This window comes from Grampus griseus, assembly GCF_964374135.1.
Source record: "Grampus griseus genome assembly, chromosome: 16".
Lineage (NCBI taxonomy): Eukaryota > Metazoa > Chordata > Mammalia > Artiodactyla > Delphinidae > Grampus > Grampus griseus.
The window spans coordinates 17,872,724-17,942,305 of record NC_139010.1 but is presented as its reverse complement, the minus strand read 5'-3'; the positions used below and the strand labels follow the sequence as shown (position 1 = coordinate 17,942,305).

General features: G+C 40.0%; 1 protein-coding gene across 2 annotated transcripts; it reads right to left on the bottom strand.

The window, feature by feature from the left end:
* Positions 1 to 9,518: 9,518 nt before the first annotated feature.
* On the bottom strand, positions 9,519 to 42,158 carry NRBF2 (nuclear receptor binding factor 2). 2 transcript variants are annotated; one of them, XM_082674037.1, is made up of 4 exons: positions 41,963 to 42,141; positions 17,308 to 17,392; positions 12,833 to 12,873; positions 9,519 to 11,502 (listed from the first exon to the last, which is right to left on the bottom strand). In XM_082674037.1, the coding sequence occupies exons 1-4, from the start codon at positions 41,990 to 41,992 to the stop codon at positions 10,792 to 10,794; spliced, it is 867 nt and encodes a 288-aa protein (XP_082530163.1). In that variant the 5' UTR covers positions 41,993 to 42,141; the 3' UTR covers positions 9,519 to 10,791. The 2 variants fall into 2 exon arrangements, with proteins under 2 accessions (XP_082530163.1, XP_082530164.1); XM_082674038.1 differs by lacking the exon at positions 17,308 to 17,392 and having other exon boundaries at positions 41,963 to 42,158.
* Between the last annotated feature and the right edge of the window lie 27,424 nt (positions 42,159 to 69,582).

Here is a 69,582-nt window from a genome sequence, read left to right as displayed (position 1 = left end):
AACCTTACCTTTGAATTTTACTGGAAATATGTAGCCCTCCACTGACACCTGCAGGATGTTGAAGGGATGGCCTTTGCTTATCTATCTATCTGAAAGCACATAGCTTAAAAGAAAAAACTGGTAGCCTAAGTTGTGACCTTGTAAGCTGCTTGGTTTTTATCCTGTTGCTTGTGTCCACCATTTTTTAGTTCCACGTAGGCTGTTATGCCACCCTCTACTCCAGGCAAGGTGCAGCCAGGAATGTGAGCAATTAATTACATTTCACATTAATACTCTACCTGGCACAAGGGTTAATGGGATGGATAATAACTACTTGGCCAGTGGTTTTAAAGGGGGGGCGGGGCTGGTGAGTACGTGCATCTTTTGTAAGATTTTGACTTTTTAATACCATTTTTCCACAAGTGCCTCAACTCATTAAATGGTATGTTTTGCTTAAACGTTTTTGTATATTCCATCGGATTTAATTTTGATGTGAAATTAATTTCAAGCCCATGATACTAATTCTGGAGTAGACCATCTCCTTCTGGTCCCCTAAAGTCTGCCAGGGGCCCGAAGTCTTTGGTGGTTTTCTTCCAAAATGTTTTTGCTTCTCTTGCTGTTGTTTGAGCCACTTTTAAACCATCCTGCAACCCCTATAGAATAGCTGAAGCTAAGGCAGATCAAGCCTGGCAGTGTGGCTTTCAGAGAAAACTCATCTGATGAGAGTATGCTATCTATTGTCTGAATCCCATGCTAGTGAAGGGGTTGGGGGCGGGGGAGTGGAAGAGAGGACCATAATGCTTGCATCAATCATTAAAGACATCCTTTGACTTTTTATAAGGCTGGGGAGCTGTTATTGGTCCAATTTCTGATGGACAAATTCCTCTGACCATTAACTTTGTCCCCTCCATCCGGTTGGCTCAGACGCTCCTCACATATGAAAGCATCTGAATACGTCCATTTCTTCCAGACAGTGAAGTAGTATTAAACGTGTAGAATAATTTGAAAAACTTCAAGATCAAGGAGACTTTATAAAGGAAAACTTGTGCTGAATATTTGGGTCCCTCCTATTAAATTTATTCTAATATCATTTGAACCTGAATATGAATTCCTTTTCCTGATTAATAAATTACTACATGCATGGCAGAATTTCTCTTCCGCCATGCATTTTGGGATTGTAGCACCCATAGAAATCATCGTCTAGTTCTCTGTTACTTCGCTTTGGTAGATAGGGTATGGGTTTAACGTTATCTAGGTAAGAATAGTGAGCTTCAGAAGAAAAGTGTACTCATGTACACATACTATAGATACAGCATGTTCTATTTCTAGATGCCAATCTGTCAAAGCCCAGACCAGATCAGGATTTTCAGCCATAGAAGAGGGGAAAGAAAATGACAATTAAAATCCTACAGCTATTCAGTATACAAAACACAATGAATTGGGGTGTGTAACAAGTAGCCAAGATACAAAGGTATATGCCACCAACCCTGTCACCAACATTCAGACTCAAACCTTTCCAAAGTCCAAAATTTAAGACATTCCTGGCTATCCAATAATTAGGTTAACCTTGATGGTTATGTCTTGAAACCACATAGAAGGTACAGGAACTGAGTACTGTACTGAGTAAAGTACTTTGGTTATCACAGTAATCAGTCTGGCTCTTTGAATGAAAGCAAAGTGACTTTCAAACAAAAATGAAATGTTAGTAAGCTCTGGGTCACTGGCTGCATACAAAGTGGCTTCCCTTTCTTGATTGGGGAAATTTCTACAGCTGACTTAAGCTGTTCAGTCAGTTCTCTGTATATGAGCCAAGCAGCTGCAGCTAAGACTGGAGAATTGTCTGTGTTTTCTGTGCTTTATCTATAAAAAGGATCTCAGCCCTGGGGTCAGTGGTGGGTATTGCAAGGATCTGTGTTGTACGTGTAGGTCAGAGCTGGACTCCATTTTGCAAGGTGGTATATTCTGAGGGACACATTAGGAGTTCAACACTGTTTTCCTGCCCCCTAGATCTTGAATCTAGATTTGACAAGTGAAAGATATGGATAGCTGGGTCAGTGAACAAATGGAAACGAGTAAGTGCAAAATGAGATGGGAACCGACTGCTTTCCCAGGAGAGCTCCTGCGTTCTCTGCCAGCACAGTGAGGATAGTAACGGATTCACAGGTCCTATCAAACTATTGTAGAACACAGTACAAAAAGCAAAGAATCAAAGGTAAGTCATACAGGTTTAGTAAGTGGAAGAAGTTCATGATAAAGGGCATGCAGGGATCACTGCCCCCCGGCCACACGTGCCTCACAGAGCATGAGAGGTATAATACGTGTGGACATTTTAGGATATAATTTATTATGTGTTTGGCACTGGTAATTTGATAAATTATTCCATTAGGAACCTCAGGATTGTGCCATCAATGCTAAAAACTATGTAACAAGTACAGTGGATCACTGCACAACACAGGCTTAGGGGCTCTGACGCCCGCACAGTCGAAAAACCACATATAACATTCTAGTCAGCCCTCTGTATCCAGTTTTGTGTCCAAGGACTCAAGCAATGTGGATCATGTATGTTGTACTATAGAATTTACTGGAAAAAGTCCACGTAAGTAGTCACACAGTTCAAACCCCTGTTCAAGGGTCAACTAAGGTGTAAAACACATGGAAAAGGTGTAATATATATTGCCTGGGGTTAAGGAAGGCTTCAGAGAGGTGGCAGTATTTGTACAATCCTTAAAGGAACAGAAAAAATGGGACAGAACGAACGTTGGGGACATATTAATTTGCCTTCAGCCCTTTTCCATAGACACATTAGCTGTTTGAGACTTCGAACATACTTCCAACAGTGACTTGACAAAATCATTTACTCTTAAACTCTTGTTCTAAAAGAGGAGAGGGGTAGGAGCTGCTTCTGGGACTGCCGTTATAAAAGGTGAAGGATTCGGTTCAACAGAGACCTTCCAGGATATGTTATAGGCAAGGAAGTGTAGTCTCATCTCCCCCGTATTCTGCAGTGAAGAGTAGATTATTTTCATATCAAACACCTGGAGACAGTATGATCACTTGAGGTACTTTTCTTAACTGAAATTTTAGCCAACCTAACATTTATTATGTCCAGTCGTTCCTTTGGAAACTGGTAACCATATGTGGCATATAGGGGAAGTTTTCACCAAAATTTTCTAATAACTATAACTTATTCTTTTTGCAGAAACAAATGTTGAACAACACTTCGTTAGCAAACTTTTTCCAGATAGGGGAAAAGCCAGCCTACAACCTTTTCCAGCCTATAACCTTTTAGGAAAGGAGACAGAATCCCATTATACTTAATTCCTAAAAATCACAGCACTGTGCAAAGTCCAGTAAAACCCACGGGACTTAAAGCTGGGGGGGAAATGGGATTTGCGCATAACATTGAAAACCTTTATCAGAAACATTTTTTAAAAGGCGGTAGTGGTTTGACATAGGTTAAATATTTAAGAAACAGATTACAAGTGTGGCACTTTACCTTGACGAAGACTGGAGGTTTGCTTTGGAAGTGGGCGTCCGAAGGGTTGCAGCTTGTGACTGAGATATTGTGAAGTGGTGGAAGGAGGGTTATCTGAAATTAGAGGGAAAGCTGTAACACCAGATCTGGATGGGTATGGCTTAATACCACCGGGATAGTTCAGCTGCCATACTTAAGTTTTCTCTGCAGTCAAAATTGCCTCTTAGGCAAACATAAAGTTCACATTACACTCAAATTGTTCCCTATATATTAATCATGCTGGGGTATATCTGCATTTTCGAAACAGCTGAACTGACTGTACAACAAAAGACTATTCAGATCAAAGCTTTCTAAAGCCAATGAACCCACAGGATTTCAGAAAGTTCTAGGACTAGTATTAAAAAGTTGGAACATCCGTTTAATTGGTTATCAATGACTTAGTTATCCTGTCACACACCCTCCCAGAGGAGAAATGAAAGTAGAAATTAAGCCCATTTAAATTGAGCCTGGTGACAAATGATTATGTATTCTAAAAGAAATGTACAAGCTCCAGAAATTGTACAGTCATGGGAAATTGCTGTTCATCCTGGTTACTGGGTCTTTGAGGCACTACATAGGACATACCGATGTACTGTACTCTGCTTTCACGTATGCTACCTGAGTTAGGGAGTCCACATTTTGGTCTCAGCATTCCATTCACATCTTTCCAACCATTAGCAGTTCCACTACTGTCAACTAAACACTGGGGAGAAGGGTTTATTAAAAGTTAGGGATGACCACTGAGTCACCCTGAAACTGATTTTTAAAACCTCAGGAATTTAAAAAATTGCTTCATCTATTTTTTCCTGATTTATCAAGATAGGTGAGTACCAACAGTATAAAGAACTGAGGGTAAAAGCGGGTGACCACTCTATTGGTTTACCTCCCACAAATCTTTATGCGTTTTTCCACTTTACGGAGCATAGATCACGTGTTATATAAAAACTGGTATTATGTTAGTTGGGAAAAAAATTTCATTGTAACATTTAAACTAAATATTTCTAATAGCTTTATAATCCCACAAACAGATTTATTATCGCATAACCATGGAATGGCAATGCTGTTTTTCAGCTGGGCGGAAAAATTGAGCCATTGAGCCAAAGTCCAAATCGCTGTCTTGAGTTGTGATCCCATTCATTCTCTTGCCAGTTTTGCAGTAAATGAGTTATGTTTAAAAATTTAAACAAATTCCTCGAGTACTATATTCAACCTTAAAGACCAAAGAAAGCAAAGGTCCTTCTAGAATTTACCACAATACTCAAAAGTGTTGGGTATTTAAATAAATGAAAATTGGTTTGTGACCTTACTGCTGCCTCTACAGAACTTTTAGTTTTTAACTCTTGAAACTAAGGAATTTTGTGGTAGTGGTTAGCATCTGTTTCAAATACCTGGGCCCCTCCCTGGACAGCCATTTCCTCATAAGAACAGGGAAATAATCTGATCTAAAGCCAATAAAACAACCTACTGGTGGCAACAGAGGCCCTGGGACTTCATTATACTCTCAGTACTGAGACTTCTTTAGAGAATTAACTTCCAGGGAAGATAGGCCTGAAAGTCATCTGGTTCCTCAAATCAAGAATCCCCTTTCTCAGACCACAACCTCCCTTTCTTCTTTCTAGAAGCTATCTTTTACCTCTGGGAACCCCCAATGAGGCAGGCATTAGTCCCTCAATCCTACCCTACTCACTAATCACCTAAACTTATTGTATCCTTTGTCTTCCTGGACTCTGTTAACCTTCAAGATATTTGTATCTTGACTCCTTCACCTCTTTTCCTTTTGACATACCCAGAAAACACTACCCTTTTTTCCCCAATTTAATGTCTACCATAGAGAAACAAACGAAGGACCACAAAAACTGGCCCCAGCCTGACCAAGACTTTTTTGGCTACTGAGCCAAATATTTTCCATTCCTCAAGACTGGGGCCTGACCCTGGCCCCCTCACTTTCAGGAAATGGGGGGAAGGACAATCCATATGCACCTCCCCCAAATCTCCTCATGTGTGTCTTGCCATGATCTGATTCTGACCAAGCTTACTCAGTTCTTCCTCCCCATTTCTGACTCCATGCCTTTGTTCTTTACCTAGGAAGCCATTTCCCCATCCTCTGACCACATCACTACTTTCATGAAGGCTACGCTACTTATTTTATAGTTTTAGTGGCAGAAGGAAAGATGGATATTTATTATCTGGTGCCTGTATTTCAGATGACACTGATTTAAATATTTTTGCCTATACATAGCTATAAAACCACTCTTGACTATGAGAGTATTTACTGAGAATATTTACTAGAGACCAACTAAGGATTTTTAAACTGCAGCCCACCACAAACTCCTTCAAGTGAACAAGAACCAGAAAGTTTCTCACCGTCCACTAGATGGCACTGTTGGTCTGCGGTGACTCTTAGAAGGACAGGCTTCCAACTGGAACAAAATAGACAAATTCTTAAAACAGTCATGCCACTTACTCTGGCAGAGGTCTCCAATTAGGCTACACTGGGATTATGACAAAATATGATAAAGATCACTGTCTAGAATGATTCGATAAATAACAGCTATTATTACTAGACTCTTCAAATAGGTTATAAACACCCTATAGCAGACTGCCTTACACTTTTTTTTTTTTTTTAGTATTCTTTTAAAACAACAAAACTTTAATCACAACTCCACAGATGAAAAGGGATAACACAGAAAATGGACATTAGGGTTTTCTGCAAGTGCTTGTAAGGACAAGCTCAACTTTCATCAGGTGGTCTCCAACTTCTCCTTGGGAAGAAGAGTAGCTGGGGTGCAGTGGTATAGTATGCACCTGAAGAGAAATCTGAAGGACTAGGCCCCTTGGCCACAGTAGGAAAACTAGACAACTCAACTGGGCCAGTGTGGCCCAATAGAAACAGCACAGGACTGCTAGTCAGACCTCTCTTCTCTTGGCTCTGCTCCCAATCTGGTATAAAACTTCATGTAACTTCTAACCTTCTGGGCCTCAATTTCTTTTTTTTTTTTTTTTAATAAAATAATAGGTTTAAATTAAAGGTCCTAAGAATTATAGCATCCAAAACATATCAAAACAAAAAGTTACCAGCCAAAGCAATCTTGAGAAAAAAGAACAAAGCTGGAGGTATCATGCACCCTGACTTCTGGACTACACTACAAAAAACTACAGTAATTGAAACAGTATGGTACTGGCACAAAAACAGACGCAGAGATCAATGCAACAAACTAGCTCAGAAATCAACCCATACACATATGGTACTGGCACAAAAACAGACAGAGATCAATGCAACAAAATAGCTCAGAAATCAACCCATACACATATGGCCAATTAATCTACAACAAAGGAGCAAGAATATACAGTGGAGAAAAGACAGTCTCTTCATTAAGTGGTGCTGGGAAAACTGGACAGCTACATGCAAAAGAATGAAATTAGAACATTTTCTCACACCATGTAAAAAAACTCAAAAGACCTAAATGTAAGACCAGAAGTCATAAAATTTCTAGAAGAAAACAGGCAGAAAACACTCTTCGACATAAATCATAGCAACCGTTTTTTTTTTTTTTGGATGTCTCCTCAGGCAAAGGAAACAAAAAGCAAAAGGAAACAAATGAGACCTAATTGAATTTAAAAGCTTTTGCACAGCAAAGGAAACCACTGACACAACAAAAAGACAACCTACTGAATGGGAGAAAATACTTGCAAATGTTATGACCAATTAGGATTATTAATATCTGAAATATATAAACAGCTCAATATTTTTTTTTGTTTGTTTGTTTTTTTCTTTCTGTGGTACGCGGGCCTCTCACTGCTGTAGCCTCTCCCGTTGCGGCCATGGCTCATGGGCCCAGCCGCTCCGCGGCATGTGGGATCCTCCCGGACCGGGGCACGAACCCATGTCCCCTGCATCGGCAGGTGGACTCTCAACCACTGTGCCACCAGGGAAGCCCAACAGCTCAATATTTTAAAAAAAAAAAGGGATTGAAGACCTGAATGGACATTTTTCTAAAGAAGACAGATGAACTTCCCTGGTGGCGCAGTGGTTAAGAATCCACCTGCCAATGCAGGGAACACGGGTTCGATCCCTGGTCTGGGAAGATCCCACATGCCGTGGAGCAACTAAGCCCATGCACCACAACTACTGAGCCTGAGCCCGAGTGCTGCAACTACTGAAGCCCATGCACCTAGAGCCTGTGCTCCAGAATAAGAGAAGCCACTGCAATGAGAAGCCTGCGCACAACAAAGACCCAATGCAGACAAAAAATAAATTAAAAAAAATAAAAATAAGACATATGGCTGACACATGAAAAGATGTTCAACACTGCTATTCAGAGAAATGCAAATCAAAACCAAATGTCACCTCATGCCTATCAGAATGGCTATAAAATGGAATATTACTCAGCCATAAAAAAGTAAATTTTCTGCCATTTGCACTAATATGGATGGACCAGTAGGGTACTATGCTTGGTGAAATACATCAGAGAAAGACAAATACTGTATGTTACCGCTTAAAAAAAAAAAAATGAATATAACAAAACTGAAACAGACTCACAGATACAGAGAACAGACTACTGGTTACCACTGGGGAGAGGGAAGTGGGGAGGGGCAAGATAGGGACAGGGGATTAAGAGGTACAAACTACTATGAATAAAATAAGCTACAATGATATATTGTACAGCACAGGGAATACAGCCATTATTTTATAATAACTTTAAATGGAGTATAATCTATAAAAATGTCAATTACTATATTTATTGTACACACGAAACTAATACTGTACATCAACTACACTTCAATTAAAAGAACAAAAAAGTGCTTAGAAAGTGTTAAAAGCTGAAAGATAATGTATTTAACATTTTGAATTGACTTACCTAGAGACAAAATATTTGCATTGTTTCAATAACCCTGTGTTAAAACACTAGGGATAGACAAGGGCTTGAAGAACTATTTTGAAAATATCTTCTTATTCCCCCTTAAGCATGGTTTCCAAAGTATGGATTTACATGTGGTTACCATGGCAGTATAGCTAAAACTGTTACTACATACTAATTTTCTGAAAGAAATGTTTGTTTTGTCAACATTCTGTGAAAAGGTAAAAGAACTCAGGACTATGCTTTCTAATGCCCAAATAGTTTATCTGGGTTCAAAAGCAAGAGGCCATCACGGAGTAAGGAAGGACAAGAGTCTACTCCCCTTCCAGTACATGCATCATTCACTTTGCTTTAGCGGAAGCAAGCTTTCCTTTAAACCCCTTTCAGGGCCTTAAGCTAGACAGAGAAGAGAGGAGAACATCTTAAAAACAAACCTCAGCTAGGAGATGAGGCATGTGCCCTGTGGAACAATTAAACACGTGTTTTTGTTTTAAGGACCTACTCCATGGAGACACTGCTAGGCTGCTGCAAATGTACCAAGTCATCTGGCCAAAAGGCACATACATTCTATTGACAGACTCAAATCCAAAACCTAAAAACAAGATCAAACAAGAGGACTAAAGAGTGTGAATAAAAGCTTCAAAGACAATTGAAAAGTAAAATTAGTCCATTTAACATGAATTTAGCTAGTGGAAATGCATAGAACAGGGTCCTGCAAAATACATGTCAAACTGCTAAAACTAACGAGAGGGAAGGGGGAGGGGAGACAGCAGAGGAAGAACGGGAGGGTGCCTTACAAAGTGTTCATGGCAAAACATAACAAAGCTCATTTTTAAAAGTGAAATGGCTATGCTAATAATAGTTTATTATTGGCACAATCTTTCAAATCTCAAGTTTCATAAGGAAGGTTAGGCAAGCAAAGTATTCTCAGAGTCTAGGGTACTACAACACTGAGATGAACAATTAACAGAGATTAGAACTCTTATGATATTTTAAGAAACTAGTTTAATTTGGGTTTCATCTGCACCAAGATGAGATACAGGAAAAAAGTGACTTCTGCATGGTCATCCATCTCATCGTACTTCTGCTAGTTTCATCACTAGATGTGTGAGCCCAACCCTACCCCCTCAACCCAATTGTCCCCGATTCCCTCAGGACAGGCGGTATGCTGTTCGTCCATATTTTTGCCTCCCCCACAATAAACTAAGTCTACGCTTTAAACACACCGAGTGGCTTATACCAAAAGTTTCACTTAGGTCTTCGCCTTCCCCTTCCCCTCCTGGAACATCACTGGACTCTGCATAGAGGAGAGTGTTCATGTAGTGCTTTGCAGCCTCTGCTCTGAAAAGCGGGCACGTGCCCCAGAATGGCCGCTGCCGGCCAGCCCGAGCCTTTCCGTGTGTGTCAGCCCAAGGAGGCTGGGAACACATTTAAACCTCACGAGCTCCCTTGTTCTCTTCCACCTTGGTTGCAGGGGTAACTGACTACAAAACGCTGAAAAAAACCTTTAACATACCAAAGTAATCTGACAGAATGTCTTCAAATTCATATTCAAAACTTCCAACACAGAAGCCGTACAAAACTTGCTCTTTATCTACCAACCACATTCAACGAAGGTATAAAATACAATTACTTTATTGATTTCTTACAATCAATACTGCCAACCAGCATTACTTCCACTCATGCATCATTAAAAACAAAAGGATATTTCCTTGGTATTTTCAAATGATGCATTATACAATAAACAAAAAAAGTTAGAACTTAAAATGCACCCTGATTAATTATGTAAACTGGTAATTTTTTAAAAAAGCATAACTAATAATTTGGTTCCTTTCTTCATAAAATGGAAATTTAAGTATTTCTCCTGATAGTCTTGAGGTTATCATTAACGTTACGAGTAGTGCAAAGTGTGGCACACAGTTTCTTCTAGAAAGGTGTGTCTTACACACCTTATTAAACAAAGGAAATGTGCATAACAAGATGCATACAGTCAATGCATGAATAGAAAGCATGTTTCAAATACAAGGTAGCCCCTCAGGCAACCATTATTATTTAGGTTTTGCATTATCATTTATGGCATTATAGATTAATTACACATAACATACTTTTATACATTTTAACCCTGAAGAAAAATAATTGTTGCTTGAAAAAAATTATTCCAGGTAGCCATTTGGTTTGTATCAGGAGAAAGTGAACCTCCAAGAGTTTAGTATCTGCCAAGTCTGGAATCATTAGCTCGAGTCAGTAAATCCGATGCGCGATATACTTCACAGTGACTGTTTCCGAGTCTTGTCAATGCCTCTTCTCCGCAGGACGCTGGATTCAGCATCTCCGGGACACCCTTGCATGTGGTTTTCCCTTTTTTTTTTTTTTTTTTTGCTGGATTAACTGTATTACCGTATTATTTCCTCTTTTTCACCTCTTCTATGGCCTTCCATTTTAATTATTCATAAGTCCTTTCAGAATATCTTCAGAGAGTTCCATGAGGGGAAGTTCTGGAGATGGAAAATCCAAGGGAGGAAGATTGGGTATTGGAATATCCTTGGCTTTCCCAGTATTTGATGCAAACCTCTGCCAGGTTGAAGAGGCTGTAGCAGTTTCTGCATGTGGTGGCAAGCTCCATAACTCTGACTTTTCTACAAAATCAGCATCTACATCAAGCTCCTTTTCTATCGGGCCTTTTAGAAGTCTGGCCTTTTCAGCCTTTAGCTGTTTATTTTCTCTCCTTAATCTTTCATTCTCAGCCACAAGGAATTCCACATGCCTCTTCAAATCTGCAATTTTGGTTGCCTGCTCCTCTATAATTGTTTTATCATCTTTTGGGGCTTTGCTTCCAATGCACAGCTCTGTTGGCTCGCTCTTCTGCTGAAGTAAAAATAGTAGTGTGTCTGGATCCCTGTCAAAGACCCCCTGAATTTCAGGCAAGTGTTTCTCTGTGGAAGGGCTATAATTCTGAGAGAGTAGGGGGCTCTGGCTGTCTGCGTCCTCAGCAGAGGGTCTGTGAGATGCCTGTAGCTGGGCAGCGGCATCCTTGTCTGTGCTCTGCTGGGCTTTCAATCTTTCCTCCCGCTTTGCCCTCTTCCATCTCTCCTGGATGAGGAGAAGCTGTTTCATGTGACTATCCCTTTGCAGTTCCAGTGATAAATGAGCCTATTACACAGAAGGAAAGGTACAATTTTAACATTTTAAGTCGCTTCAGTAATGTCTGGTAAATACTATTTCAGTATCTTCTTTTCTGAATAACCCAATAGCACTTAAAATTTTTTATTTATACTGTTTGCAATTCAACAGAACCTCAAACACTTTTCAAAGTAACTAAATCTTTCTAGGTAAGTTAACATTTTCATTCATAAACAAAATACCATTCAAGAAGTCAGAAGAAGTCCTATTCCAGTTCCAATCGACATGATGAATCAGACCATTTTTGAATGTGCCTTTCCCACCTGCAATGCTATTTGTACTCAGCTTAAAATCAGAAAACTTTCCTATTTAGACTTTAATTCTACAACTAGCTAAAGTCTCGACGCAGGTCTACATTACATGGCTAACACAAGCAGTTCTGGACAGTCAAAGGGAAGTGCACAGAATGGAACACAACTTTTAAGCTCTCTTCGTTCAGTCTGAGGAACTGGTATGTTTTCCCTGCCACTGATATCCCCTCAGATCTCCTTAATTCAATTAAACAAACATTTACCAAGTAACTCCTGTGGACCTGCCACTTTTATAATCAGGAAATCACCTTTGGATAAAGATGTAGCTTTGTGTAAAGGTATTTTAAAAACCTAGGCAGGCCCTCCCCAGACACAGAAGACAATTTAAAGCCATTGGTGAAACAAATTTAAAAGTACCAGAACTGCTTAGGAATTCAGGAAAAGACAGGTCTGGATTTAAATTATTTTTGACAAGCAAAGGCAAGGCCAACTGGTTTCCCCTGGGCCAGGCCTGCTTACTTACTGTGAGCTCATGGTCAAATGAGCTAATGATCAGGAAAGGTACTAACAGGTCTCTAAAGGACACGCCTGGCAATCTAAGGTCTGTGAGAAACCCCTAGAAAAAAGGACAGCAGTTTCTGCATGCCATCAACAGCAGTTCACTTAGTTTTATTTTTTATTTTATACTTGAGTATAGTTGATTGACAAAGTTGAGTTAGTCTCAGGTGGATAGCAAAGTGATTCAGTTATACATGAATCTATCCTTTTTCAGATTCTTTTCCCATTTAGATTATTACAGAGTACTGAGTTCCCTGTGCTATACAGTAGGTTTTTGTTGATTATCTATTTTATATATGTATAATATGTATATGTTAATCCCAACAGTTCATTTAGTTTTAATTTCCTTTCTGAAGTACTCATCTCTTCCCTATTTTATGTATTTCTGACTGCAGTGTTTTGGGAGGAGCACAGTGCTTTATTTTATACACAATTCAAGTCTCCACAAGAAAATCCTTCTAACCCTTGTTGAAAATATTGAAGTGTCTTACCTGCTCAGACTGTGTCAGCTTCATAGCTTCAGAAAGATACGCTGGTTAAAAAAAAAGAGAGAGACACATTATGTGTCGTCATTTTGTTATTAAAACGTCAAACAAAGAGTTTTAATACTCCTCATATGACAAAGAGAACTGGTCTTAGAAGCAATTCTGCTACATAGTTATCCTATTCCCGAAAAGGATTTTTAAAAAAAAGGATTCTTAACTTCTCCATAAAAAATATCAGTGGTAATCAAATGTACATATTCCATACACCTTGGAGGGGCTGGTTCTTTTACATCAATGTAGATTTCACAGTTAAGGAATAAAGATGGCATAATCAGAAAAATAGAATTAGGTAGGATTAAAATTAAACAAGAACCTATCAAAATCCTATTACTCAAATTATGCTCACAAAAATATCAAGATATTGACTATCAATGACTTTTTACCCACATGAATACCTAAACTATCATTTTGATCTCCTATAGAACTACTTTTATTGAATTGTTTCTGAGCTATACTATCAGCCTACTGTGAATCTGGTGTAGTTAAAAGCCCAAAGAACTCATTGACATATTTATAATAAGTAGCTGCAGGCAGTATTAGGACATTTATGAAAATGTCACTGTAAAAATCCATAACTTTCCTCTCTAAGCTGACTGCTAGAACGCTGAAGGCCATGTTCCCCTTCAAGAACCCATGATGCATTTTGTGAACTACCAGTCCTCCCCCATTTTATCTTTCTATGGATTTTATATTTTGTTGTATTCCTCTGTAAGCCCTTTTATATCTTGCTGGAACAAGATAGGGTATAAATAACAAGTATTATTAATAATAGGTCATGTCCAATTAATCCCCATTTTTTTATCTCTTGCTCACTATAAACTTTTTGGCATCTCTCATACATTAACTTCCTTCTTGCTTTTTCTCCAATACTACAGGCACTGCTTTCTGTCTAATCTTAATCCAAATATTTTAATGATTTCCTGAGTTCATCACTTAGAACTGTTGTCTGCCAGGTTCTATCACAGTCTTCAAGACAGACTAATTGGATGCTCCCTCCACATCAGAAAACAGAGTTGGTTATATGGCCTATGCTCCAGCCATACCTACATTTTCCCCTCAACTTTTTGTCTTATTAAGTCTGTATAACTGCATACAGACGACTTCTTTTCCTTTTGTTCATGTGTAAGTCTGTTGAGACATTCTATCTCTTACTGTGATTGTGTGGATTTCCCCAGACATCCCTCCCATTATTCTGTGTACATTTGCCTCCCTGTCTGAAATACAGTTTGCTTTAAATCCAGTTTCTTAACACACAGAACAGTTTCACAAAACCAAGCTTAACCCAAATGCAGTGCCTCCCTTTGTAGAACCTTGAAACTATAACATGACAGAAGAAGATACCCAAGGACACTGAGTTCCCAAAGCTCAGAGAATTCAAAAAGAGTCACACTGTCATTTAAATTATTTCCCAATCTTAAAATCTGGGTCTTAAAAGAAAAGTTATTTTAAAAGAAAAAAAAATTTTTAATCTGACTGCATGGTAATGAGTTTACCCCAGAGCCACAACAGGAACAAATGCCCAAGACAGAAATGTAGGCAGGGAATACTTATCTCAGAAATATTTAGCAATGTGGTTAAACTGTTTTCTTCAATTATGATACAAGGCTAATATCTGAAGTAAATACTAAGTAAATGATGAAGAAAAGGAATTAAGAAAATCTGAAGAATCTATCACTTCTTAAAATAATAACATTTACTATCAAATACATATAAACAATGTACTCTGAGGTCTGCTCATCTTCTGAAAAGTTCATTTTGAGTTCTAAGCATTGTTAATGCCTATGATTAACTTCCCATTTAAGCTTTTGCTCTTTTTCCTGTCTGTGAAAGAAACGAAATCCACTTAGAAACTGGATTGCATTAAGACTGGTAAGGGAGGACTTCCCTGGTGGTGCAGTGGTTAAGAATCCGCCTGCCAATGCAGGGGACACGGGTTCAAGTCTTGGTCCAGGAGGATCCCACATGCCACAGAGCAGCTAAGCCCGTGCGCCACAGCTACTGAGCCCGAGCGCCACAACTACTGAAGCCCACGTGCCTAGAGCCCATGCTCCGCAACAAGAGAAGCCACCGCGATGAGAAGCCCACGCACTGCAACAAAGAGTAGCCCCCATTCGCTGCAATTAGAGAAAGCCCGTGTGCAGCAACAAAGACCCAACGTAGCCAAAAATAAAATAAATTTATTTAAAAAAAAAAAGACTGATAAGGGAGAGTTACAGAAAACCAGTTACAGCTGCTAATCAAGGGTTTAAAGCAATAGGGTTTAAAGCAATAATGCTGAATTCTTGGTAGTTTATGGCTTAACTTTTTTTCAATATAGAGCGGTAAAAATGCGTACACCTCCTTCCCACCTCCTGCCAGATGCAGACAGCTTTCTCCTTCTGGGTTGGGTGTCTCAGTTTATCAAGTAACCTCTTTATTTCTACATATTTACAAAACACTATCAGAACACTACAAAGTGTAGAGGATATGAGTCCTTAGCTGTGTAGTCTCGGGTAAACTGTCTCAGAATCTCCTCTGATCTTGAACAGAGGCCCCTTATTTTGCCCTTAAATTCTCTCATTTCAGGCTTTCATCCCACCAGTCTTTCTCAGATGATGACTTTTCCCTGTTTTGTCTCTAAAATGATTTCCAAATACTAAGTTCCTTCCTCTCAGGATACATTTACATCCATACCTCCCAAAACACCTCTGTTCGAGCCCTAGATGTAAGTCAATTTAGAAAACACTGAGCTCATTCTAACCACATTAATTTTCTAACTAGCACTACATTCACAACTCTACTCTGAAACACAACACAAGGTTATTTTTAACCAAGTCTAAACTCCAAATCAACTCCGCTGGGTGGGATTAACTAATCACACTTAAAGTTGTATCTCCATAATTAGAGCTAATGGGATCCAACAGACTGCCTTTATCTTTTCTTTAGATACAGAGAAAGGGAGAGAAGAATTTAAAAGCCCAACATTAATTTTAAGTCTTCAAATAAAGACAGGGATGCAGGCTAGGAATGAAAGAAACTTCTCTCTCTTTTATGTATTCAGAATATCCTACCAATCCAGAGACACTGCTTTGGGAAAGCAAATGTTCTCCTTACTTGCTGCAAGTAATAAATCCTTCCTTCTCGGCGAGGGGCGGGGGCAGAGTATCCTACCAATCAACACACAACCTAATGCTGATCAGTCTGTTATTTATGTGTAACCATGACCACTCTGGATTATTTAACTAAATGTAGCATTTCACTGCAGCATTCATGTTTTTTTTAAAAATAGTATAGTACACTTTTTTTTTATAGTGACTACAAATTTAACAATTTGATTCATAACAAAATGTGGCTTATGAAAGATTTAAAGAGCACTAGCTGCCAAGTTTAATGCTGTCTAAAGCTCCCATAAAATTCACCATAAAATCCACAGAGATTTATGGGATATATACAATGCATTCAGCCCTACAGCTGAAGGGGTACACTTCAGTAGCAAAACTAACTCTTCAAAAATAAGACATGAAATTTTCTCTGAAAATTACTGACTTGTAGGCAAAAATCACTGACACAGAAGGACTTATCAGGAGGGGCAGCCTCTGCCAGGAAAAAGCAGGACTTGGATCATGGTACTGGCCTAGAGGGGAGGAAAGCGCCTTCCTCCAGCGGAAAGAGTACGGGGCTCGCTCTAAGACAGGCAGCCACTCCACTGTAGGATGAAGCACCCCCGCCCCGAAGCTTTTAGGCTACTCAGCTAACAGAAACCAGTCTGTACAAACAGACCCTGAAGATCTATTTCTGAGTTCAACATATGCTAGCTTGTATGACTGGGATAAAATTAGGTGTTTGGTAAGAATCCAGTAATTCTAAACTTCATACCTAAAAGAAGGTCATCAGCAGCATGGTACTATAGGCATGAATGTATAGACGAAACATTCAGAAGGGAAGCTAAAGAAAGGCCACAGGAAAGAGTTTCAATGGATTTTGTATTATCAGCATCTTAGAAAACAGAAACTCAGTGAAAATTAATGGCTGGAATTAAATTAGTTATTACTTTCAAAACCCAGAAAAGCTAAATATTTGAAATCCAGACTCCTTCTCTATAACAACTAAGATGAACTGACAGACACTTCTTGGAATCACTTCTGTCTTTGGGGATCTTCAGGCTCAGGAAGCTGTGTCCAGGAATCATTTATGAATACGGCATATGCAATCTTCTTGATTTAGAAAGACTGGGTTAGGAGGAGCTGGAAAATCTAACACACTCACTTGAAAAATAATCCAAGCTGTGTTCCAGTGGGTCAGTAGTATCAACCTGGTACATGCAGGGCAGCAACACATCATTACTCTTGTGACTTTCATTCTAAATAACGTGTTGAGAGATACTGGAAAAAAGAAACTGCCCTGCAGTTTTAGACTCAGTATTTCTTAAAAAGAATACTCACCTGCAGCCTTTTTGTGACAAGAAATAGCCTCTTCGTATTTCCCTGCAGCTACTAAACGATCTGCTCGTCTGCTCTGTTGATGAGCCTAGAAGACAAACATTCCTGAGTTCCTCTTACTTAAAAAAAAAAAAACTTTTAAGAAGATATAATGCTGTTTGTTGCCACACATCAAACCATTATGGCTGTATCTAAAACTGGGGAAACCTAATGGGTAGTATCTGAAAGGACTGGCAACTTCTCTCAACTCCACTAATAAACAATCGAGGTTAACACTAGGCACCAACTCCTTCAGGGAACATTCTTCAGAGATAAGCCAAGGGCCATCATCAAATTGTTACTCAAAATGTATATTTTCTTGGTTTTTAACTCATTCTTCCTTTTCAACATTAAAGTTGCTATTTATGTTTTCAAGATAAAAAGTTTGTACATTATACAGTTGAGGAATTAATGATACCAATATTTAATGTTATGGTGGAGATCTTTTCAGATACAACTCACCAAAACAACAAACTCAAAGTACTGAAAGCAAATGGATTAAATAAATAGTCATTGGTCTCCTTACATCTGTGTTACATTTCAGAACTATTACAATTTTGTGAATGTGTTTCATCTCTTACATAAGGAGGTCCATAGACTCACAGTGGTCACATATCTTACATAAGGTTTACAGTTAGCAGACAAGGAGAAAGCAATGGTCAGCTGAAGTCTTCTAACTAGTGTGATGTTTTCCTCACTAACAAACTCACAGATAATTTAGCAAAGCTGCTTAAAGTGAAAAAGCACTATACACCTATGTTCACAGCAGCATTATTCAGAATAATCAAAAGGTGGAAGCAACCTAAGCATCCATCAATAGATGAATGAACAAAATGTGGTACATACACACAATGTAAAATTACTCAGCCTGAAGAGGGAGGAAACTGACACATGCTACAGCGTGAACTTTGAGAACTTTAAACTAATAATGAAATATATAATGAGCCACTTGCAAAAAGACAAATACTGTATGATCCCACTTAATGAGGTATCTAAAGTAGTCAAACTCACAGAAACTGAAAGTAGAAAGGATAGTTGCCAGAGACTCGGGGGAGAGAAAAGTGGGGAGTTGCTGTTCAATGGGTGTAGAGTTTCAGATTTACAAGATGAAAAAGTTCTGGAGATCTGCTGCATAACAATGTGAATATTCTTAACACTACTGAACTGTACACTTAAAAATTATAGATGGCAAATTTGGGAGTTCCCTGATGGTCTAGTGGTTGGGATTCGGCACTTTCACTGCCATGGCCCAGGTTCAATCCCTGGTCGGGGAACTGAACTTCCTGCAAGCCACATGATGCGACCCAAAATTATTTTTAATTAAAAATTTAAAGACAGAAAATTTTATGTGTACTTTACCTCAGTTTCTTTTTAAAAAGCAAAAATCAAATCTGTGTGTCAGGTGTGAAATGATTTGTGTTGAATGCTTTTCAAAAAATGTGCCACTGATGCCTCATAAAAATATTTCAGAAAATCACTTTTGTAACTGAGATTAGAAATATTTGCAAGTTTACAAATCATGCTCAGTGTAAAACATAGGTGAAGACAAAAGTAGGGAACAGTACACTTCTAGCAATGCATGCTGTTTACATTTTCCCCGTTTCTATTTTTGTAAGGAAGAGGCAAGCAACATTCTTAAAAGAAAGATTATTCCTTTCAATTGTTTCAGAGGCTTTTTATTCTTCAAATAGTAATTAAACAAACTTTTTCTCTAAGTCTCAATTTATTCCTAAAAATAATAATGGATAACCAGAAATGACTAAGGGCTTAAAATATAATTTTAACCAGGGAGTCCTGGATTTGAATAAAAAACATGTTCTTAACACAGGAGTATTATATAGTATCCAGAAACGATACAGATCTTTTGGGGAGAGAATGTACATAATCAAGAAAGGTAAGTTATGATCAACATGATTCCTCTAAGGAATGTATTCTGAGCATATAGCTAAAGCAAGTGACAATCAACAAGGTTCTAGGCACAGGGAAAAAAAAATAATGAAAGAATCTGCATATGCCTTTACCTTTCTAAGCTTTGAAAGAAGCCCTATTTAAGAGACAACCTTCTCTGAAATCCCAAAGTACTTCCTAACTAGGATGGCACAGTGCAGACATAGCCCTACCAAGAACCTGGGGCACTGGGCTCAAGTTCTGTAATCCCACTAAACCAGCCAAGTTATCTCATCCTTCAGGGCCTGTTCCCTCACCTGTAAAATGATGGAGTTAGATGTGTGCTTCTCAAGTTTTAATGGAATCCAAATCACTGGGTAATCTGGTTAAAATGCACACTGATTCAGAAGGGCTTGAGATTCTACCCAGGTGAAGCTGAAGCTACTGGCTCTTGGACACACTTTGAGAAGCCAGGATGAGATGCTCTCTGAGGTCACCTTATTCTAACACTGCCTCTAGTCTCTCTGTCCAATGACATTAATTATTTTCTACCTTGTACTATATTTACGAAGCTCCCTAGTTAAACTTCAAGTTCCACAATAGTAGAATAAATTTTTTTCTTTTTCATATTCTTTTCCATTAGTTTATTACAGGATATTGAATATACAGTAGGTCCTTGTTGGTTACCTATTTTATGTATACTAGTGTGTGTCTGCTAATCCCAACCTTCCCCACCCTCTTTCCCCTTTGGTAACCATAAATTTGTTTTCTATGTCCGTGAGTCTGTTTCTGTTTTGTTAATAGGTTCATCATTTGTATCATATTTTAGATTCCACATATAAGTGATACCATATGGTATTTGTCTTCCTCTGACTTACTTCACTTAAGTATGATAATCTTGAGGTACATCCACGTTGCTGCAAATGGCATTATTTCACTTTTTTATGGCTGAGTAATATTCCATGTGTATATATAATACCACATCCTTATCCATTCATCTGTCGATGGACATGTAAGTTGTTTCCATGTCTCGGCTACTGTGAATAGTGCTGCTATGAACATAGGGGTGCATATATCTTTTTGAATTGGAGTTTTGCCCAGTATGCCCAGAAGTGGGATTGCTGGATCATATGTTAACTCTATTTTTAGTTCAAGAAACCTCCATACTGTTTTCCATAGTAGCTGCACCAACTTACATTCCTACCAACAGTGCAGAAGGATTCCCTTTTCTCTACATCCTCTCCAGCATTTGTTATTTGTATACTTTTTAATGATGGCCATTCTGACTGGTGTTAGGTGGTACCTCATTATGGTTTTGATTTGCATTTTTCTAATAATTAGTGATGTTGAGCATCTTTACATGTGCCTATTGGCCGTCTATATGTCTTCTTTGGAGAACTGTCTATTTGGGTCTTCTGCCCATTTTTTGATTGGGTTGTTTAGTTTTTTGTTATTGAGTTGCATCAGCTGTTTAATTATTTTGGAAATTAAGCCCTTCTAAGTCGCATAGTTTGTAAGTATTTTCTCTCATTCTGTAGGCTGTCTTTTCATCTTGTTTATGATGTCCTTAGCTACGCAAAAGCTTCTGTGTGATTAAGTCCCATTTGTTTATTTTTGCTTTTATTTCTATTGCCTTGGGAGACTGCCCTAGGAAAACACTGCCACTTCAGCGAATGTTTTGCCTATGTTCTCTTCTAGGAGTTTTGTGGTGTCACGTCTTATGTTTAAGTCTTAAAGCTATTTTGAGTTTATTTTTGTCTATGGTGTGAGAATAAACTTTTTCTTGAACACCAAAGAAACAAAAAGTTCTCAAGTGGTAGGAACAGGACCTCATGGCTCTTCCAACTCCCCAAAAACTTCCCCATGTAAAATCCAATCTCTGATCACGCTGCCAACTCAGGAGTTACATTTCATTTTAAAACACACACCTACTTTAGGTTATCTGGCACCACAGCAATCAAATTCCCTATTAAAAAATACAGGTCCTACACCAAGTTCTTGTTAGACACCCAGCACATGCCAACTGCCTAGGTTCAAATCTCAGCTTGAACACTTATTAGACACCTGAACTTGGCTTTCTTAACTTCCTGCCCAAGTTTTCTCATCTTTAAAATGAGAATGTTGTGAAAATTAAATGAGTTAAAAGACAGTAAAAGCAGCAGAGGTTATCTACCACCATAAAGCTTACAATGTGATTGGGGAGATTAGACTAAACTGCATTCTTTTCCAACTAAAGATACTGTATGAAGCTTATTTTTGTAGTAATTCTTATTTTTAAAACAATCTTTAAAGGTCTCTAATATTAAAATTGATCTCTTTAAATACTGTTCTTGGCAGAATCACAGCATTAAAAGTATTAAATCCATATGCTTCTTTGGTGATTCAAAATAAAACAGGAACAAGAAGCAACTGAAATGGGAACGTTCGTTAGGGATTCTAAAAGTTTGGGCACTGATATTTTATAATTCTGAAAACATGTTTCTCTTCTGCCAATTACTTCAAGATGCACTAAAATTTTATGGGGAAGGTTTTATCTCAATACTTCGTTCAAAAATGATAAAAGACAACAAATGCTGGAGAGGGTGTGGAGAAAAGGGAACCCTTTTGCACTGCTGGTGGGAATGTAAATTGATACAGCCACTATGGAGAACAGTACAGACGTTCCTTAAAAAACTAAGAATAGATTTACCGTATGACCCAGCAATCCCACCACTGGGCATATACCCAGAGAAAACAGTAATTCGAAAAGACACATGCACCCCAATGTTCACTGCAGCACTATTTACTATTTACCCAGGTCATGGAAGCAACCTAAATACCCATCGACAGACGAATGGATAAAGAAGATGTGGGATAAAGAAGATGTGATACATACATACAATGGAATATTAGCCATAAAAAGGAACGAAATTGGGTCATTTGTAGAGACGTGGATGGACCTAGAGACTGCCATACAGAGTGAAGTCAGAAAGAGAAAAACAAATATCGTATATTAACGCATATATGTGGAATCCAGAAAAACGGTACAGATGAACTGGTTTGCAAGGCATAAATAGAGACAGACGTAGCGAACAAACGTATGGATGCCAAGGGGGCAAAGTGGGGGTGGGGGATGAATTGGGAGATTGGGAGTGACATATATACACTAATATGTATAAAATATATAACTAATAAGAACCTGCTGTATAGCACAGGGATCTCCACTTCGCTGTACAGTAGAAACTAACACAACACTGTAAAACAACTACACCTCAACAACAACAACAAAAAGATAAAAGACAATATAGGTCTTTATGAGTGATATCACAATTCAAATAATGTTTAAGCGAAGAATATATCTATTTTGGGTACTAACCCAAACAAATAAAGTAAATTTTATTTATTTTCTTCTTAAAGTTTATCAGGAAACTTAGGACAGAAAAGGTTAACTTAACACTCTTCATGAATTTTAACTCCAGGAGCACCTAAATATATAAGGCAAATATTAAGAGACCTAAAAGAAGAAACAGACAGCAATGTAATTACAGGAGCCTTTAAAACCCCATTTACATCAATAGATAGATCATCCAGACCAAAACAACAGTAGGGAAACACAGGCCCTAAATGACATATTAGACAAGATGGAACAAATATATACAGAACATTCCATCCAAAAGCAACAAAATACACATTCTTCAAGTGTTCATGGAACATTCTCCAGGACAGATCGTATGTCAGACCACAAAACAAGTCTTAACAACGTGGCCCAGGTTCAATCCCTGGTTGAGGAACTAACCAACTGCAAAAACAAAAAACACACAGAAACCAAAAATGAAAAGATGTTCCAACTGGTAACACAGAAATACAAAGGATAATAAGAAACTATTATGAACAATTATATGCCAACAAATTGGGCAACCTAGAAGAAATAGATAAATTCCTAGAAACACAAAACTGTCTAAGACCAAATTACGAAAAAACAGAAAATCTGAACAAACCAATCACAGACATATCTCGGAGATATTGCAAGCTCAGTTCCAGACCACCGCAATAAAGTGAATACTGGAATAAAATGAGTCACACAAATTTTTTGGTTTCCCAATACATGTGAAAGTTATGTTGGGACTTCCCTGGTAGTCCAATGGTTAAGACCCCGAGCTCCCAACGCAGGGGGCCCATGTTCGATCCCTGGTCAGGGAACTAGATCCCACATGCTGCAACTAAGAGCCCGCATACTGCAGCTAAAAAAGGTCCCACAAGCTGCAACTAAAAGATCCCACACGCGGAAACAAAGATCCCACGTGCCACAACTAAGACCCAGCGCAGCCAAATAAATAAATATTTTTAAGATAAATAAATAAAAGTTACGTTTACACTACACTGTTGTCTATTAAGTGTGCAATAACATTATGTCTAAAAAAAACAATGTAGGGCTTCCCTGGTGGCGCAGTGGTTGAGAGTCCACCTGCCAACGCAGGGGACACGGGTTCGTGCCCCGGTCCGGGAAGATCCCACATGCCGCGGAGCGGGTGGGCCCGTGAGCCATGGCTGCTGAACCTGGACGTCCGGAGCCTGTGCTCTGCAACGGAAGAGGCCACAGCAGTGAGAGGCCCGCATACCGCAAAAAAAAAAAAAAAAAAAAAATCAATGTACATTCCTTAATTTGAAAATAATGCAGTTGGAACAATGGTGCCAATAGACACAGGGTAGTCATAAACCTTCAATTTGTTAAAAAAAAAAAAAGCAACATCTGCAAAGTGTAATAAAGCAAAGCACAATAAAATGAGGTACACCTGTACTGGTATGGAGACTGAATTAGTAATCACAAACTTCACAACAAACAAAAATCCAGGACCAGACGGCTTCACTGGTGAATCCTACCAAAAATTCAAAGACTACCAATCCTCCTCAAAGTCTTCCAAAAAACATAAGAATAGGGAACACTTCCAAACTTATTTTACAAGGCCAGCATTACCCTGATACCAAAACAGACAAAGACACCAAATGGAAAAAAACAAAGCTAGAGGCCGATATCCCTGATGAACACAGATACAAAAATCCTCAGCAAAATACTAGCAAATCAAGTGGGATTTATTCCAGGGATACAAAGATGGTTCAACAAATCAAACTTATCCAAAAACCAATGTGATGCCACATTAACAAAATGAGGAATAAAAATCACATGAGCAAGGGGAGCAACCAAGATGGCGGAGTAGAAGGACGTGCTCTCACTCCCTCTTGCGAGAACATCAGAATCACAACTACCTGCTGGACAATCATCGACAGGAAGACACTGGAACTCACCAAAAAAGATACCCCACATTCAAAGACAAAGGAGAAGCCACAGTGAGACGGTAGGAGGGGCGCAATCACAGTAAAATCAAATCCCATAACTGGTGTGTGGGTGACTCACAGACTGGCAAACACTTATGCCACAGAAGTCCACTCACTGGAGTGAAGGTTCTGAGCCCCACGTCAGGCTTCCCAACCTGGGGGTCCGGCAACAGGAGGAGGAATTCCTAGAGAATCAGACTTTGACGCCTAGCAGGAATTGATTGCAGGACTTCAACAGGACTGGGGAAACAGAGACTCCACTCTTGGAGGGCACACACAAAGTAGTGTGAGCATCGGGACCCAGGGGAAGCAGCAGTGACCCCCAAGGAGACTGAACCAGACCTACCTGCTAGTGTTGGAGGGTCTCCTGCAGAGGTGGGGGGTGGCTGTGGCTCATCGTGGGAACAAGGACACTGGCAGCAGAAGTTCTGGGAAGTACTCCTTGGCGGGAGCCCTCCCAGAGTCTGTCATCAGCCCCACCAAAGAGCCCAGGTAGGCTCCAGTGCTGGGTTGTCAGGCCATACAACCAACAGGGAGGGAACCCAGCCCTACCCATCAACAGTCAAGTGGATTAAAGTTTTACTGAGCTCTGCCCACAAGAGCAACAGTCAGCTCTACCCACCACCAGTCCTCCCATCAAGCCTCTTAGATAGCCTCATCCACCAGAGGGCAGACAGCAGAAGAAAGAAGTACAATCCTGCAGCCTGTGGAACAAAAACCACATTCACAGAAAGACAGACAAAATGAAAAGGCAAAAGGCTATATACCAGATGAAGGAACAAGATAAAACCCCAGAAAAACAACTAAATGAAGTGCAGATAGGCAACCTTCAAGAAAAAGACCTCAGAATAATAATAGTGAAGATAATCCAGGACCTCAGAAAAAGAATGGAGGCAAAGATTTTAGAAGATGCAAGAAATGTTTAACAAAGACCTAGAAGAATTAAAGAACAAACAAAGATGAACAATACAAAACTGAAATGAAAACTACACTAAAAGGAATCAATAGCAGAATAACTGAGGCAGAAGAACGGATAAGTGACCTGCAAGACAGAATGGTGGAATTCACTGCTGCGGAATAGACTAAAGAAAAAACAAGGAAAAGAAATGAAGACAGCCTAAGAGACCTCTGGGACAACATTAAACGCAACATTCGCATCATAGGGGTCCCAGAAGGAGAAGAGAGAGAGAAAGAACCTGAAAAAATATTTGAACAGATTATAGTTAAAAACTTCCCTAACATGGGAAAGGACATAGCCACCCAAGTCCAGGAAGTGCAGCGAGTCCCATACAGGATAAACCCAAGGAGAAACACGCTGAGACACACAGTAATCAAACTGGCAAAAATTAAAGGCAAAGAAAAATTATTGAAAGCAGCAAGGCAAAAACAACAAATAACATACAAGGGAACTCCCATAAGGTTAACAGCTGATTTCTCAGCAGAAACTCTACATGCCAGAAGGCAGTGGCATGATATATTTAAAGTGATGAAAGGGAAGAACCTACAACCAAGATTACTTCTACCCAGCAAGAATCTCATTCAGATTCGATAGAGAAATCAAAAGCTTTACAGACAAGCAAAAGCTAAGGGGATTCAGCAGCACCAAACCAGCTCTACAACAAATGCTAAAGGAACTTCTCTAAGTGGGAAACACAAGAGAAGAAAAGGACCTACAAAAACAAACCCATAACAATTAAGAAAATGGTCATAGGAAGACACATATCGATATTACCTTAAACCTGAATGGATTAAATGCTCCAGCCAAAAGACACAGGCTCACTGAATGGATACAAAAACAAGACCCATATATACGCTGTCTACAAGAGATCCACTTCAGACCTAGGGACACATACCGACTGAAAGTGAAGGGATGGAAAAAGATATTCCATGCAAATGGAAATCTAAAGAAAGCTGGAGTAGTAATACTCATATCAGATAAAATAGACTTTAAAATAAAGAATGTTACAAGAGACAAGGAAGGACACTACATAATGATCAAGGGATCAATCCAAGAAGAAGATATGACAATTATAAACATATATGCACCCAACATAGGAGCACCTCAATACATAAGGCAACTGCTAACAGCTGCAAGAGAGGAAATCGACAGTCACACAATAATAGTGGGGGTCTTTTAACACCTCATTTACACCAATGGAAAGATCATCCAAAATAAAAATAAATAAATAAACAGAAGCTTTAATGACACAATAGACCAGATAGACCTAACTGATATTTATAGGACATTCCAACCAAAAACAGCAGATTACACTTTCTTCTCAAGTGCGCACGAAACATTCTCCAGGATAGATCACATCTTGGGTCACAAATCAAGCCTCAGTAAATTTAAGAAAACTGAAATCATATCAGGCGTCTTTTCCGACCACAGCGCTATGAGATTAGAAATGAATTACAGGGAAAAAAACGTAAAAAACACAAACACATGGAGGCTAAACAATACGTTACGAAATAACCAAGAGATCACTGAAGAAATCAAAGAGGAAATCAAAAAATATCTAGAGACAAATGACAATGAAAACACGACAATCCAAAACCTACTGGATGCAGCAAAAGCAATTCTAACAGGGAAGTTTTATAGCTATACAAGCCTACCTAAAGAAACAAGAAATATCTCAAGGAAACAATCTAACCTTACACCTAAAGGAACGAGAGAAAGAAGAACAAACAAAACCCGAAGTTAGCAGAAGGAAAGACATCATAAAGATCAGAGCAGAAATAAATGAAATAGAAACAAAGAAAACAATAGCAAAGACCAATAAAACTAAAAGCTGGTTCTCTGAGAAGACAAAACTGATAAACCATTAGTCAGACTCATCAAGAAAAAGAGGGAGAGGACTCAAATCAATAAAATTAGAAATGAAAAAGAAGTTACAACAGACACCGCAGAAATACAAAGCATCCTAAGAGACTACTACAAGCAACTGTATGCCATAAAATGGACAACCTAGAAGAAATGGACAAATTCTTAGAAAGGTATAACCTTCCAAGACTGAACCAGGAAGAAACACGAAATATGAACAGACCAATCACAAGTAATGAAATTGAAACTGGGATTAAAAATCTTCCAACAGCGCTTCCCTGGTGGCGCAGTGGTTAAGAATCCGCCTGCCAATGCAGGGGACACGGGTTCAAGCCCCGGTCCGGGAAGATCCCACATGCCATGGAGCAACTAAGCCCGTGCACCACAACTACTGAGTCTGCACTCTAGAGCCTGCAAGCCACAACTACTGAGCCTGCATGCCACAACAACTGAAGCCCACGTGCCTAGAGTCCGTGCTCCGCAACGAGAGAAGCCACCGCAATGAGAAGCCTGCGCACCATAACCAAGAGTAGCCCCCGCTCGCCACAACTACAGAGAGCCGTGCGGAGCAAAGAAGACCCAACACAGACAAAAACAAAATCAATTAAAAAATAAAAATCTTCCAACTAACAAAAGTCCAGCACCACATAGCTTCACAGGTGAATTATATCAAACATTTACAGAAGAGCTAACACCCATCCTTCTCAAACTCTTCCAAAAAACTGCAGAGGAAGGAACATTCCCAAACTCATTCTATGAGGCCACCATCACCCTGATACCAAAACCAGACAAAGATACTACAACAAAAGAAAATTACAGACCAATATCACTGATGAATATAGATGCAAAAATCCTCAACAAAATACTAGCAAACAGAATCCAACAGCACATTAAAAGGATCATACACCACGATCAAGTGGGATTTATCCCAGGGATGCAAGAATTCTTCAATATATGCAAATCAATGTGACACACCATATTAACAAATTGAAGAAGAAAAACCATATGATCATCTCAATCAATGCAGAAAAAGCTTTTGACAAAATTCAACACCCATTTATGATAAAAACTCTCCAGAAAGTGGGCACAGAGAGAACCTACCTCAACATAATAAAGGCCATGTACAACAAACCCACAGCAAACATCATTCTCAGTGGTGAAAAAATGGAAGCATTTCCTCTAAGATCAGGAATGAGACAAGGATGTCCACTCTCACAATTATTATTCAACATAGTTTTGGAAGTCCTAGCCATGGCAATCAGAGAAGAAAAAGAAACAAAAGGAATACAAATTGGAAAAGAAGTAAAACTGTGACTGTTTGCAGATGACATGATACTATACATAGAGAATCCTAAAAATGCCACCAGAAAACTACTAGAGCTAAACAATGAAATTGGTAAAGTTGCAGGATACAAAATTAATGCACAAAAATCTCTTGCATTCCTATACACTAATGATGAAAAATCTGAAAGAGAAATTAAGGAAACACTCCCATTTACCACTGCAACAAAAAGAATAAAATACCTAGAAATAAACTGACCTAAGGAGACAAAAGACCTGTATGCAGAAAACTGTAAGACACTGATGAAAGAAATTAAAGATGATACCAGCAGATGAAGAAATATACCATGTTCCTGGATCGGAAGAATCAATATTGTGAAAATGACTATACTACCCAAAGCAATCTACAGATTCAATGCAATCCCTATCAAATTACCAATGGCATTTTTTACGGAACCAGAACAAAAAAATCTTCAAGTATGGAGACACAAAAGACCCCAAATAGTCAAAGCAATCTTGAGGGAAAAAAACAGAGCTGGAGGAATCAGACTCCCTGTCTTCAGACTACACTACAAAGCTACAGTAATGAAGACAATATGGTACTGGCACAAAAACAGAAACACAGATCAATGGAACAAGATAGAAAGCCCAGAGATAAACCCATGCACCTATGGTCAACTAATCTATGACAAAGGAGGCAAAGATATACAATGGAGAAAAGACAGTCTCTTCAATAAGTGGTGCTGGGAAAACTGGACAGCTACATGTAAAAAAATGAAATTAGAACACTCCCTGACACCATACACAAAAAGAAACTCAAAATGGTTTAGAGACCTAAGTGTAAGACCAGACACTATAAAACTCTTAGAGGAAAACATAGGAAGAACACTCTCTGACATAGATCACAGCAAGATCTTTTTTGATCCACCTCCTAGAGTAATAGAAATAAAAATAAAAATAAACAAATGGGACCTAATGAAACTTGAAAGCTTTTGCACAGCAAAGGAAACCATAAACAAGACGAAAAAACAATCCTCAGAATGGGAGAAAATATTTGCAAACGAATCAACAAAGGATTAATCTCCAAAATATATAAACAGCTCATGCAGCTCAATATTAAAGAAACAAACAACCCAATCCAAAAATGGACAGAAGACCTAAATAGACATTTCTCCAAAGAAAAGATAGAGATGGCCAAGAAGCACATGAAAAGCTGCTCAACTTCACTCATCATTAGAGAAATGCAAATGAAAACTACAATGAGTTATCACCTTACACCAGTTAGAATGGGCATCATCAGAAAATCTACAAACAACAAATGCTGGAGAAGGTGTGGAGAGAAGGGAACCCTCTTGCACTGTTGGTGGCAATGTAAACTGATATAGCCACTATGGAGAACAGTATGGAGGTTCCTTAAAAAACTAAAAATAGAATTACTATATGATCCAGCAATCTGACTACTGGGCATATACCCAGAGAAAACCATAATTCAAAAAGACACATGCACCCCAATGTTTACTGCAGCACTATTTACAATAGTCAGGTCACGGGATCAACCTAAATGCGCATCGACAGACAAATGGATAAAGAAGTTGTGGTACATATATACAATGGAATATTACTCAGCCATAAAAAGGAACGAAATTGAGTCATTTGTTGAGACGTGGATGGATCTAGAGACTGTCATACAGTGTAAAGTTAAGTCAGAAAGAGAAAAACAAATATCAAAAACAAGTATACTAACGCATATATGTGGAACCCAGAAAAATGGTACAGATGAACCAGTTTGCAGGGCAGAAGTTGAGACACAGATTTAGAGAACGTATGGACACCAAGGGGGAAAACCCCAGTGGGGTGGGGATGGTGGTGTGCTGAATTGGGCGATTGGGACTGACATGTATACACTGATGTGTATAAAATTGATGACTAATAAGAAACTGCAGTATAAAAAAACAAACAAAAAACACAACTAATACAAAACTTTCTTTGGGTTATTTGTATGGAAATATGTTAATATAAATGTTCAGACATTACATGAAATTTCTAAAAATCTTATATGTTCTGGTATAATGTTATAAGTCATAATTCTAGTTATTACTTTAAAATGTATATCTCTAAATTTCCTTGTCAATTGCATTATTATGAACTTTCATCAAAATCTTTAACCGTGGTCATTTTTAAGTCTTTTGTCATTTACAGACAGTTCTGGGTGTACTCTGATGCTTTTGCAAAAAATGTTCCTATAAAAGGGTTTCATCTTCAAGGAATTCATGGAAAAAACTCTGACAAGTACAGGTTTCTGGTAACTGACTATACTGTTGAACTGAATGAATAATCATTTTCAGAACTCTAATGGAAAACTGATGAATTCATAAAAGTGCTAACAAAAGATCAAGATAAAAAAAATTAATTACATGGGACTGAGTGAACTGGTGAGGATGATTATAATTTTTGTGACTTTGTTTGAATGAAAAAAAAATCCCACAAGGACTCAGAGGCAAAAAATATATAAATCAATTTTCACTGCAAAGTAAAGGAGCTGTTACAGTGCAGGATTACTGGACTGAATGTCAATATTATGACATAGTATGAGTGTGTTTCGTGTTTGGTAAATGCAGTCACTGTTGCTTTTGTTGTGGTCATCCATTTACAATGCTTGGTGTCAGTTTATTTATCTCTTGTAAAAATAAAATACAGTGTGTGTGTGTGTGTCTGTGAAAAAACACATGTAATGATCTTAATCTAGGAAATAGATTGATTCATTTCTCATCATGGGAATCCTAAGATATGAGCAATTATCTTGAATAGTTAAGGTGGGGAAATTACTTCTGTAATGTTTGGTACTTCTGTAAAACATGCATGCACACACACACTCATTCACTCACACACTTTTGCAACATGATTTCTCCATTCCAGTGAATAACATAGTGTAAATTTTTCTGAACTTTATTTATTTTGTCACTCATAGGGTGATTCAGTTGTATCAGAACATTTGTAGACCATACCAATATTTTATATTTTTCAACCAACAGATTACTAATCAGAAGATAAAGAAAATGGATTTACTTTAAACTCATAAGAGAGCAAGAAGTTCTAAAAGAATCATGCATAATTTTGGAAAGTTGATTCTCCTCCATCAACAAGAAACAGGAAATAATCAAACCAGTATCTGTAGACACAGAAAATATACATATCAGAACCAAGGTACCAAGTTTGAAACATGGCTTATTCATGAATTGCTTAGCTTAGGTTCATTTCTTGAAAGAGTTAATTCAACAACCAAGTTGTTAAAAATCACCAGGTACTTGAACATTGAGGAAATTTGGCTCAGTAAATATTAAATAATGTAAATTTTAAAAAAATCATATGAGCATTTCAACAGGAGAAAAAGCGTTTGACAAAATTCAACAACCACTCATGATGAAAACTCTCAACAAAATGGGTATAGAGGGAACACAACTCAACATTATAAAAACCACATATGACAGGCCCATGGCTAACATAATACTCAACAGTGAAAAGCTCAAAGCTTTTGTTCTAAGATCTGGAACAAGACAAGGATGCCCACTCTCACTGCTTGTAGTCAGCATAGTATTGGAAGTGCTTCCTAGCCACAGCAATTAGGTGAGAAGAAATAAAAGGCATCCAAATAAAGAAGAAAGAAGTAAAACTGTTCACTGTTTGCAGATAACAAGATATTATATACAGAAAGCCCTAAAGACTCCACCAAAAACCTTAGAATAAATGAATCTAGTATAAAGCTGCAAGATACAAAATCAATATACAGCAATCTGTTGCATTTCTATACCCTAATAAATTTTCAGAGAGAAGTTAAGCAAACAATCCCATTTATAACTGCATCAAAAGGAATACTTAGGAGTAAATTTAACCAAAGAGGTTAAAGACCTGTACACAAACACTATTAAGTCATTGATGAAATGGATTCAAAGAAGTAATAGTTAAAATGTCCATACTAACTAAAGCAATAATACAGATTCAATGCAATCTCTATCAAAATTCCAATGGCACTTTTCACAGAATGAACAATCCTAAAAGTTACATAGAAACACAAAGCTCCCAAATAGCCAAAGCAATCTTCAGAAAGAACAAAGCTAGAGGCATCATGCTCTTTCTCTTCAAACTATCTTACAAAGCTATAGTAATCAAAACCGTATGATAGCATTAAAAGCTCAAAGATCAATGGAACAGAACATAGAGCCCAGAAATAAACCCATGCATAAATGTTTAATTAACAAATGCCAAACAAGCCAAGAATATACAACCAGCAAAGGACAGTCTCTTCAATAAATGATGTTGGGAAAACTGGACAGCCACATGCAAAAGAATGAAATTGGACTACTATCTTACACAACTACTATCTTAATTCCAAAATGAATTAAGGAACATAAGACCTGAAACCATAAAACGTTTCAAAGAAAATACAGGCAGAAAGTTCTATGATATAAGTCTTGGTGATAATTTTTTAATTGACACCAAAAGCAAAAGCAACAAAAGCAAAAATAAACAAGTGGGATTACATCAAACTGTAACGCTTATGCCAAGAAAAGGATATCATCAACAAAATGAAAAGGCAACCTACCATATAGGAGAAAATATTTGCAAATCATATACCTGATAAGGGGTTAGTATCCAAAACAACAGAAAGAACTCACACAATAGCAAAAAAAAAAAAAGCAAAAAACCTGATTAAACAACAGGCAGAGGATCTGAATAGACTTTTTTGTGTTTTCATTTTCTTCAGAGATATACCCAGAAGTGGAACTGCAGGATAGTACAGTAGTTTTTTTTTTTTTTGGGCTGCACCGTGTGGCATGCAGAACTTCCCAGACCAGGGATTGAACCTGCGCCCCCTGCAGTGGAAGCAGAGTCTTAACCCCTGGACCACCAGGGAAGTCCTGATATTTCTATTTTTAATTTTTCAAGGGCCCTCTATACTGTTTTCCACAGTGCTTGCACCAATATACATTCCCACCAACAGCGCACATGGGTTCCCTTTTCTCCACATCCTCGCCAACACTTGTTACTTGTTATTTCCTATCTTTTTGATAACAGCCATTCTAACAGCTGAGAGGTGATACCTCATTGTGGTTTTGATTTATTTGCATTTCCCTGATTAGTGATGTTGAGCATCTTTTCAAGTACCTGTTGGCCATTTGCATGCCTTCTTTGGAAAAATGTCTATTCAGATCCTCTGCCTGATGTTTAATCAGATTTTTTGCTTTTTTTTTTTGCTATTTAGTTGTGTGAGTTCTTTCTGTTGTTTTGGATACTAGTCTCTTATCAGCTACATGCTTTGCAAATATTTTCTCCTATCTGGTAGGCTGCCTTTTCATTTTGTTGATGATTTCCTCTGTTGGGCATAAGCTTTTTAGTTTGATGTAGCCCCAAAGGATTATACTGTCTCAATATCCTTTGTTGCTTCAGTTCTTATTTTCTTTGTTTTTCTATCAGCAATTGTGGTAGCAGCTTCTGATATGGCTCCCAATGACCCCTGCCTCCTGGTATTCACAACCTTATGTAATCTCCCCTCCTCAAATGTGGGTTGGAACTAGTGACATGCATCTAAGAAACAGAATACCGCCAAGGTGATGGGGTGTCACTTCCGTGATGAGGTTACAAAAGATTGTCACTTCCACCTTGGTACATTCTCTCTCCCTTGCTTACTTTAATGAAGCCAAGAGTCATGCTGTCAGCTGCCCCAAGGAAAGACTCACACGGAAGGGAATGAGGTGGCCTGCCAACAGCCAGCAAGGATCTGAAGTGCTCAATCCAAAACCGCTCAAGGAACGAAACCTTGCCATCACCCCTGTGAGTGAGCTTGGAAGCAGCTCCTGCCCCAGTAGAGCCTTCAAATGGAACCACACCCCCAGCTGACCCTCAACTTGACTGTAGCCTTGTGAAAGACCCTGAAGCAAAGAACCCAGCTAAGTCATGCCTTTATCCTAACACACAGAAACTGTGAGAAAACAAACGTGTGCTGTTTTAAGCTGCTAAATTTTGGAATAATTTACCTCAATAGGTAACTAATATTTTAATAGTATGCCATCTGTCTTTTATTGTAAGCTGCCTCAAACTTTACTTGGAAATAGATGTTTAAATACGGAAAGCAGTAAGTAAGTGGTCAATCCATACAGAGCTGTGATAACCTATCACTGAATATTGGCAGTATTTTGTGATACCACAATCTCATATTAAAGCACTTTCTGGCATTTAGGGTTTACAATAAACTGCCTTAATTGTGTTTTGAGAATTCTTTGGAAATTCTCATGGAAATTTGTACCTCTGATCCAGGTAGGATGGAGTAGCTGGCACTGGTTTACCCTCCAACTGTAAACAACTACAAAGCTGGGCGAAATATATAAAAACAACAGTTTACAGACACAGAACAAAAAGTAACAGAAGGCTACGTTTTAAGAAAAGGGAAATGCACAAGGTGAAACCTGCATTCACCCTGGCTTTCTTTCTGAGTGCATTTTCAAAAATGGAGTGCAAGGAAATAAAGCCCAAGCAGAAGGCAGTACCTCACTGGGCAAAGGAGATGGAGACTGGAACCAAAAAGGCTAGATTTTAAGGAGCCCAGGGTTGGAGGGAAGTGCAGTGAAGACACTCTAAAAATATGCATCAAAAATCCTTTCAGGTCCTCACCTAACATATAAGCTGCACATGAACAGGGCGCAATTCCAGGAAGCCTAGCAGAACCTCTTAGCAAAGAATTCAGAAGCCACACAGTGTTGGGGAGATAGGTTGCAGTTTGGGCCTAGACAGAGGATAACTTTGGTGAATACTTGGGGCTTTGAGTTGAGACCTCAAAGTCTAGCCCTAGGAGTAAGGACTACATTCTAGGCAATACGGGTAAAGCTGAAATAGACCCACCCTGATAAAGCCTAAAATCAAGCCTAGACTGGATCAAGGTGATCTGCTAGTATTTTAATTGCCAGCCAAAACTTAACATTTTTGGAGGAAGATAACAAATTCAGAATCTCTACAACACATCATCCACAATGTGTAATACACAATAAAGTTACTAGCCATGTCAAGCAGGAAAATGTCACTGATAACAAAGAGAAAAAGACAACAGAAACAGACCCAGAGATTATCCATGTATTAGAATAGCAAGGAACTCAAAATAACTATGCTTAAGATGGTAAAGAGAGAAAGAGAACACAATAGATGAAAAGAAAACTAGAGAATGGGATAAAACTTCTGTAAGAATAGGGACTTTGTCCTATTCACTGTCAAATCCTTGACGTCCAGAACAGTACCTGATAGACTGCAACTGCTCACAATGTTGGGTGGATCAATGAACAGTTAGCTGGACAGAAGGATGGGAGAGGTTATGCTCAGGGTTGGTAACAAAACCAAAGATTCTTTTTTTTTTTCTCCCGCTGCGGAGCACAGGCTCCGGACGCGCAGGCCCAGCGGCCATGGCTCACGGGCCCAGCCGGCCCGCGGCATGTGGGATCTTCCCGGACCGGGGCACGAACCCGCATCCCCTGCATTGGCAGGCGGACTCCCAACCACTGTGCCACCAGGGAAGCCCCCAAAGATTCTTAAATGCCAAGAGAACATTACTGTATTTCACAGTAAATATCAGAATAAATCTCTGCATCAAAATCTCAGATAAACAACTATACATATGTATATACATCTATACAGAGCCACAGAAAACTAGTTACTGGTACATTTACTTCATTCACTATTTCATCCATCCAATCTTGAGGACATTTTAACCAGCAGTTTCCTACTCCCTGAGTAAAAATGAAAGCACAATACTACAAAATGTTCTAAAACCTTTATAAAAAGTACAAAAGCTTCAGATTTAGTAATGTCTTACTCCATGTGCCCTGTACAAATTCCTCCCTTGCTGAATTCTCTCCAGAAACAGTCAACACTTTCCACATGCCCCACCCCTCCCTGTGAAATGCTCTTCTTCCTAGGCAATCAATAAGATTCTCCTGGAAGCTGCCAATATTTTTATATTACCTCGTCCCCTAAACACCAAAAGAACCGTTCCAACAGATTTTCAAACTCAGGACCAGAGGTTACGTCAAGAAAGCTTTAAGTGGCTATAACTAATGTGATACTCAGGAGTTTGCCAGGTGGAAAATGTAGATCTGGAGAGAGAAGGAGTAAAGCAATAAAGTTTGAAGAGGCAGAGTGGGAAAATCTGATTATCTTTGAGTCCCAGGTCCCACAAGTTCTTAGACCCATCTACATTGTAGTCCTGCCCTTCCTGCACCTTTCTTTTGATTCCAATAAATTATCCCTTTTGATTTAAGATAATTTGAAGTGGGTTTCTATCACCTGCAACCAACAAAATCCTGAGTACAGCTAGATTACCAAGTGACTTCCCTCACCAAGAACTACATGCTGAACTGCCTCAAAACTACACGTTCAATACTGTCTTCTTTCCCAAAGGAAAAGAGTATTAAGTTCTTTTACTTTCTATTTATTTACTTCTGTGTCCTTGGGGAAAACTGTATGTAAAGATGAAAAGAAAAGGAACACCATACCAAACACAATAAGGTGGCAGAGGAAAACCTAATGTACTCTTGAACCTTGTGGTAGTGCTTCAATGGAGAACAAAGGAGAAAAGTCACTCACTCCCCATTTCCGAATCAACTGACTGTGAGTCTCCTAAAGGCAAGTAGTATCTCCTAACTGTAAGTACTGAATCAACTAAGTAACATGATGCAACTGTATTTAGGATAACTGCTCAAGTGTTAGAGAGATCCAGGAAAACCTTTTTTAAGTCAATTTCCGTAAGAGTCCACTTTAGCTTTTTTTTTTTTTTTTTTACAACTGCTACCATCTGCTGTGAAGATAAATTACAAGATGCAACCCAGTAATGACTCCTGAAATCAATCTATGGGTCACAACCAGAATTTAAAAAGCTCTAATAGTAAATATTAGAGTGCATCATATATAACACTATACACACACACACAGCATATGATGCTTCAGGTTTTTACTTTTTTGTCTTGTTTTCGGTGAAATTTATGAGTGTCCCTGCATTTTGCACAATTCCAGGAGGCACATCCATAGGGTAGCAAGCTCTGCAGTAATATACACTTAGGTATGTGTGTACTAGTCATTATGTAAAAATTTCTCACTGTGGATCACAGTCAAAACAAATGGGCAAACACTGATCTATTGGAAAGATTAGATATTTGATTTAGAATCTTGCTTCCAAATCCAACTATCACCACTCACTCTGCAGTTCAAAGTTTTCATCTGTAAAATGGGGAAATATCTCATACAGCTACAAAGAAAACAAAACAAATAATATATGTCAGTGCCTGATGCCAACTCCAGCACTCTGTAATTATTGGATATGTCTTAGTGCTCTACTGCCTTACCCCAGAGTGCTTCCATTAAGGCTAGCCTAGCCTAGCCTGTGACAAGATGAAATTTTCCTTGACATTTTTCAGGGCAACAAGATTTTATTTTTATTGCCAATATAACTAACATGGAATAGTTACAAAGACCCCCAATATGTACAAGGCCATTCTTTGGACTATATCTGATTCCTTTCCTTAGATGAGAAGAGTTGAGCACTCTGAATAGCAGCTCAGTTTCTCAACAAACATATATATTCTCAGCACTCTTAAAAGGGCCAAACACATAGAATACAATTGTGGTCACACAGTCACATGGACCCTGTCCTCAGTTTGCAGAGTAGGTAAGCAAAGCATGAGCAACACAGTCATGTGTAAATTAAAGTCTGACATCACTTCCCAGATAGGCTGCAAACAAAACAAAGAACTAGAAATTATCTCACACAAGTTTTGACATTTGCTACTAGCACTTGCATTGCCAAAATTAAATGTATGGAAAGAAAGGCCTAAATATATACTAAGTAATTTTATATGTTAGAATTTTTCCATATTAAAAATTGACAAAAAGAAAAAAAAACTGATGCAACAAAACTTATTCAGAGTCCAAAGACTAGCTATTCCCCCCCACCAATGTAAATATGATTTATCCTATTTTTCTTTTGACCAACTTCAAAAACCAGAATATCTGTACTATATATTAAAATGACTATTTCACACTGGTCTCTTCCATATCTTAAAAATCACTGTGAGGCAATAAGCCTACAAGCCCTTACTGCAAACCTAACTTAGAGCACAGGTACTAAATACTGACACAGCATGTATAATTCAATATAGATAAGGACCACAATGAAATGAAATTTATAGTACGTTAATACAGAAGCATTGCTAGAAAGAAGTCATGATATTAAAATAAGGTGTGGGGCTTCCCTGGTGGCGCAGTGGTTAAGAATCCGTCTGCCAATGCAGGGGACCCGGGTTCGAGCCCTGGTCCGGGAAGATCCCACATGCCGCGGAGCAACTAAGCCCTTGCGCCACGACTACTAAGCCTGAGCTCTAGAGCCCACGAGCCCAACTACTGAAGCCCGCGCTCTGCAACAAGAGAATCCACCACAAGGAGAAGCCCACGCACCGCAACGAAGAGTAGCCCCCACCTGCTGCAACTAGAGAAAGCCTGCACTGAGCAACGAAGACCCAACGCAGCCAAGAATAAATAAATTTTTAAAATAATAATAAATAAATAAATAAAATAAGGTGTGGTCCATAATGTATTTGAGTCACTGATCTAATTACTAAATTTGTCTAGGCTTATTTATCTGTAAAACTGGGAAGCAATTCTTACTAATTCCAAGGATGCTCTGAGGACACAAGATTATAAATCTAGGTACTATAATAAGTCCTTATGCAATCATACACTACAGTATGATGTCATTAGAAAAAGGTAGTATATGCTAATGGGATGTTCAAAAGCACTCAAAACCACAGCATTGAGAAGTATTTCTCATGTTGAGTCAACTGTATCCTGGATTGAACATCTGCTGACATAAAAGAATCTGATAGTCTTCAAAAAATTCAGTCTTCTAACGAAAACACTAATCTGAAAAGATACATTCAACCCAATGTTCACAGCAGCATTATCTACAATTGCCAAGATATAGAAGTAACCTACGTGTCCATTAACAGATGAGTGGATAAAGACGTGGTGCGTGTGTATGTACATATAGATACATGTGCACACACACACAGCCACACACACCAGAATACTACTCAGACGTAAAAGAAGCATGAAATTTTGCCCTTTGCAACAACATGGATGGACCTGGAGGGTATAATACTAAGTGAAATAAGTCAGAGAAAGACAAATAGTGTACAACATCACTTATATGTGAAATCAAAAAAATAAAACCAGTGAATATAACAAAAAAACAGACTCACATATATAGAGAACTAGTGGTTACCTGTGGGGAGAGGGAAGGGGGAAGGGCAAGATAGGAGTAGGGGACTAAGGGAGTACAAACTATGTATGAAATAAATAAGCTACAACGATATATAGTACAACAGAGGAGGAAAAAACCTCAGTCTCTAAAACTGAGTGACGACAAATTCAAAGGCCTGTCACTGGTACTCAGCAGCACAGTTAAAACGATTCAAGTAAATGTTAATCTCTGTTCCACTGTTCCATCAAACAGTTAGGCTAGAACTCAGATCTTTCAAATTTCAAATGGTTTAAGAATTCAAGATGCCAAATTTCTGATACATAAATTTTATGGCTGGATTATGGAATTATGCTAGACTCCTTAACAAGACTACTGAAAATTCTCCTCTATAAAAAGATACCATTGCCACCATTTAACTAATTTTCCCTAAACTGGTCATTCTGCTGCTCCACCTACAACTGTCACCCAGTTCCAGTCTTTTCATAAGCTACCACACACTAGTGGGGCAGTTGGCTGGGGTTATGCTGCAGCAAGCAGCCAAATAAAGTGAAGTTAACTGGAACCGAACCAATGGTCATTTTGCAAGGACACTTGAACTTTGAAGCACTTTGTAAAGTGCTGGTTACTTCTAATAATATTCCGGTGAAGTTTCAGTATTGAGCCATCCATTATATTTCATTGCCAACTACATGTCACCTTAAAAACAAGAAGACTGCAAGACATTTCCCTGGCTTTAAAAAAAGAAAAAAATCACAGATCTAGTCCAATTCTTTTTAAGTGTAAACAATGGGGGCAGGGCATAACTTAATAAAACTGCACGGTAGTCATAGTGGTTAACCTGGCACCAGTCATCTGGGAACCACAGCTTTAGGTCCTAGAGTCTTAAACTTTTTAAGCTCACCAAGTTACACCTCACTATGTACCAGGTACTGTTCTAGGCCCTTTACACCTATGTACTCTCAATCCTGACAACAAACCACGAAGAATGAGGTCAACTAATTTGCCCAAGGTCACACAGTTATTAAGTGACAAAGTCAGAATTCAAATCCAAGCAGTTTAGGTCCCGAATCTATACTCTTAAACCACCAGGCTCTACTGCTTCTCTACAGAATGGTTTAAATCCAGTCCCACACAAGGGTTCTCAGAGTTCTAACGTGAGAAACTAATAATTTTCCACACAAACTTTTTTTCCAATCCCATCATCGCAGCTGAACAGCAAAAAGTTCCTCTTGTCTGTCTGCAACTTTAAGTAATCTAACTTTTGCATCCAAAACAGACGCCTTCTCTGGGAAACCAAAAGATGCCGCGGCCAGGTGGAACGGAACTCGTGTTTCTCATTGTTGTTTTAATCGCTACACCTGAGGTGCCTAAAAACATAATGAGCAACGCTGTTTCTGAGAAAGGCAAACATCTACCATATTTTCATGATGCCTAATGAGCTGAAACTGAGCTAAAAACAGGGATGGCCCCGTCTTTTTTTCCCAGCTGTCTCTAATTTATTTGAGAAGGGGAAGTCTCTGTTTATGCATCTGAATACAGGTGAGAAATGAGTGAAGGGAAACGGGGGTCAGACACGTTATGCTTCATTTCTCCACAGTGGGGAGGCTCAGACTTCAGACCCTGTGTTGGAAGTTACACCCAGTATTACACACCATTTCTGCCCAGGCCGGCTTCAGTGCCTCTCCAGGCTGCAGAGAGGTGGTTACGTGGCGCTTAGAGGCATTTCCTCCGGCCTGGAGAGGTGGCACCCCCGCTGGTGGGAGCCCCTCGCCTCGAGCCCTGAGGCAGGTGGCGCCTGGGGTAGGCGGGAAATGGGAGGCGGGAGCTTCCCAGGGATCCCCGAGGGGCCGTCTGCGGTGGCTTGGCCGGAGCCGCTATAGGGCCGCGCCTTGCCTGCGCCCCCAGCCTTCAGGACGACCCGCGCCAAACCCACCCCCCGGCCTCGAGGGTCAGCTGCACGCCGAGACCGGGCTTCTGAGGCAAAGGAGCCCGCGGGCGGACGCAACCCTCTGTGGGCCACTCACCAGGTTGAGGGGTCCTTCCATTACTTCCATAGACCCCGGGGTAAGCGGCGGCCTGAGGAAGGGGAGCGACGGAGCCCGGGCACATGGAGGGTAACAGCTGGCGAGCTCGACGCAGCGGCGGCAACTGTGGCCCCACTCCGCGCCCCGGGAGCCAGCGGCGGGCGCAGAGGGAGCAACAACCGCACCACTTCCTCCTCCGGCGCGGCGCCGCGGGCCCGCCCCCCGCGCCGCGGCCACGCACGCGTCACGACGTCACACGCGGCAGGTTCAAGGTGGGAGGGAGGACAGGGAGTGGGTGGGGCTCAGGGAAGGCGGGGCACGGACAGACGTACACTTTCTCGCGGTCCATCTTTCCTCTCGCGAGAAGCATGTCTTCAGCTTCCGCATACGTCATGTGAGGAGGTACAGCCTTGTTGCTGGAATTTAAGTAAAAGTGGCTGACTTTTGCTATTGGTCTCTCCCATTTCCTTCCAGCGTAACTCTTCCCAGATTCACTCTGCTTTGCCACATCCTCACTTGCTTTCAAGTCCCCACCTTTATTCTTGCACCTGATTTTTTTCCCAGAAATGAGATTGGAGTAATGCTAAACCATGCGCTGGACTAGACCCTGCTGGAGGGAGACAAATAATTCAGGGCTGCGCCCTCAAGTTGCTAACAAACTAATGAAGAAAATAACCATATATAATCACAATTATAAAATAACCATATATAATCACTGGTTCGGTTCCAGTCACAAATAACCATATATAATCCTTGATTCATTTAACAATTATGTGCTAAACCACTATAGTGAGTTCTTTCTGTCAAGGAATTCACTGGTAAAAAATAATTGTGATTTATGCTGTAAAGGAAACAGCTGTGATAGAGGCACCATGAATTGTGCAACTTGAAGGAAATAAATTCTTTCAAAAGCCTTGCGAGCTTGGGAATTCCCTGGCAGTGCAGTGGTTAGAACTCCACGCTTTCACTGCGGAGGGCCCAGGTTCCATCTCTGGTGGGGGAACTAAGATCCTGCAAGCCGTAGCCGGGAAAACAAAAAAAAAGCCCTGTGAGCTTGGAAGAGGACCCCAAGCTTTAGGTGAGGACCCCCAAGCTTTAGGTGAGACCCCAGCCTTGGCCTACACCTTGATTGCAGCCTTATGAGATCCTGAGCAGAGGACCCATCAAAGCCATTCCCAAATTCCTAACCCATGGAAATTGTGAGGTAATAAATGTGTGTTGCTTTAAGCCACTAAGTTTGACAATTTATTATATGGCAAAGAAAACTATTAAGACCCCTTCAAGGGGATGAAATCCAGTGGCAGAGCTTTCTTGATAAACTATAACCATAAGCAGTGAATCCATGTCACTGCAGTACTCCTACAGTGGCTGGCTGTGCAGTGGGCAGGTTTAATATCTCTAAGGGGAACTTCAGCGACAGCTGGACAAGGAAGGAGACTATGTGTTTGAGAGCAACTTCATCCAGATCAGCAAAAGGCAAGACCTGATAGATGTACACAACCATGTCCAAATGGTGACATGGACATTGCATCTGCCAGCCGTATTCTCTGCCACTTGCTGTCATGCTGTTGGCCTGACCAGCCACAGGCTATGAAGACTGTGCTGTTTGTGGCCAGATCATCAAAGGAAAAGGTTTCAGGCCTACAAAGACTTCAGAGCTATCCAAGCTGCTTCTCTTGAAGTGCGGGGAACAGCAGCTATGCCTGAAGCTTGCCAGTGGCCGTTTTTTTCTACCTGCAGGTTTGTATCTTTTCAGACACATGGAAGACTCCTTAGCCTATTAGGAAAAGCCCATTTATTTCCTGAGACTATCAATAAAGGGTTGTAGAGATCTCCAGGCCATCCGAGCTGGAGACACAGGTGGACATGCCTATTACTGAAGCAGAGATGAGAAAAGCTCAGCAGTACATCTCTGCTGCAACTCAGCAAGATGGAGCCAGTGGGTTTGGGGGAACATTTAAAAGCTGCAAAGCTTTCAGTGCTTTCTGTGGCTCACCTGGAAAGTGAATTTCATGTAAAAGAACCCAATCCTCAATGGGCCACTGAAACAGGAGGGAAAGGGGCAGGGCACAACCTTTAAAAGAATGACATAGCCCGAGGACACAATGTAAACTGATTAGAACCAAATAGGTCCAAGATGGCAGACTAGTCGACTTCCACTAGACCTTGAACCTCAGTATATGCTCATTGTAGCACATCAGCAAGCTAAATGACACAGCCACAGGCGCCATGACAGTTCCAAGGCCAATCATAAGGTCAAAAAGTGGGCGGTGGCCCAATTCCTGGCAATCCTCACCCCTTCTCCAAAACAGCTGGAATACTCCTCCCACTCATTAGCCTATGAAATTACCCATCCCTATAAAAACTGACAACCCCATACCCTGGGGCCACTCTCATATTCTGAGATAGCCCACACTCTGTCTGTGGAGTGTGTTTCTCTCTAAATAAATCCACTTCTTACCTATCACTTTGTCTCCCTCTGAATTCTTTCTGTGCTGAGATATAAAGAACCTGAGCTTCATTAAGTCCTGAGACCAGGTGTGATCTCAGTTAAGATATGGTGGGTTCAAGTCCCAGCGCATGGGTTCAAGTCTCAGTCTGAGTTGCACAGTTCCACCACTTAGGTACTTGCCACATTGGAGAGGTTAGCGTGCTTTTCCAGAGTATACCTCAATGTCCGATTTCAGACATTCCTTAGATATTAGCTGCTCTAACTGAAACCAAGCAGGACCCTGTGGGGATCCCAGGTACAAATCCTTTCCGTGTCCCCCATTTCTCTCTTTTTTTTTTTTTGCCACGCCATGTGGCATGCAGGATCTTACGTCCCCGACCAGGGATTGAACCCATGCCCCCGGCAGTGGAAGCGCTGAGTCCTAACCACTGGACCTCCAGGGAATTCCCCCCCACCAACCCCCGTTTCTTGTTTGTAGGAAATAGGCATCATTCAGCCTCCTTGACCTTCCCTGAGTTCCAAAGGGCAGGTTCAAACAGTTGCTAATCAGGGAAGAGAGGGAATACAGAAACAAGGGAGGGGCCATCAAGAAACAATAGTGCAGCCTTGGGGCAGGGTCCTGCTTCCTCCTCAAGGAATATATAATATCTTTGAGCTCTTCTGCAGAGCTAAGGCCCCCACCCAGGTGGAGAATGGCAACTTCAGGCTGAGAGCAAGATTCCTGGAGCACCACCCTGTTACCTCACCACCAACCAATCAGAAGAAAGGCACACACCCTGCAGCCCTCACCCCAAATTTTGCCTATAAAAACTTTTCCCCAAAAGCTACTAGGGAGTTTAGGGTTTTTGAGTACAAGCCACTCATTATCCTTTTTTTTTTTTTAAATACATTTATTTATTTTTGGCTGCATTGGGTCTTCGTTGCTGTGCACAGGCTTTCTCTAGTTGCAGCAAGCAGGGGTTACTCTTTGTTGCAGTGCAAGGGCTTCTCATTGTGGTGGCTTCTCTTGTTGTGGAGCACGGGCTCTAGGCACACGGGCTTCAGGAGTTGTGGTGCACGGGCTCAGCAGTTGTGGCTTGCAGGCTCTAGAACTCAGGCTCAGTAGTTGTGGTGCACGGGCTTAGTTGCTCCCGGACCAGGGTTCAAACCTGTGTCCCCTGCGTTGGCAGGCGGATTCTTAACCACTGCACCACCAGGGAAGTCCCCCACCCATTCTCTGTTCTCCTTGCTTGGCCCTGCAATAAACCTTTCTCTACTCCAAACTGCAATGTTTATTTGGCCTCACTGTGCCTCAGGCACACAAACTTTCTTTGGTAGCATAATCTTATATGCATCTACAGCATCAGATTCTCCAGTCTCTTATTGAACACTTACGACCTCAAAGTGATCTGTTGTGATCCATTTTTTTTACATTAGAGAGTTCTTTCTTTGTTTGAACTGTAATCTGCCTTCCCATTGAGACAGGAAGGGGGCAGGGAACAACCTTTAAAAGAATGACAGCCATTGAGGACATGGCATGAACTGGTTAGAAACAACTAGGTCCAAGATTATGGACAAGTGACTTCCAGTACACCCGTGAGCACCATAACAGTTCTAAGGCTAACCTAAAATGTTCAAAAGTGGGGTGTGGCCCAACTCCTGGAAATCCCCACCCCTTCCCCAAAATAGTTGGAATAATCTTCCCACTCATTAGCCTATGAAATTACCCATGCCTATAAAAACTGACAATCCGTACCCTGGGGCCTCTTGTCTTCTGAGATGGCCCACGCTCTGTCTATGGAGTGTGTATGTCCCTGAATAAACCTGCTTTCACTTTACTGTGGCTCACTCTTGAATTTACCTGCACGAAGCCAAGGACCCACACTTGGCGGCCCTTCCCAGGGACTCACCTGAGACCTGGCACATGACCATCCTCACGTGCCCCACCTTTGTTTTCCTGAAACACCATGACTGCCATGCCCTGCGTTTGTATTCATCACTATAACATGGGTGTGTGAACATACGCAGAATCTGTTGCCTGCTATCAAAATGTAAAATGTGCATGCCCTTGACTGAGCAATCCCTACAGAAATGCTAGAACAAGTATAGAACAAAATAAAAGTATGTGAAGGGACTTCCCTGGTGGTCCAGTGGGTAAGACTCTACACTCCCAATGCAGGGGGCCCAGGTTCAATCCCTGGTCGGGGAGCTAGATCCCACGTGCATGCCACAACAAAGAGTTAGCATGCCACAACTAGGAGTCTGCATGCTGCAACTAAGAGTCCATGTGCTTCAGCCCGCATGCCGCAGCGAAGATCCCACGTGCCGCAGACCCAGAGCAGCCTGATTAATTCATTAATTAATTTTTTTAAAGTTTGTGAAGACGCTCACTGGGGGTATTATAATAGTGCTCTCCCTAGTCCCAGAACAGTTCAAACAAAACTAGAAAGATCATTTGACAGAGGTGCTATAGAGGGGATTCCTGCATCAAGGGGATCTTGGCTTGACCTCAAAAGTTTTTCTGGTTATAAGTCTCCGATGTGCTCAGTTATAGGAAGAGGGGGGAACAGACCCTTCTGGTCTGTTCTGTTTTCTCTGCCTCTATTATTTCTCTCCCCTTAAGCAGAGGGGCTCCATGGAGAAGGGGATTAGCACAAGGTCAGCATCAAGAACCATCACATAGTCCTTGAGGTGTGTGTGGCCCCTCCTCTGACTTTACTGTGGGAAGAAGAATCCAGTGTACCTCCCACACCTTCTGTGTTTATAGACTGTCCAGTGAATTCACCCCAAGCACACTGTCTTTGTCACAAAACCTATAGGGTCTGCCAAAGGGGCAATAACAGTGTAAGCAGATAGTGTTGGGGTTGTGGGGGGAATCCCTGGAGAAAGAGAACTAGGCCTGGCTTTCTTGATATGAGAGAAGCCATTTTTGGCCAAAACCATGACCCTGCCCCAGGACTGCTCCTCCTTTTTTTCTGCATTCCCTCCCTTCCCTGATTAGCCACTGTTTGAATCTGCCCTTTGGAACTCAGAGAAGGTCAAGGAGGCTGAATGAAGCTTACTTCCTACGAACAAGAAACTTGGAAAGGATTTGTACCCAGTAGCGCCCCACAGGGTCCTGCTCTGTTTATACAAGAGTAGTGAGAGAGTGCAAAAATATGTCTAAATCTGAAGAACCAATCTCTTTTCCTACATACAAAATAAAAATTTAAGTGATAAAAATAATGGTTAAACTTCAGAGAAAACCAGTTTGCTGGCATAGTTAGCATGTTAAGTGGATAACACTCTTTCCTGTACTTACTAGGTGTAAGGACTCATCTTGCTTTGTCATTCCTTCATATGAAAGGAACTGCCAAATCCTTCCCCATTTCCAACTTCATCATAAACAAAAGGGAAAGACTGCCTTTAACTTTAAATGGAAACTACCTATAGTTTTAATTGTTTGTTTTTAAGACTGAGCATGGTGTGGAACAGAGGGTAAAAAAGTTGATTCATTTGTTTCTTGAAGATTTAAATTTCTTCTTTTCTTGAAACTATATCCCATTTCCCAATAGCAATGGTTTAACTTTGTATAAGACTTTGCAGGTTTCCAAGCACTTACATGTACAGGCGGGCCCCATTCAATTCCAACAGGTTCAAATTAGTGGCTTGCCCAGTGTCATAAAATTAGTAAACAGCCGAGCTAGGTCTTGAATCTAGGTCTGTCTGGCCATAAGCCCAGTACTCTTTCCACTACAAGCAGCTAAATATCTACTGGAGTGACATCTAAGGTTCGTAATAGCAGAAATAGACTGTTAGGATAACCCACTGTAATTACATAGGTTATTTTGGGTTTTCCGAAGTTCACAGTCCTGGGTACCAAGAGGTTCGAGCTAAAAAGAGAGTTGCTATTGTTAGTGGCTCTGTTCTCCTCTGGGGTAATTGCCAAGAACTATTCACAAACCAGACTGGGCAGGAACAGGCCATGTGAGGGAGGGGGAGGGTAGCCACAAGGTTGCAGTCTCTAACTCCTTGGACTCTGAGCCAAGCTGTCCAGTTGCTTCAGCCTGAGCCAGGATGAAGAGAGCCAAGTTAGGCAGGAGTCAGGCATTCTACTCAACAAAGTTCAACAGAGGGGAGGCCAAGGAAAGTAGAATTTCAGGGCAGGTTTCTTACCAGTAAGCAGACACCAGGGAAAAGTCTGTCAAATAAAGGCAGAAAGGCAATGATTCAACCAACTTTGCATTAGGTGTTTCTCAACTAAGGGAGCGGAAGAGAGCTCTCCAGAATCCCAAATGTCCTTGGACCGTGCATCTTCTGGTACACCAGGAGGGTTGCCTTGCTTCCATCTATAAAAAATAATTCACTTGTTGATCTGTGCTGGGTCAGGTATGAAGGAAACAGTTTTCACCTATATTTTCTTTTCAGCCATGTCAGAACACTGAGGCATCTCTAATCAAGTCCCTTTAGCTATTATAATCACCATCTCCAATTACACAGACCTCAAACTTCCAGCTCTACCTCTTGCTCTGACCCTCTGATGCAAAATGCTGGTCCACTGGACTTTATTTCAAACAGAGTAGTCACATATTGGGAAAGGATCAAAGGAATCTTGAGATATTAGAAGATGGAGTTCAATTACTTTTAAATAAATGTAAATGAGAGAAGACTTAGAAACTGAATGGTAGGAAGGAAATGATTGAAGTCATAGGCAGAAGTTCAGAGACTGTTCTTCCTTAAGTTTTCTAGGAGAGATTTGCCTCCAGCTTCCTTTAAAAACATTTTCTTCAGTTGCCAAGATTCTCAAGTCCATTGTTAGCCTATTCAGTCCCTCTGTGTTCCATGCTCCCTGCTGCAATTCCACCTAAGCAACACAAGCACAGGAGACCTCTGACTGACAATTCTGGGAAGACATGTGAGGGCTTCAGGGAAAGAAGGGTTCATAGCAAAGCAGCACAGAAAAAGTAAACCTTTTACCACTAATTGAATCTTTTACCTCTCACTTTCACTGTATTCTTTACTTCTGAAATGGTCTTTTTTGCAGGTCTTTATATTTTTTCCACCCTTCAGGGAACTGAAAAACCCTTGAGGGGAAATCTGTCTTGAAACTATGTAAGCTTGAGTTTCCAAAATAAACAAACGAAAAGAAAGAAGGGTGGCGAGAAGGGAGAGAGGGTGGGAGGGAGAGAAGGAGGAACAAGGAGAGAGAGAGAGAGAGAGAGAAGGAAAGGAGGAAAAAGAAGGAAAGAAAAAGGAAGGGAGGAGGGGAGGGAGGGAAGGAAGGAAGGAATGAAGGAAGGAGGGAGGAAAGGAGGGAGGGAGGGAGGGAAGGAGAAAGAAAAAGGAAAAAGAGAACGAGGGAGGGAGGGAGCGGGGAGTTGGGGGGAGCGGGGGAGAGAGAGAGAGAAAGAAAGGAGAGAAAATTTGACAGACACCTTATACACTTTATCCTGACCTGTTTACATCACATGCTGTTGACATTTGGGCCAGAAGCAACTGTGAGAAGAATGATGCAACCTCAGATGTTAGGACACCAGGGCTGCAGCCAAAGAATTCTTACAGCACACATGGAGGCTGGCCAGACTTCAGCTTTATTCCATGCTGAATTCTCCCTTGCCAGCTCTAAAATCCATAGGGCTCTAATTGACTCTTCCACGGCTTCACTGCCATGTTGATCACACTCTTCCAGTTTACATTTTGGGGAAAGGGAGAAGAGTAATTGGAGAAATAGACCAATTAAAGAATTTGGGGCCACAATACTGAAATAATTTACATGATATGGAAATAAAGAACTTGCTTGAATTCTTCAATTATCACAAAGCAAATATCCTACTTAATTAAGTCATAATTATTGGCTGCATTTTAATCAAGTTTATTTTGTAACTGTATAAATAACTAAAGCCTTTTTTGCATTTTTATACCTCTTATAATGAAAAATTTCAAGTATATCAAAAAGTATAATAGTATAATGAACACCAATATATCCAAACCCTATATTCAGTGTTAATATTTTTCCATATTTTCTCCATCTATTTGTCTGCTAGAAATTTTTAAGTGAATCTTAACTAATATTTTACTTTCCTCTAATTACTTTAGTATTCATCTCTAAAAAATGAGAACATTTTTCTCTACTATAATACCTTAAGTTGTACATAACAAAATTAACATTAATTCCTTAATATCAGCCTATACCATAGTCAAACTTTCCCAACTGTTTTCAAAATGCCAAGGTTGTAGCAAGTCAAGAGCCAATCAAAGTCCACAACTTACATGGAATTGCTGTCTCTAAGTCTCTTAATTTGCTTTTAATCTAGAGAAATCCTGACTCTTCATTTGTTTTCATGATGTTTACTTGTGGAAGAAACTTGGACAGCTGTCCACTCTTCCAGTATATTTTTAATCATTGATTATTCTGTCTTTTAAAATAATTGAATAAAGATATAATATTAAATGTACTTTCTTCAATATTCACTGACAATCAGTCTTTTTTTGTTATCTTTTTATTTTTTAATTTTGTTTTATTTTGGGCTGCCTTGGGTCTTCGTTCCTGCATGCAGGCTTTCTCTAGGTGTGGCAAGCAGGGTCTACTCGTGGTTGCGGTGTGAGAGCTGCTTATTGCAGTGGTTTCTCTTGTTGTGAAGCGCGGGCTCTAGGTGTCTGGGCTTCAGTAGTTGCAGCACGTGGACTCAGTAGTTGTGGCTCACAGGCTCTAGAGCTCAGGCTCATTAGTTGTGGCACACAGGTTTAGTTGCTCTGTGGCATGTGGGACCTTCCCAGACCAGGGATCGAACCTGTGTCTCCTGCATTGGCAGGCAGATTCCTAACCATTGTGCCACCAGAGAAGTCCTGACAATAAGTCTTAAAGTAAGTAAAACAAGGAATATCAAATTTTGACCTTATAACAATGAATCCTGTGCCATCTATTTTAGTTGGCACTCTTTTCATTGCAAATAGCAGAAACCAACTTGGACCAGATTAAATTACATGGGGAATTGAATTGAAATTTATTAGTTATGAATTGTATTTTCCTTCCTATAATAAAAAAACCACAGAATAAAAATAGCTTAAGTAAGGTGGAAGTCTGTAAAGGAAGTGTAGAGGAAGGCAGTCCAGGTCTGGCATGGCAGATTAATAGCAGGGGCCCACACTATCTCTCTGTGGCAGGAAAAAGAGGGGGTCATGTCCAAGTGAAACAGGAGGGAAGGGGGCAAGGAACAAACTTTAAAGGAATGACAGAGCCTGAGACAGCAGAAGCAAGAAGAACTACAATTCTGCAGCCTGTGGAAGGAAAACCACATCACAGAAAGATAGACAAAATAAAAGACAGAGGCCTATGTACCAGATGAAGGAAAAAGATAAAACCCCAGAAAAACTACTAAATGAAGTGGAGATAGGCAACTGAAGAAGAATTAAGTATAGTGATAGTGAAGATGGTCCAGAACCTTGGAAAAAGAATGGAGGCAAAGATCGAGAAGATGCAAGAAGTGTTTAACAAAGACCTGGAAGAATTAAAGAACAAACACCTAGAAAAATTAAAGAACAAACAAACAGAGATGCATAGTACAATAACTGAAATGAAAAATACACTAGAAGGATTCAATAATAGAATAACTGAGGCAGAAGAATGGATAAGTGACCTGGAAGACAGAATGGTGGAATTCACTGTCGCAGAACAGAATAAAGAAAAAAGAATGAAAAGAAATGAAGACAGCCTAAGAGACCTCTGGGACAACATTAAACGCAACAACATTCACATTATAGGGGTCCCAGAAGAAGAAGAGATAGAGAAAGGACCCGAGAAAATATGTGAAGAGATTATAGTTGAAAACGTCCCTAACGTGGGAAAGGAAATAGCCACCCAAATCCAGGAAGCTCAGAGAGTCTCAGGCAGGATAAACCCAAGGAGAAAAACGCCAAGACACATAGTAATCAAATTGATAACAATTAAAGACAAAGAAAAATTATTGAAAGCAGCAAGGGAAAAACAACAAATAACATACAAGGGAACTCCCATAAGGTTAACAGCTGATTTCTCAGCAGAAACTCTACAAGCCAGAAGGGAGTGGCATGATATATTTAAAGTGATGAAAGGGAAGAACCTACAACCAAGATTACTCTACTTGGCAAGGACCTCATTCATTCGATGGAGAAATCAAAAGCTTTACAGACAAGCAAAAGCTAAGAGGATTCAGCACCACCAAACCAGCTCTACAACAAATGCTAAAGGAACTTCTCTAAGTGGGAAACACAAGAGAAGAAAAGGACCTACAAAAACAAACCCATAACAATTAAGAAAATGGTCATAGGAACATACAGATGGATAATTACCTTAAAAGTGAATGGATTAAATGTTCCAGCCAAAAGACACAGGCTCGCTGAATGGATACAAAAACAAGACCCATATATATGCTGTCTACAAGAGACCCACTTCAGACCTGGGGACACATACAGACTGAAAGTGAGGGGATGGAAAAAGATATTCCATGCAAATGGAAATCAAGAGAAGGCTGGAGTAGCAATACTAATATCAGATAAAATAGACTTTAAAATAAAGAATATTACAAGAGACAAGGAAGGACACTACATAATGATCAAGGGATCAATCCAAGAAGAAGATATAGCAATTAAAAATATATATGCACCCAACATAGGAGCACCTCAATACATAAGGCAACTGCTAACAGCTATAGAAGAAGAAATCGACAGTAACACAATAATAGTGCAGAACTTTAACACCTCACTTACACCAATGGAAAGATCATACAAACAGAAAATAAATAAGGAAACACAAGCTTTAAATAACACAATAGAGCAGATAGATTTAATTGGTATTTATAACACATTCTACCCCAAAATATCAGACTACACTTTCTTCTCAAGTGCACATGGATCATTCTCCAAGACAGATCACATCTTGGGTCACAAATCAAGCCTCAGTAAATTTAAGAAAATTGAAATCATATCAAGCATCTTCTCCGACCACAACACTATGAGATTAGAAATCAATTACAGGGGAAAAAATGTAAAAAACACAAACACATGGAGGCTAAAAATAAGTTACTAAATAACCAAGAGATCACTGAAGAAATCAAAGAGGAAATCAAAAAATACCTAGAGACAAATTACAAGAAAACACGATGATCCAAAACCTATGGGATGCAGCAAAAGCAGTTCTAACAGGGAAGTTTATAGCAATACAAGCCTACCTTAAGAAACAAGAAAAATCTCAAATAAACAATCTAACCTTACACCTAAAGGAACGAGAGAAAGAAGAACAAACAAAACCCGAAGTTAGCAGAAGGAAAGACATCATAAAGATCAGAGCAGAAATAAATGAAATAGAAACAAAGAAAACAATAGCAAAGACCAATAAAACTAAAAGCTGGTTCTTTGAGAAGATAAACAAAATTGATAAATCTTTAACCAGACTCATCAAGGAAAAGAGTGAGAGGACTCAAATCAATAAAATTAGAAATGAAAAAGGAGAAGTTACAATGGACACCATAGAAATACAAAGCATCATAAGAGACTACTACAAGCAACTCTATGCAAGAAATGGACAAATTCTTAGAAAGGTATAACCTCCCAAGACTGAACCAGGAAGAAATAGAAAATATGAACAGACAAATCGCAAGTAAAGAAATTGAAACTGTGATTAAAAATCTTCCAACAAACAAAAGTCCAGGACCAGATGGCTTCACAGGTGAATTCTATCAAACATTTAGAGAAGAGCTAACACCCATCCTTCTCAAACTCTTCCAAAACAACTGCAGAGGAAGAAACACTCCCAAACTCATTTTATGAGGCCACCATCACCCTGATACCAAAACCAGACAAAGATACTACAACAAAAGAAAATTACAGACCAATATCACTGATGAATATAGATGCAAAAATCCTCAACAAAATACTAGCAAACAGAATCCAACAGCACATTAAAAGGATCATACACCATGATCAAGTGGGATTTATCCCAGTGATGCAAGGATCCTACAGTATATGAAAATTAACCAATGTGATACACCATATTAACAAATTGAAGAAGAAAAACCATATGATCATCTCAATAGATGCGGAAAAAACTTTTGAAAAATTCAACACCCATTTATGATAAAAAAACTCTCCAGAAAGTGGGCATAGAGGGAACCTACCTCAACATAATAAAGGCCATATAAAACAAACCCACAGCAAACATCACTCTCAATGGTGAAAAACTGAAAGCATTTCCTCTAAGATCAGGAAAAACACAAGGATGTCCACTCTCACCATTATTATTCAACATAGTTTTGGAAGTCCTAGCCATGGTAATCAGAGAAGAAAAAGAAATAAAATACAAATTGGAAAAGAAGGAGTGTCATCTGCCACTGTTTGCAGATGACATGATACTATACATAGAGAATCCTAAAGATACCACCAGAAAACTACTAGAGCTAATCAATGAATTTGGTAAAGTTGCAGGATACAAAATTAATGCACAGAAATCTCTTGCATTCCTATACACTAATGATGAAAAATCTGAAAGAGAAATTAAGGAAACAATCCCATTCACCACTGCAACAAAAAGAATAAAATACGTAGGAATGAACCTACCTAAGGAGGTAAAAGACCGGTACTCAGAAAACTATAAGACACTGATGAAAGAAATCAAAGATGACACAAACAGATGGGGAGGTATACCATGTTCTTGGATTGGAGCAATCAATATTGTGAAAATGATTATACTACCCAAAGTAATCTACACATTCAGTGTAATCCCTATCAAATTACCAATGGCATTTTTTACAGAACTAGAACAAAAAATCTTAAAATTTTTATGGAGACACAAAAGACCCCAAATAGCCAAAGCAGTCTTGAGGGAAAAAAATGGAGCTGGAGGAATCAGACTCCCTGACTTCAGACTATACTACAAAGCTACAGTAATCAAGACAATGTGGTACTGAAACAAAAGCAGAAATATACATCAATGGAACAGGATAGTAAGCTCAGAGATAAACCATGCACCTATGGTCTACTAATCTATGACAAATGAGGCAAGAATATACAGTAGAGAAAAGACAGTCTCTTCAATAACTGGTGCTGGGAAAACTGGACAGCTACATGTAAAAGAATGAAATTAGAACACTCCCTAACACCATACACAAAAATAAACTCAAAATGGATTAGAGTCCTAAATGTAAAACCAGACACTATAAAACTCTTAGAGGAAAACATAGGAAGAACACTATCTGACATAAATCACAGCAAGAACTTTTTTGATCCACCTCCTAGAGTAATGGAAATGAAAACAAAAATAAACAAATGGGACCTAATGAAACTTAAAAGCTTTTGATAAGCAAAGGAAACTACAAATAAGACGAAAAGACAACCCTCAGAATGGGAGAAAATATTTGCAAACGAATCAACGGACAAAGGATTAATCTCCAAAATATATAAACAGCTCATGCAGCTCAATATTAAAAAACAAACAACCCAACCCAAAAAAGGGCAGAAGACCTAAACAGACATTTCTCCAAAGAAAACATAGAGATGGCCAAGAAGCATATGAAAAGCTGCTCAACATCACTAATTATTAGAGAAATGCAAATCAAAACTACAACGAGATATCCCCTCACACCAGTTAGAATGGGCATCATCAGAAAATCTGCAAACACCCAATGCTGGAGAGTGTGTGGAAAAAGGAAACCCTCTTGCACTGTTGGTGGGAATGTAAATTGATACAGCCACTATGGAGAACAGTATGGAGGTTCCTTAAAAAACTAAAAATAGAATTACCATATGACCCAGCAATCCCACTACTGGGCACATACCCAGAGAAAACCATAATTCGAAAAGACACGTGCACCCCAGTGTTCGTTGCACCACTATTTATAATACCCAGCTCATGGAAGTAACCTAAATGCCCATCGACAGATGAATGGATAAAGAAGATGTGGTATATTTATAGAATGGAATATTACTCAGCCATAAAAAGGAATGAAATTGGGTCATTTGTTGAGACGTGGATGGATCTAGAGACTGTCATACAGAGTGAAGTAAGCCAGAAAGAGAAAAACAAATATCTTATATCAACACATATATGTGGAACCTAGAAAAATGGTACAGATGAACTGGTTTGCAGGGCAGAAAGAGAGACACAGATGTAAAGAACAAATGTATGGACACCAAGGGAGGAAAGCGGTGGTGGTGGTGGTGGTGGTGGGATGAATTGGGAGATTGGGATTGACATCTATACACTGATATGTATAAAATAGATAACTAATAAGAACCTGCTGTATAAAAAATTAAATTAATAAATTAAAAAAAAAGAAATGCTATAAAAGATGTATCATGTGTGACCTGCCCATACATCTATTCTATCCTCAAGAGGGCCCAGAAGACAAAAAGGTATTGGGGAGTAGAGTACCAGCATCTCGAAAAAGCAATTTCATGAGTGATTTCCATAAATCAATGATGCAATTGGATGCAGTTTAAATGGGATCCTTGATTTTAATGGAAAAGGAAAGATACCAGAGTAGAAGGAGTTGATTTCAGGCACTTAACAAAAGCAAGATAATCATGGTAGTTACAGCAGACTGCAGGGCTGGAGTGGTAATCAAGAGTCTGACCTGATTTGGTGGAGACTAATTGATTTTGTTGCCCACCAACATCAACTCTCTCTGTTCTCTCTAATGAAGACTGCATTTTCAGCCTCCTTTTGGCTCTGTGTGGTTATGTGACTAGCTTGTGGCCAGTGAGATGTGTGAAGAAAGAAGAGAAGTAGGCAATTTCCAGGGTGTGTCTTTTTTTTTTTTTTTTCGCGATACGCGGGCCTCTCACTGTTGTGGCCTCTCCTGTTGTGGAGCACAGGCTACAAATGCACAGGCTCAGCGGCCATAGCTCACAGGCCCAGCCGCTCTGCGGCATGTGGGAATCTTCCCAGACCGGGGCACGAACCCGTGTCCCCTGCATCGGCAGGGGGACTCTCAACCACTGCGCCACCAGGGAAGCCCCAGGGTGTGTCTTTTATTTATTCATTTATTTATTTTTAAATAAATTTATTTATTTATTAAAAGAAGAAAAAGAATGACAGAGCCCAAGGACAAGACATAAACTGATTAGAACCAAATAGGTCCAAGATGGCGGACGAGTTGACTTCCACTAGACCTTGAGCCTCAGTATATGCTCATTGTAACACATCAGCAAGTTAAATGACACATCCACCAGCACCATGACAGTTCTGAGGCTGACTATCAAAGATCAAAGAGTGGGTGGTGGCCCAATGCCTGGAAATCTCTGCCCCTTCCCCAAAATTGCTGGAATACTCCTCCCATTCATTAGCCTATGAAATTACCCACCCCTATAAAAACTGACAACCCCATACCCTACTGCCTTTCTCACTTTCCGAGATGGTGCACACTCTGTGGAGTATGTCTCTCTCTAAATAATCCACAGGCTTCCCTGGTGGCGCAGTGGTTAAAAATCTGCCTGCTAATGCAGGGGGCATGGGTTTGAGCCCTGGTCCAGGAAGATCCCACATGCCTCAGAGCAACTAAGCCCGTGTGCCACAACTACTGAGCCTGCGCTCTAGAGCCTGCATGCCACAACGAATGGAGCCCACGTGCCTAGAGCCCACGCTCTACAACCAAAGAAGCCACCACAATCAGCAGCCCACGCACTGCAACAAAGAGTAGCCCCCACTTGCCACAACTAGAGAAAGCCCGTGTGCAGCAATATAGACCCAATGCAGCCAAAAATAAATAAATTTATTTTAAAAAAAGCACTTATCCTAAAAATAAATAAATAAATAAATAATCCACTTCTTACCTATCATTTTGTCTCTCACTGAATTCCTTCTGGGATGAGATGTCAAGAACCTGAGCTTCATTAAGTCCTGAAACCAGATGGGTGATCACACTTAAAAGACCGTGTGTTTTGACAGGGTGTGAGTCCCGGCCACTTGGGTTCAAGTCCTAATCTGGGTTTAGGCTGGGTTCGAGTCCTGGTACATGGGTTTGAGTCCCAATCTGAGGTACATGGTTTCACCAGGACTTGAGTGAGTCCCTAGAACTGGCCACCAAGTGTGGATCTTTGGCTTCTTGCAAGAAAGAATTCAAGAGCAAGCCATAGTAAAGTGAAAGCAGTTTATTTAGAGAGATACACATTCCATAGACAGAATGTGGTCTGTCTCAGAGAGTGAGAGTGGCCCTGGGAGAAACACATCCCATAGACAGACTGCTATCAGTTACTCTCCTACCTCTTTCTTTGCTTCTATAATCAGTGTACTTGGAAGGAGTAGTACATCCTTAGGGACCATTCTCGTTAACAGCTTATACCTCTCCTCCTTTTATATGGACCTCAGGGCACAATTCCTCGTTGTTGTTGTTGTTCTTTGTTTTTCAGCGCTAAAATTCAAAACAAGTGGCCAAATGCATTTTGTATTTGTCTAGTTTTTACTTGAGCATAAATGAAATCTTTCCACACATGCTGATGGAAACCAATTTTTTTTAACATCTTTATTGGAGTATAATTTTTTACAACGTTGTGTTAGTTTCTACTGTATAACAAAATGAATCAGCTATATGTATACATATATCCTCATATCCCCTCCCTCTGGCATCTCCCTCCCACCCTCCCTATCCCACCCCTCTAGGTGGTCACAAAGCACCGAACTGATCTCCCTGTACTATGCAGCTGCTTCTCACTGGCTAGCTATTTTACATTTGGTAGTGTATATATGTCAATGCTACTCTCTCACTTCGTCCCAGCTTACCCTTTCCCCACTCTGTGTCCTAAGTCCATTCTCTACATCTGCATCTTTATTCCTGTCCTGCCCCTAGGTTCATCAAAACCTTTTTTTTTTTTTTAGATTCCATGTATATGTGTTAGCATACGGTATTTGTTTTTCTCTTTCTGACTTATTTCACTCTGTATGACAGACTCTAGGTCCACCCACCTCACTACAGATAACTCAGTTTCATTTATTTTTATGGCTGAGCAATATTCCATTGTATATATGTGCCACATCTCGTTTATCCATTCATCTGTCGATGGACACTTAGGTTGCTTCCATGTCCTGGCCATTGGAAATAGTGCTGCAGTGAACATTGTGGTACATGACTCTCTTTGAATTATGGTTTTCTCAGGGTATATGCCCAGTAGTGGGATTGCTGGGTCATATGTCAGTTCTATTTTTAGTTTTTTAAGGAACCTCCATACTGTTCTCCATAGTGGCTGTATCAGTTTACATTCCCACCAACAGTGCAAGAGGGTTCCCTTTTCTCCACACCCTCTCCAGCATTTATTGTTTGTAGATTTTTTGATGATGGCCATTCTGACCGGTGTGAAGTGAAACCTCATTGTAGTTTTGATTTGCATTTCTCTAATAATTAGTGATGTTGAGCATCCTTTCATGTGTTTGTTGGCAGTCTGTATATCTTCTTTGGAGAAATGTCTATTTTAGGTCTTCTGCCCATTTTTGGATTGGGTTGTTTGTCTTTTTGATATTGAGCTGCATGAGCTGCTTGTATATTTTGGAGATTAATCCTTTGTCAGTTGCTTCATTTGCAAATATTTTCTCCCATTCTGAGGGTTATCTTTTCGTCTTGTTTATGGTTTCCTTTGCTGTGTGAAAGCTTCTAAGTTTCATTAGGTCCCATTTGTTTATTTTTGGTTTTATTTCCATTTCTCTAGGAGGTGGGTCACAAAGGATCTTTCTGTGATTTATGTCATAGAGTGTTCTGCCTTTGTTTTCCTCTAAGAGTTTGATAGTGTCTGGTCTTACATTTCGGTCTTTAATCCATTTTGAGTTTAGTTTTTTGTATGGTGTTAGGGTGTGTTCTAATTTCATTCTTTTACATGTAGCTGTCCAGTTTTCCCAGCACCACATATTGAAGAGGCTGTCTTTTCTCCATTGTATATTCTTGCCTCCTTTATCAAAAATAAGGTGACCATATGTGCGTGGGTTTATCTCTGTGCTTTCTATCGTGTTCCATTGACGTATATTTCTGTTTTTGTGCCAGTACCATACTGTCTTGATTACTGTAGCTTTGTAGTATAGTCTGAAGTCAGGGCACCTGATTCCTCCAGCTCCATTTTTCTTTCTCAAGATTGCTTTGGCTATTCGGGGTCTTTTGTGTTTCCATACAAATTGTGAAATCTTTTGTTCTAGTTCTGTGGAAAATGCCATTGGTGGGATGGCACTGAATCTGTAGATAGGGATAACATTGAATCTGTAGATCAGTGCACAATTTTGAATTAATTATAATCTTTGATTCACGTCCAACTTTCATCAATAGTCCATGTATGGCACTTTTATTTATTTGTAGCTAATTAATTTATAATATAATTAATGCCCATGAACCTATCATGACTCCAAAACAAAACTAATATGAACATTCTTGTACATGTTTTCTGGAGCACACACGCAGTCATTTCTGCTGAGCATGTTTCTAGAATTGCTGGGTCATGTGTTATGCAAATATTCAGCTTTAGTAGATATTTTCCGTTTTCCAAAATGCTGAAAAGCTAACTTATACTACCACCAGCAGTGAATGAAAATGCGACTTGCTCTAAATTGTTGTCAATACTTTGTATTTGTTGTCTTTTTAATTTTAACCATCCTATGGGTATGTAGCTTGTCTTACTCTTTAACTCCTTAAAAGTTGCCTTGGTGGAGTGGTTAATAATCCACCTGCCAATGCAGGGGACATGTGTTCTCTCCCTGGTTTGGGAAGATACCACATGCTGCGGAGCAACTAAGCCCATGTGCCACAGCTACGGAGCCTGCACTCTAGAGCCTGTGAGCCACAACTACTGAGCCCGTGCGCCAAAACTACTGAAGCCTGCACGCGTAGAGCCCATGCTCCACAACAAGAGAAGCCACCGCAATGAGAAGCCCGCGCACCACAACGAAGAGTAGACTCCACTCGCTAGAGAAAGCCTGTGCGCAGTAACAAAGACCCAACGCAGCCAAAAAAAAAACCAAAAAAACAAAAAAAGTTGCCTTGTGCTCTCATTACTTTATACCAGTAAAGGAAATACTCTTGAAGATGTCACTATTATTTTCTTGATCACCAAGTCTAATGACTTTTTCTTCAATCCTTGCCCTTCATCTCTTAGTAACATATGACACCACTGACCACCACTTTCTTCTTGAAACTGTATTCCTTTGACTTCCATGATATTGCATTATCCTAGAAGGTACATCTTTATTCACAATTCAAAAATCCAGTATACCCTGAAAAGAAAGTTTTATATTACCCATTTCGTGGCAAAACCTATCCTGAACTATCATGAGACTAATCATAGTCCTTCTTTATCCCACTTAGTGGTATATTCACATAATTCATTGATGATTTATTAATGTGTTATTTATTATGATACTGCCCCAGTCCCTGTTCTATAATACAGAGTGTAGGCACCATATTAGCTTTCTAAATCCAAAAAATTGTGAATTCTGACTCAGAGTTGTGCGTAAAATTTTGAGGGCTATAGTAGAAAAGGCATAGCCCTTGGAGTCAGATAAACCTGGGTGTGAATAAACAATTTACTCAACCTCTTGAAACTTCAGCGTTTTTTGTTTTTTTACTTTCTTCTCTAAAACAGGGATTGAAATAGCTAGCTGATAAGGCTGTGAACATCTTTACTTGTATGATTCACACATCTAAAACTCGATATATTGAAAACTGAGCTCACCATCCTCCCTTCCCCCTGACCATCTGCTTCTTTGTTTTCTATCTCAGAGCATGGCACCAACTTCCCACCCATCTGCTCAACTCAGAAACCTAAGCGTCATCCTCAGTTTTTTCCTCCTTTCCCAGTCCATTAGCAAGTGCTGTCAATTCTATCGATACATCCTGAGACTTGCTCAATTCTGTATACTTCTCTCCATTCCCACCACCATCTTGCCTACCTGATTGGAACAGCCCCCTCAGTTGCCTTTCTATCTCCAGTGTTGCTACTTTTCAGTTCACTCTCCACACAATAGCCAACGTAATTAATGCAAATTAAGCCACTTTCCTGCTTACAGCATTCCACTGGCTTCCTATTGCTCTAAGATAAAGTCCTAATTCTATCATGACTCCAAGGCCTTCCAAGGTTATCTAATTACCCTCTAGAATCATCTGGAAACTACCTTTAGTTTCCTAATGTGCCATATTCTCTCTTATAACCTGGTTTTTGGCCATGCTTTACCAGCAGTCTGAGGCACACTTCTGCTGCACTCTACCTGGCTACTTCTATGGAAACTTCAGATCTCACTTTGAATGAGACTGGTTTTTGAAAAGCTAATCTGTTTTGGACTGAATTGTGTTCTTCCAAAATTCAGATATTGGAGCCCTAACCCTCAATGTGGCTCTGTTTGGAGATAGGATCCTTAAGGAGGTAAATAAGGTAAAATGAAGTCATGTGGGTGCACCCAGATTCAATATGACTGCTGTCCTTATAAAAGGAAGAAATTTGGACACAGATATGTACGGAAGGAAGACCACGTGAAGACAGAGGAAAAGCAGGCCATCTACAAGTCAAGGAGAGAGGCCTCATAATGGGGGAGCTCTAATCCAATAGTGAAATAGGAGGGAAGGGGGGCATTTAAAAGAATGGCATAGCCATAGGACGTGACAAAAACCGGTTAGAACCAACTAGGTCCAAGATGGTGGAAGATTTGACTTCCAGTGGACCCTGAGCCTCCATATACACTCACTGTAATACATCGGCAGCTAAATGACACACCCACCAGTGCCATGACAGTTCTGAGGCTAACCATAAAAGGTCAAAAAGTGGGGTGTGGCCCAATTTCTGGAAATCCCTGCCCCCTCCCCTGAAATAGTTGGAATAACCCTCCTACTCATTAGCCTATGAAATTACCCAGCCCATAAAAACCAACCACCCCATATTCTGAGGTCTGTTTACTTCTGAGATGGCCCACACTCTGCCTGTGGAGTGTGTTTCTCCCAAGGCCATTCTCACCTTTTGAGACACATTTTGGAATGTGTGTCTCTCTAAATAAGTCCACTTCTTACCTATCACTTTGTCTCTCACTGAATTCTTTCTGTGTTGAGACATAAAGAACCTGAGCTTCATTAAGTCCTGAGGAAGGGGGCAGGGCACAACCTTTAAAAGAATGACATAGCTGTTGAAGACACAACATCAACTGGTTAGAACCAACGAGGTCCAAGATGGAGGACGAGTGACTTCCAGCAGACCTTGAGCCTCAATATACACTTATTTAATACATCAGCTAAATGACACACCCACAGGTGCCATGACATTTCTGAGGCCGACCATAAAAGGTCAACAAGTGTGCGGTGGCCCAGTTCCTGGAAATCTCCACCCCTTCCCCAAAACAGTTGGAATACTCCTCCCACTCATTAGCCTATGAAATTACCCAGCCCATAAAAACTAACCACCCCATATTCTGGGGCCTCTCACTGTCTGAGGTGGCCCATACTCTGTCTGTGGAGTGTGTATCTCCCTTGACTAAATCTGCTTTCACTTTACTACGGCTCACTCTTGAATTCTTTCCTGTGAGAAGCCAAGGACCCACACTAGGCGGCCATCCCAGGTACTCAGATGTGACCTGGGATGTGACCATCCTCTCGCACCCCACTTTCTTTCCTGCAACACAGGTGTGTGATCTCAATGAAAAGACCGTGGGTCCAAGTCCCAATCTGTGTTGTGTGGTTTCAATAGGACTAGTGTCCTTTTAAGAAGAGGAAGAGACACCAGGGGTACACACACAAAGAAAAGGACATGTGAGGACACAGCAAGAAAGCAGCCATCTGCAAGCCAAGGAGACAGGCCTTAGGAGAATCCAGTTCTGCCTACGTTGATCTTGGACTTCCAACCTCCAGAACTGTGAGACACTAAATTTCTGTTGAAGAAATCTCTGTTGTTCAAGTCTGTGGTATTTTGTTATGGCAGCCCTAGCAGACTAATATATAATCCTCCTTGTCTTCTCATATCATGCTATAATTCTTCCATTAGAATCTTCATCACATGATATTGTAACTATTTTATTCTCCATGTCTCCTTTTAGAGTGGAAGCTACTCCTAAAAGCAGGGATTTGTCTTTCTTGTTCATCACTGCAGCCCGAGCTCCTCACATATTAGCTAGCACATTGCAGGCACTTGATAAATATTTTTGAATGAATAAATTAATAAAATGACATTTGTAAATATTCTTGCATGGTTAACAAAAGATATTAATACTCAGTAATTGTGATTTTTATCTTTTTATTTCTCCTGTTCCTAATTGCCTCTCCTCATCACAAACTCCTTTTCCCTTCCAGTAAATGTAACTGTAGCTTGAGACTACTATTTAAATTTAGACATGCCCAAGCACACCTGAAGATCTTATAGGACAGACCCACCATTTCTGTGTATGAGGGGCTATGCATTCTCCTGGGAAACTACACATGACTCACTTGACTTTGAAGTAACAAGCCTTGGTAGTCTGTGGAGAGAAGTGACCCAAAGTGTAGGGAAGTATCTGCTACTAGGACAGCCTACCAACCTGGTTCCATTCTAACACAGGCTAGCTCCAAAAAGGGGTGTATTCGTTTGCTAGGGCTGTCGTAACAAAGTACTACAGACTGGGTGACTTAGAAATTTATTTTCTTTGAATTCTGAAGGCTAGAAGTGCAAAATCAAGGTGTTGGCAGGACTGGTTTCTTCTGAGGCCTTGCTCCTTGACCTCACGTGGCCTTCCTTCTGTATATATCTGTGTCTGAATTTCTTTAAAAGGACAAGAGTCATATTGGATTAGGGTCCACCCACAGACCTCATTTTACCTTAATTACCTCTTTAAAGACCTCCTATCCAAATACAGTAATATTCTGAAGTACTAGGGGTTAGAACTTCAATATATGAATTTTAGGGGGACACAGTTCAGTCCATAACAGGGAGCTAGGCATTCACTCCCACATCCCAACCAAATGTTGCAGTTGTGGCACCACACCAGGGACAGGATCCACAGAAACAGCATATTGTCCAACAGAGGTGACAGGACCAACGGAGGTGACAGGACCACCTGAGTGAGGTGAAATGGCAAAGGTTTCCAGCAAAGCAAAGGGGAAATGGAAGTTTTCAAGAACTCCCAGAGGGACTTCCCTGGTGGCACAATGGTTAAGGCTCTGTGCTCCCAATGCAGGGGGCCTGGGTTTGGTGCCTGGTCAGGGAACTAGATCCCACATGCATGCCACAACTAAGAGTTTGCATGCCGCAACTAAGAGTTCACATGCCACAACTAAGGAGCCTGCCTGCCACAACTAAAATAATTGTGGAAATTATTAATTGTGTAAATTGTGCAAATAATTGCAACCAAATAAATAAATAAAATTAAAAAGGAAAAAAAAAAAAAAGAACTCCCAGAAACACTTGAGGTAAACTATGAAGAGAAAGTTGGGTCCTGTTCTGCTGGGAAAGAGCAGCTGTGATGTGTTACATTGGCATTTTCCAAGACTATATCCTGAGCCTTCTCCTTTCAACTCCCTCTAGACAATGCACAAACTTTGATGATCACCTCTTCAAAGGCTCTACTTAAAATTATTCCTGTATCCTCAACCTATTTCCTGACCTCATATTCCATCTGTACTTCAGACACAACATAGTTGATCATTTCTAATGCCTGGCTTTCCTATTTCAGTTCATGATTCCACCATTCTTTCATCTTTGACCCTCCCTTTTCCTCACTTCCAAAATTCAAAAAAGTTACCAATCACAGAGATTTTACCTTTATAATTTTTCTCAAGGATGATTTCTTTTATTCATAATTCCTCACCTACAAAATGGCTTCAAAACTTTTCTTGATATTCCAACTAATCCTTCATTTTTGTTGTTAATAATAATTATGATATAAATGATGTTGATGATGATGATGATTTGGCCTTGGCCACAATTAGCCCCACCCCCTCAGCTTCAATAAAATAAACAGCTTTAGTCATGACTGGGCTCACAGCAGGACCCGAGAAAAATTGATGAATATTTCTATAGATAGGTATTGAGGCACTATATCGTGATGAAAATGAATAGCAGGCACTTCTCTGGTGGTCCAGTGGTTAAGACTCCACTTCCACTGCAGGGAGCATGGGTTTGATTCCTGGTTGAGGAACTAGAATCCTACATGCCGTGCAGTGAAGGAAGGAAGAAAAGGAAGGAAGGAAGGAAGAAAGGGAGTGAGGGAGGAAGGGAGAAAGGGAGGAAGGAAGAAAATGAATAACAGCCATACACATTATCATGTATGAATTTCAACTAAGCTTGAGTAAAAAAGCAAGTCACAAAAGAACTTGTGTGATACAGTTCTGTTTATTGACCCAGTCATAAACAAGAACAAACAATGTGCTTTTTAGGGTACATTTTTGGTAAAACTGGAGAGGAAACAAAGGAATGATAAACTCAAAGTGTAGAACAGGGACTGTTTCTAGGGTGGGAAGGAGGGAGACATGATGGGAGGCATGCACAAGGGGTCATAACAGTGAGGGCAATTTATCTGTATCTAAGCAGCGTGGTGGGTAGGTGGGTGCTTACTGTTGTACTGTTTCCCATTTTACCACCTTTGAAATCAGGTGATCACTGTCAGCCAAGTGGCAGGTGTGATAAATCTGTATTACTTTAGAAATACTTTAATAGGTATGAAGACTCATCATCCTGCTGGGTCATTCCTTGTCCTGAACAGGAATGCAAACCTTTTCCCATTTTCAACTTCATAGTGTATGAAATGTAGGACTGACTTTAACTTTAAACAGAAACTAACTATAGATGTAGTTGTTTTTGTTTGTTTGTTTGTTCGGCTGCACAGTGTCATACGCTTGTGGGATCTTAGTTCCCCAACCAGGGATTGAACCCGGGCCCTCGGCAGTGAGAGTGCGGAGTCCTAACCACTACACCGCCAGGGAACTCCCAAGTTGTTAAGACTGAGCATGGTGTTGAGTGGATTCTAAGTATCATCTTGATTCAAGTGCAAAATCTTTGACCCTAGATGCCATCTTAATCACCTCTATTTCCCCCATAGTTGTTCACCTAATACTTTCTGTGCAGTGGAGTGTCAGAAATTCTTAGACAAATGAATAAATTTTAATATAACAATGATGTTAAACAGTTAAATGAAAGCTGTGTATTTAATGGTCTATACCTGCACTTTCACGTTAAGATGGTTCAAGTCAGAATACATCCGCTCCCAGGGTACCTCATGGTGTGCCAAAGATCCCCAGAACGGGGAGATAGCGCACCACTCACAGTTCTGTGTTGTCGGTCTGACTTGTGAACAAGTCATTGGAAACATTATTTTATTAAACCACAGACTGTAAAAAACTGGTTTGCTCCAACCTCTACACAAACCACAATAAAATTAATACTCAATATCAAACACCAAAATATTCTCTAAATATTCAGAAACAATGGAATGGATTTGTTTTTGTAACTCTAGCAGAATTAGTAACTTTGCTTTTTTTTTGTGCCATTTTGTTTAGTTATTTTCTGTTTAATAGAAGTTAAATGAGATTTGTTTTGGGCAACAAGCAATAATCAAGGCATCCCCAGAACAGAGCTAAACAAGACCAGAGCATTCGGGGCTTAGAGTGTAAAATTTTACAGTTACCTCCAAAGGAAATTACTCATACACCCCCAGAGATACAGACAAGACTGAGAACAGAAGGCATATATCACACAACTTGAAATGTGTATCCCCTTCCTGGATGTATGTGTATGTTGCAATATGAGTTAATTCGTTTTGTAAATCTCCCAATTGTCTTTTTTTTTACTTTTTAAAAAAAATTTATTTTATTTATTTATTTTTGGTTGCAATAGGGTCTTCGTTGCTGTGAGGGCTTTCTCTAGTTGCGGCGAGTGGGGGCTACTCTTCGTTGTGGTGCACAGGCTTCTCACCGTGATGGCTTCTCTTGTGGAGCATGGGCTCCAGGCATGCAGGCTTCACTAGTTGTAGAATGAGGACTCAGTAGTTGTGGCTCACAGGCTCTAGAGCACAGGCTCAGTAGTTGTGGCACACGGGCTTAGTTGCTCTGTGGCATGTGGGATCTTCCTGGACCAGGGCTCGAACCCATGTTCTCTGCATTGGCAGGTGGATTCTTAACCACTGTGCCACCAGGGAAGTCCTCCCAATTAACTTTTGAATAGCGTGATTCAATTTGTTGGATGTGAATATTTAAGCTATGCCCCAACTTTAAGCCAGTTTTTATCATGTCTTCATCATTTAATATGATGAGGCTCCAACCTCTCTCTCTCATCCATAAGGAGTCCTTTAGAACTACTGATTGTCCCGTTTTGTTCCATATTGAATGAACACAACATATTAAGCACTTTATAAAACATACCTGGGACCTCTGTTCCCTGTTGCTCACCAGCCTTGCCTTGAGGGACAACCAAGGTCAAAATATTATTTTCAAAGCAGCATTTCTCCAAACTCCATCTCTGAAGAAACTCAAGTTCTTTCCAAATAGTTCTAGGAGTCCCCAGTGTCTCAGGTGTGTCATGTGCACTGAGTTCTTTTATCTCCTGTTTGGGATAAGATGCTGGAAGGCGAATAAGGAATTATAGGGATTATATGGCAGCTATTATTTATTGAGTGGTTGCTATGTGTCAAGGCTACACAAGCCACAAGGTAAAGGGTAACCTGGACGATGGCAGTAAACATTCCGCTTTCCTTGTAGAAACTCTGGAGGAGGGGAAGCTTATCACACATGGACCTCTGATGAAAACTTGGCCTTAAGACCTTCAAAACCTTGAAAAAACTAGAAGCCAGAAAACATTATCATTTCAAAGTTTTGAGTGATTCTCTAGGTTGGAAGTTGTAGAAACCTGAATTCACTTCTGTGGCCAAATACCTCCTGATCTGGAACCCTTTCCAACAGCTTGTTAGTCCTAAAATGAGAAGTAAAGAACCTTTGCTGACACAGAGACATTTTAAGGGACTTCATTTCTATGGCTGCAAAATTGCTTTGGGGGTGACAATGGTTTTAAAATATTTTCTGTGGGGAAGGGTGAGTTGCATCTGGGAGACTGGGACTTCCACCAGGTCAGCCAACTATTTTCCTACTATCCTTCCCAAGTACCTTCTCTTGTTTACTTTCCAAAGTAATAGCTTCTCCCTTTCTCCCCTCTTCAGAACTCCTGCACACCATACCTTACTCTCACTCTTTTTTTTTTTTTTGATGGCTTAGGTGCATTTTATTGGTTTTCTTTACCTCACCCTTACTCGTAATTGACCTTGCTTCAAACT

Excerpts from the sequence above, each read along its gene's own strand:
- NRBF2 (XM_082674037.1), bottom strand. The coding sequence starts at position 41,992 with ATGGAAGTAATGGAAGGACCCCTCAACCTG. Across the intron at positions 17,393-41,962 it reads TGGAAGGACCCCTCAACCTG|GCTCATCAACAGAGCAGACG; the intron begins GTGAGTGGCCCA and ends TTTGTCTTCTAG. Across the intron at positions 12,874-17,307 it reads TTGTCACAAAAAGGCTGCAG|CGTATCTTTCTGAAGCTATG; the intron begins GTGAGTATTCTT and ends TTTTTTAACCAG.